The 71,434-nt window shown below is 47.0% G+C and overlaps 2 protein-coding genes, 1 long non-coding RNA gene and 1 pseudogene across 4 annotated transcripts in view; 2 read left to right on the plus strand and 2 right to left on the minus strand.

Annotated features, from left to right (window-relative positions):
- The window catches only part of CDC45 (cell division cycle 45), a 34,357-nt gene extending 26,561 nt beyond the window's left edge, over window positions 1-7,796 (plus strand). The window contains exons 15-18 of one of the 2 annotated variants that reach the window (XM_032398565.1): window positions 997-1,115; window positions 3,632-3,708; window positions 5,747-5,813; window positions 7,497-7,796. In XM_032398565.1, the coding sequence (XP_032254456.1) occupies window positions 997-1,115; window positions 3,632-3,708; window positions 5,747-5,811 (261 nt within the window). In that variant the 3' untranslated portion in view covers window positions 5,812-5,813; window positions 7,497-7,796. The remainder of the gene's footprint in view (window positions 1-996; window positions 1,116-3,631; window positions 3,709-5,746; window positions 5,814-7,496) is intronic. The other variant, XM_032398564.1, reaches the window with a different exon arrangement.
- A 2,442-nt stretch (window positions 7,797-10,238) lies between these two features.
- On the minus strand, window positions 10,239-11,806 carry CLDN5 (claudin 5). Its single transcript, XM_032398566.1, is given in 3 exon segments — window positions 10,239-11,568; window positions 11,603-11,649; window positions 11,651-11,806. Coding segments are annotated over 3 exon segments (897 nt in total). The 3' UTR covers window positions 10,239-10,874.
- A 28,345-nt stretch (window positions 11,807-40,151) lies between these two features.
- LOC116628335 lies at window positions 40,152-44,419 on the minus strand. Its single transcript, XR_004298610.1, has 3 exons — window positions 44,339-44,419; window positions 41,021-41,378; window positions 40,152-40,183 (listed from the first exon to the last, which is right to left on the minus strand). It is a non-coding gene; the product is annotated as an uncharacterized LOC116628335 (long non-coding RNA).
- A 26,138-nt stretch (window positions 44,420-70,557) lies between these two features.
- Window positions 70,558-71,379, plus strand: LOC116628323 (annotated as a pseudogene).
- Window positions 71,380-71,434: the final 55 nt, after the last annotated feature.

Raw genomic sequence — 71,434 nt, forward strand, 5'->3', positions numbered from 1 at the left:
TGTTTAATAGGAGGTTGACATCTCATATTGCTGAATTGACCTATAAAATGATTATCTGAGGATTATGTGAAGACAGTCAAATAATGACAAAAGATGGACTAGGGACAAAACATGAGCTCGCGAGTCTTCTAGGCTCTGTTCAAATCTCAGCCTCTTCCTTTACCAGTTGTGTGATATGAGGTCAATTATTTGATCTCTGAGCCTCAGTTTCCTCATCTGCAAAATGGGTGAATTTTTCCAGAGGGCCCATCATTTATCAGACATTTTTTTTTTTAAGATGTTATTTATTTATTTGAGAGAGAGAGAGAGCACGAGCGGGGTGGAGGGGCAGAGGGAGAAGCAGATTTCCCACTGATCAGGGAACCTGACACGGGGCCGATCCTGGGATCAGGACCTGAGCTGAAGGCAGAAGCTTAACCAACTGAGCCACCCAGGTGCCCCTCACATTTCTTAAGCAACCACGACCAGCCAGGCTCTGATGTCATAGGATGACCAACTACCCTGGTTCATGTCCTGGGATGCCCTTCAGTCCTGGACAAACCAGGATAGTTGGTCACCTTTGTTGTAGGGTGTGGGTGCAATGGGTACAGCAGTGAAGGAAGCACCTGAGTCTCCATGTTGAGGGAGTATGCATGCTGGCAAAGGGGACAAATGAGGAAAGATTATGTGCAGTGTCAGATGGTGGCACACACCATAGACAAGCTGAAGCAGGATGAGAGAGAGGGTTGGTTGGGGAAGGCCTCCTGGAGGAGGTGACAACTGAGTCAGGACCTAAAGGAGGTAAAGGAGGGAACAGTCAGGGACATTGGCACAGAAGGAGGCTGGGAACGGTGTCATAGCCTGGGGGGCAGCTGCATGGGGACTTGAGCATCTCTGGTGAGAAGAAGACCCGGGAGGCTTTTGGGGGGTGGGTGGCTGGCCCTGTCGGCCTCCTAGGTGCTGAGTGGTGCGCTCCCTCCGTGGGGCCATGATGAAGGGTGCACTTTGCCTCCGCAGACAAAGAACCGGCGCTGCAAGCTGTTGCCCTTGGTGATGGCTGCACCCCTGAGTGTGGAGCAGGGCACCGTGACTGTGGTGGGCATCCCCCCAGAGACCGACAGCTCGGACAGAAAAAAGTGAGCCAGGTTTTGCATCTCCTGGGAGTTGGGAGCGCCAGGCTTGTCATTGGCCTGTGGGCTCTGCTGAGTTGGGTGATCTTGGCCCTCAACACCACACCGAGGACAGCCTCTTCCACCATGCAGCAGGACTTTGAGGGTTTAGATATGTGGGCTGCAGGTTAGCCATTGAGCTGCTACCTTACCCCTTGACTGGACTTTTGAATGCTTCTAGTTTGTTCAAGGCCTCCCGGGCAAGGGTGTCTGGCTCCCCCAAGAAGACCAACGTCAGACCCACCTAGGATAGGCTACATACCTACAGTGAGGTGTGATTAGGTGTCCTGACTCTATGTGGCCTTGGGCAAGAACCCCAGCCCTCCCTGGGCCTAAACCCTCTTCTGAAGAGCAGCTTATACTGAAAATCTGAGAGGTTTCAGGTCACCCACCCCAGAAATTAGGCTTCCCCTGCAAAGTTCTTCAAGACCAGCTCTGCGATGCCTTCAAAACCCTCATGAAAGATCATTCCCCATCTTGTTTGGGCCTCACACTAACCTTTGAGGAGAGCTGGTCAGTGTCTCCCATCCTCGCCCCCACCCCTGTGAGTCAAATTCATTGCTCACGGAATCCCAAATTTAGGCATTTGCCAAATACGTTTAAAAGTTCAGTTACGAGCTGACATACGAGAAACTGTTCAGTGGTGTGTGCAGGGATGTGCACCCCCAGACTGCCTGCCTGCCAGAGATGGCTACCGCGCCCGAAGCTGAGCTCACTTGTGCCCCCATGGTTTGGGCGGCGGATAGAGGGTCCAGCTCCAGCCGCGGCAGAAGCTAACACAACTGCTTAGTCACTCAGACCATGGGGTTGTGGCTGCCTGTTCTCCCTCGGCCTTTTCTTTATTTAGCATCTAGGAAACATTTTGGACTTCCATCGGTGGTGTAGTTCTGTTTTGTTTTCTCACAAAGCATCAGGCCTTTGTGCACATTTTTACGAAAGTGACTTCTAACAGTAGGAAGCCTGTTAAGTGGATGATGGTTTACCTGTCATCTCCTATTGGACGTTCAGGCTGTTTCCAACTTTTTGTTTATAGACAATGTACTGGTGCGTTTGTGAATGCATAGGCTCATCTTGTACTTTTGAGAAGCTTCTCTCACTGTCTTCCCAATGTTTCCCCTGCCTCTGTTGGCCTGGGTTCTCGCCCTCTTCCTGTAGCAAGGTCAGGTTTTCTCCTGCCCACTCCCATCCACACCTGGTGTCAGCCAGCAGGCTGGACCTTGAGGGGCTCCCTGGTTCTCCCTGTGGCTCCCTTCGTGCTCTGCCTGGCCAGAGAGCCCCCTGACTAATCCCAGGGGCTAATGTCACCATCCTTGGGGGTCTTTGCCTCCCTGGCAGAGTCAGTGCCCCAGGCCCAGTGCTCCCCAGCAACATCCCAAGAGGTGACCTTGGTAAGATACTGACAGCTGGCTGCAAGACACCCCACTCAGCTGCCCAGTGCTGTGGCGTGGGGGCCAAGGACCGCTCAGTGTCCTGTGCCTCTCAGTTTTCCCAGTTAGCTCTTATTGGCCTCTGCTGTGGAAGACACTGGTCTTGTATCTGGATCAATCCTAGCCCTGCTCTTGTGAGCTTTGACCTCCTTCTGTGTCTGCAAAGGCCATTTAGTAGCAAGTTGGGAGAAACAATGGACTTTTTTAAGATAAGTGCTTCCATGTTGCTGGGCTGCTTTCCAAAGCTATGCCGTGGGTCTTGGATTCATAGTCACACGGGGTGGAGCTGGCCAGGGGCTCCTGGCCTGGGTTCTCCAGGCAGCCAGCAAGCACTCCCCCCAGGGGCCAGCACTCCCCCCTCACTCCAGCCATCAATTTGTTGCTGTACGTGGCTGTGCTGGTCAGTGGTTAGCTCTGACTGGTGTGCACAGTCTCGTATGAGAGTTACTGTGGGGGCTTGAAGCACATGCCCCTCCTCTGCCTCTTCTCCCAGCCCAAGAGTCCCTTCCCCATGATGCTCTCCGTCCACTGCCAGCCCTTACTACCTGCACAGCCCGGGGGGTGGGTGTGTGCTCCTGGCCGGCTCCCTGCCCCACACCTGCGCCCTCAGCAGCCCCACTGGGCTGCACCCTGGCCCTGCAGGCTCCTCCCATTCCCCACCCTGCTGTGTGTGACTCAATCTCATCTGAAACCCCCATCCCAGCACGCTTCCCACTGAGCCTCTGCCTCTCCTGTCCCAGCTGCCAACACGGTGCCAGGCACGAGGGAGGCTGCAGTCAGGGTGCACCGTGGGAGGTGCCCAGGGACACTGGGGCCCTGAGGGCTGCGAAGCGCTCAGCTGGATGCAGGCGGGAGCAGCAGTGAGAGATGGTGACTGTCCAGGAGTGGGGGTGAGACCTCAGAAGACTGGGGCCCAGGCAGGGGTACCAACAGGAGTGCCTACAGGCAGAACGGGTGGCCAGGGAGGAGTCTGGGCCAACTCCAGTGTCTGTCCCAGGGATTTAGGGGGTCCATTACAGTGGGTGGGCCCCCAACACACCTCTTCTGTGTCTACAGCTTTTTTGGGCGGGCGTTTGAGAAGGCCGCAGAGGGCACCAACTCCCGAACGTTACACAACCATTTCGACCTCTCAGGTAAGAGTCTGCGGCACTGGGGCCCTTTCAAGGTCAGCACTGCCCTCGAACCAGGGAAGCTGGCATCACCAGAAATACCTTGTCAGCACCCCCTCACTTTCCTGGAGCCAGCCCCCGGGCCTGGCTGCTTCAGGTGGCTCAGGGAGCTCTAGGATGCGTGGGGCCCTGCGCCTCCTGTCTGGGCCCTGATGGGCTCCCAGGGTGAGGGGGAACAGGTGTTGTCCATAGAGCCATAGGCCTGGCTTTGGCCTTAGAGTCTCGCCCTTGAGACCACTTCACCAAGGAGTCTGCAGGACTGGCCACTAAAGCCTCCTGGGCCAGCCTCACCCAGGGGTCACCTGCCCCTCCTGTGGGCGTGGAAATAGCAGGGCCTGCAGCAACCCCCGGACACGGCCTCCGAGGCTGTGCTGGCCGCCACTGCAGGCCAGCAGCTCCTGTCTGTGTTGTCGTGAAGGGGCCCGCCTGAGGCTGCCACGTGGTCCTGTGTGACGGCCTGGGCACTGGCCCTGGCCTGATGTTGTATGAGTCCAGGGAATGGAAGAGCCCAGTCCAGGTGGTGGCTTTGCAGGCTGGCCAGTGCTCCCCGTGACTCCCCACAGCTTCTCCAGAGGCCAGCATGGAACATGGCTCACATTGGGCCACATTTGCTTTTTATTCTAGCTGCTAGACTTTTAAGTAAAACAGACGTAGTGACCCCTCACGGCTTTGTACTGGTGTGCTTGGGCTGCCCTAACAACATACCATAGACTAGGGGCTTTAAACAATAGAAATCTTATTTCTCACGGTCTGGAGGCTGAAGTCCAAGATTAAGGTGTACACCAGGGTCAGTCTCTTCTGAGGCCTGAGACCTCTCTCCTTAGCTTATAGGTGGCTGTGTTCTCACATGGTCGTCCCTCTGTGTGTCCTAATCTCCTCTTCTTATAAGGACCCCAGTCAGATTGGATTAGGGCCCACCCATGTGATTTTGTTTAACCTAAACATCTTCAAAAGCCCCATCTCCAAATACAGCACATGCTGTCTGAGGTGCAGGGGGTTAGGCCTTCCACACATGAATTTGGGGAGAATAGACCTCAGCCTATAACCCCCATCTGTCAGAAAGGACAGTTTCTTATGTCACATCAGCTGATTTGTTACAACGAGTCCTGGCATCAGAGACCCAGTGTTCACCCCAGCTGTCTCGGCATCTAGAGCTGCTCCTTCATGCCAGGCCCACTTGGGCTACAGCTCTGTGTTGGGTGGGTTCACCCCCAGCAGCAACACCCCCATTCCTACTTCGTGCCCAAGATGTGGGAGAGGTTGGTGCTGGCCAGGCTGCAGGATGTCCTGGCTTCTCAGAGGGAGGATTTATGGGCTGGAAGGTGCTTGGCTTCCCATGTGGGTGGAGAGCTGGGGGAGGGGGGTTGTACAACAGAGGGCAGGCCAGCCCCCACCTGGGTAGGCTGGGCCTGGGGTTCCTGGATCCATGGCCTGTGGCACAGATGGCTCCTAGGACCAGGCTGGCCTGGTTTTGCCCTGTTTGATGAGGGCCCTTGGAAATGGGGGCAGTTCACGTCGTGTTTCCCTTCTACAGAGAGACTGGCCAGAGCAAAACTTCAGGCTAGCCTCCTGCCCGACCTCAGGGCCTCAGGCAACCCACGATGGGGCAGGGCTCTGTGTCCACCACGGGGGGAAGGCCTGTCTTTGCCTGGATCTGTTCTAAACCGTCACATCCCTGTGTCCTCTCCACTGGCTGTCACTGCTGGTCCTCTAGCGGCCTGGAGGGTCCTCCCCACAGACTGTAACCCCAGCCAGCCTCACTAACAGGGCAACCAGCAGTTTCTGCGGACTAAATACAGAGGACAGAGAAATAGAGCCTCTGAGTTCAGAATATTCCAGGCCACCAAGGGGCTGAGTACATTTTGGAATGTGCCGGAGGGTGGTTCCCATCTTGGATGACCGGGAAGAGGGAGTTAATACACCCTGACTTGTTTCTCCTCCTGCGCCTCACTCTCAGCCCCACTCCTCCACCTCACGAGATGTTTTTCTTTCATTACCTCAGTAATTGAACTGAAAGCAGAGGATCGGAGCAAGTTTCTGGATGCACTTGTTTCCCTCCTGTCCTGAGGGTGAGATGTGGGGGAGGGGTGGGGTGCTGGAGAGTTCCGGTGGGCACTTCAGGGGGGCGGGGGGGGCGCTGCCACAAAGCTGGCCCTGTTGAAGTGTAAAGAGGGCCCCTCGTTCCCTGCTTTGCTTTCCCTGCTTTTTCCCTCCTCAAGCCAAGGCTTCTGCTTGCATTTCAGACCGAAGCAGGGCTCCTGAGGAGATTTGGGGTTTTTCCCAAGGGTGTCTGTCCCTGGGCTGGCAGCAGTGCCACAGTGGGGCGTTTTTGAAGGAGCTAATTTCATTAAGCTCCTGGGACCCCTTCAGCAAGGGCTAGCATTTACCCTGTCCTGACCGCGCTGTGGGCTGGGCATCACGAGTGACACGCACGCCTCCTGGCACTGCTGGGAAAGGAGGCGACCCTTGGGGGGGGCGCGGGCCCTGGAGCCTTGCCGTCCTTTGCAGCCTTAGATCAGGCCCTGGGCTAGAGCCCACAGAGGCTTCTACCCAGACTCTTGCGTGCTTGACTTACGAGAAAACAAAGCTGTTGGCAGCCACACGGCTAATAACTAGAAAATGTCATCTCTGTGGGCCTTGCCTGAGCGTGAGGCCGTCACTGGTGGTCCACAGTGATGCTCCCCGGCCAGGGCTCTTCCCACTGCCACACATACCAGCTCTTTCATGAAGGGCCCCTCAGCAAACGGGCCGGGGGGCCTGTTCTCTACCTAGTGCCCGTTTCTCAGCCCAGGCCCCCCACACACACATACATGGTGGATGCCCACACCCAGCCCTGCATCTCCTTGAGCCCTGGGCTGGAGCCGCTGCTGAGGCAGACCGGCCCTATCAAGGCTCTGATGTAGCGGGTCCCCTCATGCCAGCCCAGGGTCCTCCCACTCCCCTACCGTCCATAGTGAGCTGGAAGGTGTGGGGGGCAGGTGCCCTTCCCCTGCTGGGGCCTCAGTGGGCTCTGCTGGGAATGGTATAGGGGACCTCAGGGATCCAAAGGCCCTCTTTCAGGGTCGGCTAGGGCATATAGGGCTCGTGTTGGGGTGAAGCTTTGGGCTCAGACCCTTTGGGTCTTCAGCAAGGTGTGTTGGGTACTTCACCAGGCTGTGGCTGTTTCCTCAACTGAAACGGGGCTGACACCCCTTGGACAGTGAGTGCTGAGCCTTAGGATGGGGGCAGGGTGTAAGTTTATGACCCAAATCAAAGGTTATAGGCAGGGGCTCTCAGGCAGGGGGCTGGTGTTTGAGGCCTAGCCCTTCCCTGCAGCCTGCTCAGAGATGACACCAGCACTGCTGTGTGTCCTGCCACCAAGACAGGGTGCAGGGTGAGCCAGCTGGGCAGGGGGAGGAGCAGTGTAGGGGAGATGCTCCAGGCAAGGGGAAAAGCCTCGTGAGGGCCCCATGGGGCTGAGGCAGGGTCTGCAAGGTGATATGGTGGTGGAGGGCCATGAGGCCCTAGGGGTTCTCAAGCAAATGACAGCCTGGACCCAGCCAGCGGGGTGCAGTGAGGCTGGTGGGCCACCTCAGTGGTTCTGAGGTGGCCCTCCACCCATGGTCACCACCCCTCTCCCCTGTGAGTGGTGACAGCTACTCAGAAGCAAGCCCAGCATGTCAGAGGGAAGGCCTGGACAGTTTATTTGTTTAATTCAGAGAGACATCAGAATTGCTGAAATTTACTTATTTTTTCTTTTCTTTCTTCTCTAGAGTGATCTCTGCAGACATGACCTCCTCCTTATTTATATTAACTGGGTTTTATTTAGACTGTAAGTTATGGACATAGTTTTAGCTGCAGGGACAGTTGGTTTTTAATGGAATAAAATGTTCGTTTTAGTTTTGGTGCCTCAGTCTTGGCTGTGGTCATAGGGCCAACACTTGTTTTTGTCCTGAGGTTTCTGTGGGCGCAGAGGAGCCTTTTCCTGTGCCCTGGGCGACCTTGAGGCCCAGCAGTAAATAAGCATGGGGCGTGGCCTCCAGGCTCCCGGGAGAGCAGTGGGTGGAGGCCGGGCACCTCAGCACGTGGCCCTCCGCACGGCTCCTGCACCGACCACTGCCCAGCGATGCCATCCGGTACCTGGCTCTGCCCTCCCACCACTTATTCCTGTCCACCTGGCCCTGGCAGCAGCTCAAGCCCACCCTCTTGACTGCCTCCTGTCCCTGTACCCTCCCCATCCCCACAGGCACACGGCACCCCCAGGCTACTGGGAGAGTTGGGCCAATAGCAAGGGCAAGGTGGCTGAGGGGCCCCAGACGGAGATGGCTTCACCACATCCTGGTCACAGAAGGTTAAAACTGGACAGAACCTTGGCAACTTTCAAAGTCTTCAGAACAGCGGGAGTTCTCAGGGGCGATCAGCTGGTTCCACTCTCCCAGATGTCCCCAGAGCCCCTGCGAGGGTTGAGAGGATCTGGAGGCAAGGAGGATGCCATTCCTGCCCTTTGGGGAGGAGAGAGCTGTTCACACAGGTGGTTGAGGCCATCTGGCTGCTCTGCCTGGAGTAGGGATGCCAGGAAAGCAGGTAGGCTGGAGCGACACGGCCACCTGGGTGTGGCACCTGGGGCCTTGGGCAGGAGGAAGCAGAGTGGTTTGAGTAGGCTTTAAGCTGGTAAAAAGCCCAGAAACAGTGGCCTGGAACTGAGGAGACAGACGGGTGGGGCCAGGTCGCAGGGTGGCCCTTGGGAAGGGGTAGTGGGCACAGTGGGGTTGGCTGCACTGGAGGTCAGCTCCTCTTGCCTGACCTCTGGCAAATGGAGTGTGCCCCTGGCCTTCCTGGCATGAGTCAGGCAGCAGCAGCCTGACTCCCCAGGGCCCTAAAGCTGCCCACCTTGACCATTTGCAGCATTGGGACTGTGCAGCTTCCCTTTGGAATCCTGCTGATTCCTGGAGCCTGAAGGAACTGGAGAGCTCTGGGTTCGTGTGGGATGCAGCCTTGGGTCTGTGCTCCTGGCCAAACACCAGCCTGGCTGGCCCCAGGACCTTTGTTTCAGCAGCCCCACCAAGGCCCCAAGATCACACACTCTTGCACTTGAGGGCCATTCGTGAGCCCTGCTGCACAGGCCCGAGGGGGGCTGCCATGAGGGGCTGCTGAGGACCTCTGTGCCATGGGACCTGTCTCGCTGCAGTTCATCCCATTGCAAGGAGCTCAGGCTACGGGATAGTTCATCCTCCCTTGAAGTCCAACTCCCTGGCTCTGCTGCAACTCCCGGGATTCAGGGCAGTGTTCATTGCAGCCGTCCTGAGCCCATGTCCTCAGGCTCCTCCCCTTCCTCACCGTGGGGAGCCTGGCCAGGCCTGGGAGACTCCTTGCCACTGGATTTGGCCCAAGCATTTCTGGACAGGGCCCCCAAGGCCAGGTTTGGGGGCAGATGCCAAGCCCTGCTGGCTGGGTTTGGAGCTCCTCCCTATAGGCCCCACCTCCATCCACAGCTCTGTTTTGTCCTGGCCTTTGGCAGAAAGTAAAACTGCATTAATTCAGAGTGCCTAGAATGGGGCTGGGAGCAATGAGCTCTCAGTGACTATAACGTAGTTCTGGTGTGCCCTGCTCTCCTGTGACCCCTAACACCCAGGTTCCTGGCCCAGGCCAGCACTGGCTCCCGGGGGCCCCACTCATGTGGGAGGAAGGTGACACAGGGAGCTTCCAGCAGCCTGTGACACGGAGGTGCTAATGGTCAGCACAAGTCTGGGCTGGCTGCCAGGCCAGCAAGATGAGCACAGGCCCTGCACAGAGCTGTGCTGAGACTAGCAGAAGAGCCAGGACCAAGGGGCTGGAGCCCTGCCCAGGCACTCTCTAGGCAACCTGCACAAGTGCCTCCTTCCCATAGCAACATGCTTGTGGCCCGCCGCTAGCTCCACTGGAGCCCAGCACACATCCTGGATTCGCCCCTATTCCTGCTGCACTGTTAGCCGGAAGGTCCTAGTCAGTGTTTTACAGATGTCTGGCCATTTGGTGCAATCCACAGATAGGCAAGCCCTGAGAGGGCAGGGGGAAAAGACCCAACCTGTGGTGCATGGAGCCAGCCTCTTCTCAAAGCCAGCAGCCTGGCAGCCCACCCTCAGCACTTCCTGCATCCAAAGACTCCACACTTGGGGGTATAGCTCAGTGGTAGAGCATTTGACTGCAAAGACTCCACACTGGCTAGTGGCTGGGTGATGGGGGGTGGACTTCCAACCTGCATCCTCTCCTGGGGTCTGTGTCATCCTCTCCCCAGGCTCTTCTGACTACAGATCTCACCTTCCTGGGTTGCCGCAAACTGTAGCTGTGCTTCCCACCCAGTAGGAAGGTGACTGGGTAGCAGGGAGGGCCAGGGATCAGGCCATGAATCTTCTGGAACACAGGGGGAGTCCTGGGAGGTCTCAGAAAAAGCCTTTCAGGGAGCAGTTGGTGGGCGGGTGGATGAAGGGGGCTGCTGGGCACAAGTAGTGACTGGACAGAGGACAGGACACAGGTGGGAGGGTATTCAAACCATTTACTAAGCAAATTCTTACCCTCCCCACAAGCTGCAAAGGAGGGCAGGGCCCCAGCTCCACACTCAGGATCTGGTGCCCATCAGCATCTCCTGGGGAGCTGCTGGGGTGAGGCAGGGAGGTCCAGGCCAAGTCTTTTAGTCCCCCTGGGCTCAGGCCCCACTGATGCGGTAAAGGCCAGCTGTATACATCCCTCTGGCAGCCCAGGTTGGGGCCCCTGGGCTCTTGGTCTGCCCCACTGGAATCAGCTGGAGCCGCTGGGGAGGATGACGGCATCCAAGACCCTGAGGGTCCAGGAGGGAATTGGCGTTTCAGTCCATTGTCCACTCAGCCAAAGGGACACGCGCCCCACCCACATCGGAGCAAGCTCTGCGCACAGAAAAAGAAACCCAGCAAGTCCTCCCAAGTGCGTGGCTCCTGTTCAGGGCAGGGCGCGGCCCAGGGCCCGGCTAGTGGCTATTGGAGAGAACGGGCTGCGGGCGCGAGAAGGGTCTCAAGTCAGTCGGTGCGCCACGTCCAGGCACAGAGCCGGCCGTTCCTCCGTGCATGCGGGGCTCCCCTAGCCAGTCGTCCGGCTCGTGGGAGTGGCTAGCGCGAGGGGCCCCGCCGAGTCTGGCGCCCTCAGACGTAGTTCTTCTTGTCATAATCGCCGGTGGCCGTGGGCCGCCGCGACGCGGAGTACTTGACTGGGAAGCTGAAGTCGGGGCGGCCAGCGCAGACCCAGGCGCCGCAGCACACGAGGCCGCCGCCACACATGAGCAGCGCGGAAGCCGCCCAGCCGATGTACAGCGCCGCGCCCAGCTCATACTTCTGCGACATGGGCACCGTCGGGTCGTAGAACTCGCGGACCACGATGTTGGCGAACCAGCAGAGCGGCACGAGCGCCAGCAGCCCGCAGAGTGCGTAGAGCGCGCCGCCCGTGAGGGCCACCCGCGCCTTGGCCGGGCCGGGGGCCACGCAGGTGGTGCACTGAGCGCCCGCCAGGGTCACGAAGAGCGCGACGAGCGCCAGCAGCACTGCGCCCACGGTGAGCGCCCGCGCCGCCTGCACCTCGGTGCTCAGCGCCAGCACCGAGTCGTACACCTTGCACTGCATGTGCCCGGTGCTCTGCACCACGCACGACATCCACAGCCCCTTCCAGGTGGTCTGCGCCGTCACGATGTTGTGGTCCAGGAAGGCAGTCACCTGCCACATGGGCAACCCGCACGCCAGGATCAGGCCCACCCAGCCCACCAGACACAGCACCAGGCCGAGGATCTCCAGCGCCGCCGACCCCATGGCTGGAGGCGAGACGGGCGCCCGACGGCCCCCGAGCCTCCGGGCGGGGCGCGGCGGTGCCTCGGTGGAGCGGCTTGGCGCCCTGAACGGGCCCTGGTGCCTCTGCGCCCGAGCGCTCGTTTCACCGCCTCCTGTCCCCGGCCCCGGCAAGTCTGCAGCACAGCCTCGGATCTGCGGGAGCCTGTCGGGGGCTTCCTATTTGAAGGTTCGGGGGCGGACTCTGCCCCGCGGGCCCGGCCCCTGGTCCCCGAACAGCCAATCCGCGCGCCGGCCATCGGCCCTTAGCCAATCACAGGCGCCCCCGGCAGCTGGAGTTAGGGAAACCGCTGGCCTGGGCGGGTAGCCGAGGGCCCTGGGACCGCTCCCTGCCCGGCCGCCGCCCCCGAGCCCTTCACCCGCTGTTGTCTAGAGCTCGTTCCAGACTGACCTGGGGTGGCTGGGCGCGCGCTCCCCGGGCCACCTCCCTGTGTCCCAGCCTCTCCATTTCAGGAGCCGCATGACTGCACCAACTTCCCCTGCTACATCCCGGAGTGAGAGTGAAGGTCTTTACCACCCAGGCCAGCTCCGCTCTTGCCTGGCTAAGGTCTGCGGGAGCCCCCCACCATCACCGTCGCGCGGAGGTTTGCCTGAAGGACTCTTGGGCCCCTTTTCCTGGGTTAGCCAAGCACAGCTCGGCCTATTACTACAGGAATCTCGCCCTGGAGTCCAATCCCATCCCTGACCCCTTCCCCGCGCCCTTACTGCGCGGTTCCCCTCTGAGTCCTGGCATTATGTCTCCCAGAGGCCGAGAGGCCAGCTGTGCGGGTCAGGCTGAAATCTCCAGCCCGCAGTCCTGACCAGCGCCACTGCCCAGCCGATCACCGCCTCGCTCGGGCCTGAGGCCCCAACAGGAAGCAGGTGGAACAGGGGCCTTACCACCACCTCCGGAGACCCTCACTCTGCACCCTGCCGCCGGGACTTCCCAGACCTCTCAACCTCTGCACTGCTGCTCTTCTTCCTGAGATGCTTCCCATCCCCCCATCCTTTGAGGGCCAGCTCAGGCGACACCATTTCGGGAAGTCCCCAGTGTTCTCCACTGACTGGACAAACTGGCTGTCCTCCTCAGAGCAGCCCGTGGCCCCAGGCTTGGGGGCCTACTCCAGCCCTCAGAGAGGAGAAACACAAAGGGACACAGAGGTGCTGTGCTCTGCCCTCCCACCAGTGGCAGTGGGACCCCTGGCACCCCAGGCCCCAGGCCACCCTCCGGAAGCCAACTTGGAGTTTCCTGGCCAGAAGGAAGAGCCCCCATCCTCGCTGGAGGCGGGAGGCTCGGGATTTCCGGGCATTCTTCTGCACAATGGCCCAGCCGTTTCTCGAAAGGCCCGCTGGGATGGACATTGAGCCCCTCTGAGACTCAGGTGGGGGCACCAGACCCTGCAGCCCAGAACCCCATGGGGCACCAGCCCTGTTCTAGCAGCTCCCTCCCCACTCCCCATCAGCCCTTTTGTTTCCAGTAAAGTCTGTACCCTGTCTTGGACTGAGGTGGCTGGGACCCCGGTTCTTTCCTCTGGTCCAAGGTGCTTGGCTCTGCTAGACAGGGCCCTCCACAGAGAAGGCCTGACATCGAGGTCAACCACAGCCTAGGAGTTTTGATAAATCTGTCCCTCCTGGGACCCGATTCCTTCTCCCTCTGCCTATGGCTCTGAGATAAGGCCAACACCCTGTTCATCCAGCATGGGGAGGCACCCAAGGCAAGTTTGCTGGGCCCTGAGTGTGAAGGTGGGGGGAGGGCGGAAGTTTCACCCCTTTCCTCAGCCTCCAGCCTCCTTGATCCCTGCACAGGATGGGGCTCTGGGGACCACTGGCTCCTCCCAGCCATCACCTCACTGTTTCCCTCCTGCTGCAAACACCTTGGCCATTCTCCCTCCACCTTCCTGGACGTCCCCTCCTCTTGTCCACTGCAGCGGGCGCAGCTGTACCACCCACACAACCCTCCCAATCCTGCTCCCTCCTGGCCCGAGTCCAGGGACCTTACCCGAGGTCTCCCACCACACTCCACACTGCTCTCTTCCCAGGACGACTACTGTAGCCTCCTCAGGCCAGCTGGGCCCCATCCTTGCCCACTGAGGCTGTTCTCCTCAGGGCAGGTAGGCCATTCTGGCAGGCCCCTCTCCTGAGTCACACTTTGCCTGAAACCTGCATCATGGTTCGCACTGCCCGTGGACAAAGTGCTGACTCCTGGGAGCTGCCCAGGGTGACGTCTGCCTGCCTGCCTGCCTTGGGCCTGGCCAGTCCAGCAGCACACACTCCATGCTCTCTCCAGACTTGCCTTTCTCTGGGCCTCAGGCTGGTCTGGCTCTCACCCATGGCCTCTTCTGCCTGCAGTGTGTCCCTCAGGTGGAGGCTGCTCATCTAAGTTGTGCTGCTGAGATCACTTGCTCTTGGATGCCTTTCTGCCCCTGTCCCCCAGCCTTGCTCTCAGAGGCCCAAGTTGGAACTGTCCATCCACTTCCTGGTTTTCCCCATCACTACCCAGGAAGGGGTTTCCACACAGGGGCCATCTTCACTCATCTGTCCCTGGTGAGGGGCTTCCTGTGATTCACAGCTGACCTCTGGCTGTGCCACCCCTTCTAGCCAGCTTGGAACTGCAGCCAGCACGAGGACCTCCCCCTTTGCCTGCCCACCGGCCCCCCTATCTCCACCACCTAGGGCCTATCCCAGGGTCACCCCCAGGCTGGCACCCCAGGGTGACCCCAGCAAGCCTCTATCTCTTTGGGGACAGCTTCACAGTATTTTGGGAACTTGAAGGAAAGGCCTTAGTCTCCACCTATCACAATCTGATTTCTACCCCAACACAACTGTGTGGCCCAGGCCTGCAGTGGAACCCGAGCCACTGCAGAGAGGCCCAGCCCAGACCTAGGAGGGGCTTGAGGATGTGCCTGCCCTTCCTTCCACTCATGGTGGTCTCCTGACCTCCTGCTTCGCACTGAGCACTGTCTCTGGGTGGAGGACACGCCCAGCCAACTCCTGCCCTAGACCACTAATTGCGTAGGGCCTTTTCAGGTGTGCCCATGGCCATGGGGTAGGGAGATGGCAAGGTGATGCAGAGTGTTAGAGCCCTCTCTGAGGAGGTAAGAGTTCAGCCAAGGTCCAAGAAAGAGGTTCCATGCAAGAGTCCGGAGGTGGGAAGGGGCACGGTGACCGGGGGGCACATGGAGCTCCATGAGGCTGGGGCAAGACAGTGGGCAAGGGCCTGCCAGCTGAGGTCAGAAGGGTCTAGGGCGGGGCAGGGCCATGACTCCCTGATCTCTGGAGAAGGGGCTCCCAGGCCAGCGTGCCAGCCAAGGCCACCTGCTCATCTACAGCTATTGTTCTGCTTTCCCAGGGGAAGTGCGGCAGGATCTCATTAATTGTGTGAGGGAAAGGCCTGAGTCAGCAGAAAAGCCAAGTTTATCTTGAGCAGCTGCCGACTGACCCTGCGCCAGGGTGATCCAGTGACCTTCCAAGGACAATCTAAATTTAGGCTCCAGATTCCTGGGGATTGGGGTTTGGGAAGCTCCTAGGAGCCAATTTCATTTCAGAGGAAATGAAAAACAACGTTCCTTCTATCTTTTGGCTTTGTTTTCCTCCAGTGTAGCAGATGTTTGTAGAGTCTCTGATCACAGAGCACCTCCCGGTGCCCTTTCTTGGTGCTCCCAGAGGCAGCATGAATCTTCGCATCACTCGGCCCTGCTCTGGGGGCCTAGGAGGGGGACAGGGGTTTGCGATGATGGGCAGAACACCCTTTGACAAACAGCCAGTGAATTCACAATTCAGACTAGTGAATTGACCTCTCCTTGCCTTGGTCTCCCTGTTGGTAACAAAGCCCTCCACAATGGAGGCTGTGAGTTTGGAGGGGAGGCTGTCACCAATCTCAAGCCCTCTGCTGCCATTCCGGAGCACCCTGTGGGGTCCTGAGATGTCCTCTCTGGCTCCCTTGACCGTTGCGGCTCATCTGACTTCAATCCTCAGAACAGGTGCTACTGGTTCTTTGTCCAAATTGGAGGACATTGTGCCTTTAACTTCCCCAGTGGATAAAGGAGTAAGGGGCAGGGAGACCTGTAGACCCCTCATGCCTTCATGGACTGTCCCAGATGGTGGTCTCTGCATAGTCCAGGCCCCCTTTGGGAGCCTGGAGGAGCTCAGCCAATGGCAGCGGTGCCCTCAGGAGCAAAAAGTGGCCCTCCACCCCACTCCCACTCCTCACCCCTCATGTCTGCACTGCTTCCATGGCCTCTCTGTCCACCTTCTCTCCCTAAACTCCTGCCTTCTCTGATTATTCTCTGATTATTTCCTTCTCTGCATGCTGCATTTTGCAACAATTTTATATTCTTCCCACTTAAAATCATAAAGTGATTCTAGATCCTCATTTTTCATTTAGCATCATATTATAAACATGTCTACGCTTTGTTAAAAACACCCTCGTGGGGGCACCTGGGTTGCTCAGTTGGTTAAGTCTTTGACTCTTGATCTCAGCTCAGGTCTTGATCTCAGGGTTGTGGGTTCAAACCCCTCATTGGGCTCCACACTGGGCATGAAGCCTACTTAAACAAAACAAAACACCCTCATGATTATTATTGTTTCTAACTGCCTGGAAGATGACCTCGGGGGTTGGACAGAGGCAAGATGGAATCTATCTCTACCATTCCCAGCGGTGGGGTGTGACTAGGGCAATGTGTTCTGAGGTTCTATAAAATGGGGATGATAAAGGGCTTAACATCAAAGGGTTGTCAAGGAACTTAGTGGACAGGATTCCCTGGATCAAGGTGAATGCTGAATTAACATTAACGATGATGATTAATTATACAACCATCCCCCAAGACATACTTTGATAAAAGATGATTTTTCTATTATCAGTAATACTGCTACCAAAGAAAGCCTTGGTATTTTGAAAGATTTCCTCAGGAAAAGTTCTCAAAGAATTTTACCTCACATCTAGGAGGTTGTATCACATAGGCCCCTTATCTGAGTATGCATTTTCATTGCCTGTCACCAGCATTGGGTATTCACAGTTTTAAAAGTATACTTATTGAGTAGGTAGAGAATGGTATCTTTAATTCTCATTTCTTTGAACAGTAATTTGGTTAAAATTTTTTTCAATTTATATTGCCTATTTTTATTTCCTCTTTGGTGAATTGTCTGTGTACCCACATAAATACAGAGCATTGATGTTTTTCTCACTTTATATGTTAGAAACATTAATTGCTGTCATATATGTGGCACGTACCTTTTGCCACTTGCTACTTACTCTATTACTGATTTTTTTTCAGGTTGTTACAAAAGTTTGAATTTTTGAGTATTTGAATCTATTAAGGTTTTCCCTCTGTGACTTCTATATTTTTAACTGTTAAAAAGTCCTTCTGTATAAAGAAGATATAAGTTAAATTATATTTTCTTATAGTTTTCTTCTGCTTCTCCTCATGCCAGGGAGGCCTTCCTAGTCTGACAAAGATGGATGGGACTGGATGCCTGGGTGGCCCAGTTGTTAATCGGCTGCCTTCAGCTCAGGTCATGATCCCAGGGTCCTGGGATCGAGTCCCACATCGGGCTCCCTGCTCAGTGGGAATCCTGCTTCTCCCTCTCCCACTCCCCCTGCTTGTGTTCACTCTTTCGCTGTCTCTCTCTCTGTTGAAAAATAAATAAAATCTTTAAAAAAAAAAAAAAGATGGATGGGACTAAGCAGATTAGAGTTCTGCTCAACAGCAAAATGGAGGGGATAGAGGAAGGAATAAATAAATTTGAAGCTAGAACAAGAAGATTATTTCATCTCAACAAGAGAGAGAATGTGGAAAAAATAAAAAAAGAACAAAACCCTGGGGAAATGTATGATGATAACTAAAGATTTAACATCCATGTCATTGTAGTCCCAAAAGGAAAAGAAAGAGGGTAGGGATTTTAAAAAAAAGTATTCAAAGAATTAATAACTGAAAATTTCCTACATTTAGCAAACAAAACCAAAAATCCTACAGATTCAAGATGTTGCCTGAATCCCAAACAGGATAAACCCAAAGAAACTGACACCAAGACACATCATAATTAATTTTCTGAAAACAAAAGACAAAGAAAAATATTGAGAAGAATCAGAGAAAAAGGACACCTCACCTATAGGGGAAAAACAAATCAAATGACCAAAGATTTCTCATCAGAAACCATGGAAAACGGCGAAAGTAGCACTTCTTTTTTTAAGTGCTGGAAGAAAAAAAAATGTCAACCCAAAATTCTGTATCTGAATAGATTCTTCAGGAATACAAGGGAAATAAATATATTCTCAGATGCGGGAAAACTAAGAAATTTATCACCAGCAGATGTACCCTAAAAGAATGGCTAAAGGATGTTCTTTAAACAGAAAGGAAATGGTAAAAGGAGGAATCTTGAAATATCAGGAAAGAAGAGCATGGTAAGCAAAATCCTGGTAAATATAACAGACTCCTTCTCCTCTTGAGTTTGCTAAGTTATGTTTGATGCTTGAAGCAAAAAATATTGCATTGCCTAAAATGATTCTCAGTCTATGTAGAGGAAATATCTAAGATAATTATACTATAATTAAGGGAGGGTAAAGGAACATAAAGAGAGGTAGGTTTCTACATTTCATTCTAACTGGTAAATATTGACACCAGTAGACTTTGATGTGTTATGTGTATTTAGTGTAATTCTAGATCAACCATTAAAAAGCTATACAAAGAGGTACACTAAAAAACACTGTAGATAATTCAAAATGGAATTCTTTTTTTCTTTTTTCTTTTTTCTTTTTTTTTCTTTTTTTTAAGATTTTATTTATTTATTTGACAGAGACAGAGACAGCGAGAGCGGGAACACAAGCAGGGGGAGTGGGAGAGGGAGAAGCAGGCTTCCCGCTGAGCAGGGAGCCCAATGTGGGGCTCGATCCCAGGACTCTGGGATCATGACCTGAGCCGAAGGCAGCCGCTTAATGACTGAGCCACCCGGGTGCCCCTCTTTTCTTTTTTTAAATTTTATTTTATTATGTTATGTTAATCACCACACATTACATCATTAGTTTTTGATGTAGTGTCCATGATTCACTGTTTGTGTATAACACCCAGTGCTCCATTCAGTACATGCCCTCTTTAATACCCATCACCAGGCTAACCCATCCCCCCACCCCTCTCCCCTCTAGAACCCTCAGTTTGTTTCTCAGAGTCCATAGTCTCTCATGGTTCCTCTCCCCCTCCGATTCCCCCCCTTCATGTTTCCCTTCCTACTATCTTTTTTTTTTTTAACATATAATGTGTTATTTGTTTCAGAGGTACAGGTCTGTGATTCATCAGTCTTACACAATTCACAGCGCTCACCATAGCACATACCCTCCCCAGTGTCTATCACCTAGCCACCCCATCCCTCCCACCCCCTACCACTCCAGCAACCCTCAGTTTTTCCTGAGATTAAGAATTCCTCATATCAGTGAGATCATATGATACATGTCTTTCTCTGATTGACTTATTTCGCTTAGCATAATACCCTCTAGTTCCATCCACGTTGTTGCAAATGGCAAGATTTCGTTCAAAATGGAATTCTAAAAGATGTTTAAGTAAGCCACAGGAAGGCAGGAACAATAAACAGAGAAACAAAAAGAGAGAGTGTGCAAACAGAAACAAAAATCAAGTGGCAGACTTAAGCTTTACCATATCAATAATTACTTTACTTTAGATATATATGGTCTAAATACAATTAAACAACAGGGAATGGTAGAGTAGACAAAAATATATAACCTAAATATATGCTATTTAAAATTAACTCACTTCAAATACAATGCCATGCGTAGGTTGAAAGCAAAAGGATAGATAAAGATGTACTAAGTACTAAGATGTACTAAGCAGAGTAGCTGTATTAATGTCAGATAAAGTAGACTTCCTAAGAAAATTACTAGGCACAGAGGAAAACATTACCTAGTCATAAAAAGGGTCAATCCATCAAGAAGACATAGCAACCACAAATGCATATGCACCAAACAAAAGAGCTGGAAAATAATGTGAAACTGATAAAACTGAATGGAGAAATAGACAAACTGACAATTATAGTTGAAGCTTCAATACTCCTCTCTCAACAATTGATAGAACAACTGGACAGAAAATCAGGAAGATAGAAGAACATTCATAATAGCACTACCCAATGAGGCAGAATACACATTCTTTTCAAGTGCCCAGAGAACCTATGCCTAGACAGACCATATTCTGGGCCATAAAAAAGAAAAAAGAAACAAACAAACAAACAAACAAAACCCTCAAAATTAAATGAAAGCAAAAGTTAGTTCTTTGAAGTCAACAAAATTAACAAAAGTTTAGTTAAACTGGCCTACAAAAAGGGAGAAAACTCAAATTACTAAAATCAGGAATGAAAGATGAGATACCACTAATGAATGACCTTACAGAAATAAAAACTGATTATAAGGGAATACTATGAACAGTTGTCTGCCAACAAAGTAGATAACCAGGTGAAATGGACTGATTCCTAGAAACACAAATTACCAAACCTGACTCAAGAAGAAATAGGAAATCTGAATAAATCTGTAACAAGAGATTGAGTTAGTAAAAAAACAAACAAACCAAAAACTGCCAACAATGAGAAGTAGAGGACCAGATGGACTCACTAGTAAATTCTACCAAATATTTAAAGAACTAACACCAATCAATTTCAACCTTTACCAAAAAACAGAAGAGGTGGGAACACTTCCTAACTCACTCTATGAAGCCAGCATTGCCCTGCTCCAAAGTCAAAACTAAATCCAGTTATATATATCTATATATAGACTATATATATAGACTATATATAGAGAGAGACTCTCTCTCTCTCTCTCTCTCTATATATATATATACACACACAACACGTCCAACTCCAAATGGGATTTATTCCAAAAATGTAAATAAAATGTAAAATTGGTTTAACATCTGAAAATCAATTAATGTAGTACATCATATCAATAGAATCAAGACAAAAACAATATGATCATCTCAATAGACACAGTAAAAGCATTTAACAAATCTAATATCCTTTCTTGATAAAAACACATAGCAAGCTAGGAATGAGGGCTCCTCCTCCCACTGATAAAGGGCGTCTATGAAAAACCCACAGCTAACATCATATTAATGATGAAAGAATGAACACTTCCCCCCTGGGGTCAGGAATAAGACAAAGATGTTTGTTCTCACAACTTCTATCTAATATTGTACTGGGGATTTCAAAATAGGCAATAAGACAAGTAAAAATTAGAAGGCCAAGATTGGAAAGGAAGAAGTAAAACTATCACTATTTGTAGATGACATGGTATTGTATATAGGACCCAAAGAAGCCACTAAAAAATTATTAGAATTAACAAACAAGTTTATCAAGGATACAGGATACAAGATTAAAATACAAAAACAATTGTGTTTCTACACACTAGCAATGAACAATATGGAAATTAAGAAAATGATTCCATTTGCAATAGTATTGAAAAGAAAAAATACTTAAACAAATAAAATAATTAGTAATTTAACAAAATAAGTGAAAAACTTACACTCTGAAAACTACAAACATTGTTGAAAGAAATTAAAGAAGACCTAAATAAATGGAAAGATATTTCATGTTCATAGATCACAACACTTACTATTGTTAAGATGGCAATGCTCCCCAAATTGATCTACAGATTCAACAAAATCCCAGATGGCAGAAATTGACGAGTAGGCCCTAAAATTCATAGTGAAATGCAAAGCATTCAGAATAGCCAGAATGATCTTGAAAAAAGAACGAAGTTGAAGGACTCCAAGCTGATTTCAAAACTTACTACAAAGACCAGAGACAATGCAAGAATTCTGCTTTTACCACTCTTGTTGAATATAGTGCTGGAAGTTTGAAAGGCAAGAAAAAAAATAGAAGAGATACAGATCAGAAAGGAAGAACTAAAATTATCCTTATCCAGCTGTAAGCTAAATAGGTTCTGGGGATGTAATGTACAGCATGGTGACTAAGGTTAACAAGTATTGTTTTGTGTGTTTGAAAGTTGCTAAGACAGTAGGTCTTAAAAGTTCTCAACACAAGAAAAAAATTGTGACTATGTGAAGCATGGATGTGTTAAGGCAACTTATTGTGGTAATCATTTTGCAATATTTGTATCAAATCATTATGTTACACACCTTAAACTTCTACATACAGTGTTATATGTCAATCATCTCTCAATAAAGCTGGGGAAAAAACTGTCCCTTTTTGCTCTTGACATAATTGTCAATATAGTAATTTCATGGAATCTTTTTTAAAAGGCTTTAGAACGAATAAATGAATTCAGCAAGATACAAAGATTCAAGATCAAAGTACAAAAATCAATTTCCATATCTATATACTAACAATGAACCCATGAAAACCAAAATTAAAAATACAACATCATTTACTCTCAAAAACGGAAATACCTAGATGTAAATCTAATAAAATATGTACAAAAGTTGTATTCTGGAAACTGCAAAGCACTGATGAAAAGAATCAAAGATCTAAATAAATGGAGAGGCATTCTATGTTCATGGATTGGAAGACTATGTGATAAAGATGTTTATAATGTAATTCCCTTCAAAATCTCAGCAAGATTTCTTATGGATATAGACAAGATTGTTCTAACACTTAAAAAGGAAAAGAAATTAAAATAGCTAAAACAATTCTGAAAAATAAGAATAAAGTGGTAAGAATCACTCCATTTCATTTCAAGACTCATATAGATGATAATATATTGCTTATTAGCAGACAGAGACATTGTTCAATGGAATAGAATAGAGAACCCAGAAATAGCCTCACACAAGTAAGTACAGTCAACTGATTTTTGACAAGCATGCAAAAGTAATTCAAAAGAATTGAAAGCAGAAACTCGAACAGATACTTGTACACTAATATTCATAGCAGTGTTATTCACAATAGCCAAAAGGTGGAAACAACCCAAATGTCCACCAATGGATGAATGGATAAACAAACAAAAGTTGTATATCCATATAATGGAGTATTATTCAGTTTTTAAAAAGGAAGGAAATTCTGACACATGCTACAAAATGGATGAAATTTGAGGACATTATGCTAAGTGAACTAAGCCAGACACGCAAGGAAGAATATTGTATGATTCCATTAACACGAGGTATCTAGAATAGTCAAATTCATAGAGACAGAAAGATTCGGTCGTTGCCAGGGGTTGGGGGAGGAGGTAATGGGGAGTTGTTGTTTAATGGGGACAGAGTTTCAGTTTGGGAAGATGAAAAGTTCTGGAGATGGATGGTGGTGATGGTTGTGCAGGAATATGAATGTACCTAATACTACTGAGCTGTAAAAATTGTTAAAATGATAAGTTTTATGTGATGTAAATTTTACCACAATAAAATAAAAAACAACTCAATGGAGGAAGGATAATCTTTTTTTTTTTTTTTAAGATTTTATTTATTTATTTGACAGAGAGAGAGACACAGCAAGAGAGGGAACACAAGCAGGGGGAGTGGGAGAGGGAGAAGCAGGCTTCCCGCTGAGCAGGGAGCCCAATGCGGGGCTCAATCCTAGGACCCTGAGATCGTGACCTGAGCCAAAGGCAGACGCTTAACAACTGAGCCACCCAGGTGCCCCAAAGGATAATCTTTTTAACAATATGCTAAAGCAATTGGATATCAATAGGGAAAAAAACCCCTCAATATAAACCTCATACCATTAAAAAAAATGTCAGAATGAATCCTGTTTTAATTGTAAAATGTAAAACTAAAGAACTTAGAAGATAACTCAGGAGAAAATCTTTGACAGATAGCCATGATACCAAAAGCATGCTCATAAGTGGAGAAATGATCAATTAACTTTACCAAAATTAATTTTTTCTTTGTGAGACACTTTTAAAAGACTGAAAAAACAAGCTACATGCTGGGAGAAAATATTCGCATCCCACATATTCAATAAAAGACAAATATCCACAATGTGGAAGAACTCTCAAAATTCAGCATCAAAAAAACAAGCAATCCAATTAGAAATGGGGCAAAACCACGCAGAAACCTTTCACCAAAAAGATGGCAAGTGAGCAAACGAAAAGATGTTCAAATCACTATCCATTAGAGAAATTAAAATTAAGATTTTAAGAATGGCATGATCATTACATATTTAAGGATGAGATATCATTACATTTATTAAAACAACCAAAATAGGGACCTGGATGATTCAGTCAGTTGAGCGCCCCACTCTTGGCTTCGGCTCAGGTCATGATTTCAGGGTGGTGAGATTGAGCCCCGTGTCAGGCTCCAGCTCAGCAGGGAGAGAACTCTGAAAGGTGGTGAGAGGTAAGTGAACTGGTTTGGGGCTCCAGAACTGAAAGAGCAACAGAATGGTAGGGAACGGTAAGTCCCCCACCCACTAGGAGAAGGTGACACACATCTGGTGTCTCCCAACCCCCAACATGGCAACAGAAGAGAGCCAAGGTGGGCTCACTTCCCTGGAGCGAATGGGAGGCCCTCTGACGACACCTAGCACATTCACAGCACCATCAAAGGGAAGAAGCCAGGGGGAGCGCTCTCTTTCTCTGCCAAAAGATACCAGGTAGCTGGGGGTCACTGGCAAGGGCGACTGCCACAGCAAGCAGCCTGGCCTGGGAAGCATCTTTGAGGATGTCTTATAGTAGCAAAGTGGAGAAAATCTCTGATTTTGAATTTATTTACTTAAAGGAACACAAAGCCAAAGAAAAAGTCTTATCCCATTGGCCAGAGTCTCATTGTACAATGATCAGACTTGAGAGAATTTAGGGTAAAGGCTGCCTGGGCTCTGAGGAGGGGCTGTGGGCCCCAGAGTTGGGTTGACCCACACCATATGGGAATGAACCGGAATGGAGGCCAGAGGGAATGTATGTGAACAAGGTAACAGTGGTGAGTTCATTTTATTTTCTTTAATTTTGTCTCTTCTGTTAACTTTCCTAGCATCCATGTGTACCATGTGTACACTGAAGCAATGAATACCAACAGCAGGCAGGGAAGCCCAATGGCTAGAGCCCAGGTTCTGTGGCTGGGCTGTCTGCACCTAAATCCTCCCACTAGGTGACCCAATGCTAGGTGGGTTTACCAGTTCACTCAGCTACAAGGTGGGAAGATAAGGACAGCTTCCTTTTGGGTTTTGGTGAGGATTAAACCAGCTCATGGATTAAAGTGCTTAGACAGTAATGGCCTGTAAGAAGTGCCTACATTTTAGGGCTACACTTTTTTTTTTTTTTTAATTAGATTCATTCCTGGATTCTTTATTATTTTTTAAAGATTTTTATATATTTATTTGAGAGAGAGAGAGAGCAGGTGTGAGTGGGGGGAGGAGCAGAGGGACGGGGACAAGCAGACTCTGTGCTGAGCACAAGCCTGACATGGGGCTCGATCCCACAACCCTGAGATCATGACCTGAGCCGAAATCAAGAGTTGGTCGCTTAACCCACTGAGCCACCCAGGTGCGCTCATTCCTGGATTTTTTAATATTTTTGCTGCTATTTTAGATTGTATCTTTTTAAAATTGTATTTTCTAAGAGATTTTTGCCAGTATATAGAAATGCAAAAGAATTTTGTTTCAAATCTAGCAAACTTATTTAATTCCAATAACTTACTTGCAGATGTCTTTGGATTTTCTTTTCTTTTCTGTGTTTTTCTTTCTAAATCCAGTCTCTTTTATTTCCTTATCTTGCTTTACTGCACTGGTTAGGATGTCCAATAGCTCATCATATAGAAGTCTTCATTGTGGGGGCAACGGGGTGTCTCAGTTGGTTAAGTGCCCAACTCTTGATTTCAGCTCGTGTCATGATCTCAAGGTTGTGAGATCGAGGCACGTGTCTTGTGCCCAGCATGGAGCCTGCTTAAGATTCTCTCTCTTTCTCCCACTGCCCCTCCCTGCCTCTAAAAAAAAAAGAGGTCTTCATTGTGGGCATCAAGTCAGGTTTCTGGCCTTGCAGAGAATGCTGTCATTGCTATGTTTTCTGCTATAGTTTCTTAGGAGGTGTCCTTTATTAGCTTCTATTCTTATTTTCATTCTTTTTAAAATTTTTTATTATGAATGAATTTAATTTCATTGAACAGTTTTACAAATATTGACATGCTACTGTGGTTTTTCTCCTTTATTCTGTTAATGTGGTGATTTTTTAAAAAGACTTTATTTATTTATTTGACAGAGAGAGAGCACAAATAGGCAGAGTGAGAGGGAGAAGCAGGCTCTTCACTGAGCAAGGAGCCTGATGCGGGTCTTGATCCCAGGACTCTGGGATCATGACCTGAGCCGAAGGCAGACGCTTAACTGACTGAGCCACCCAGGGGTCCTTACGTTAGGTAGTTTTATACCAACCTTGCATTTTGAGGATAACCCAACTTGGCCACAATGATTTATCTTTTTGATACATCATTAGATTCAGTTTGCATCAGTTTTCATGAGTGAGATTTACCATTAATTTTTTCCTTGTCCTATTCTTGCTAAGTTTGTATATTAAGGTTATATTTACCTTGTAAAAATGAGGTGAGAATATTTCCTATTTTTCTGTTCTCTGAAATAGTTTGTACAAGATTGAAATGATCTGTTTCTTGAAAATTAGAATTTTCATGTAAAGCTATTGAAACATTTAGGGAGGAGGGGTAGTTTTTAAATTAGTGATTACATTTCATTAATTGTAAGACAGTTCAGGTTTTTTATTTCTTTTGGATTTCCATTCTGGAAAACTGTATTTTTCTGAGAAATTACCCAGTTCATCTGTTTTCAAATTTGTTTCCATATACTTGACAAATAGCTCCTTATATTTCTGTTTACTTGCTGGAGCATTTGTGGTTAAGTCTCCTTTTCTTTCCTACTGGGTTTATTATTATTATTATTATTATTATTATTATTTGCACTTTCTCTTTTTCTTGTTAATATTACCAGAGCTTGGCTTTATATTTGTATTTCCAACAAATCAACTTTGGGCTTTGCTGCCTTAAATTGCATTTCCTCTGACACTGACATAGCTCGCAAGTTCACCTTGGTTAGTGTGTGCATGGTGTATCTTTCTCTCCCATGACCTTCAATGCTGTGTTTATGTTTCAGGAGGGTCTCCTGTAATTGCAGAAAGCTGGGTTGTTTTTCATATGATGTCGGCAATCATTTCCTGTATCTGGAACATTAGGTCCCTTTACATTTTTTTTAAATTACAGGTATATTTGGATTTATTTGTAACAACTTATGTCCAGATCCCCCTCTCTACTCCTCCTTTCTGTCTTCTTTTGGATTGTTTTTGTCTTTTTCTTATTTTTTCGCCTTTACTTGTTGGCACATGATACCTTCCTTGCCTATTTCAGTGGTCACCTTCTAAAGTGGATAACCTCTAGCATTAATATCTCTGCTTTCCTCCCACCAACACCAAAACCTTAGAATACTTTAACCCTGTTACCTGCTGCCAGCTCTCATGCTATTGTCCCCGCTGCCCAGTGATTGTTTCATACACTCAGGACTGGTGTGCAGGGCCCACCGGAGGGCTGGGAGGGGATCCCCCACCGCCTCAGACGGTGGCCGCACCCAGCTCACCAGACGGAGAGCCAGGGCAGGAAGCAGCTGTGATCACAGGCCGGGTACCCACACTGTTCCCAGGAGCTGGCCCTCAGATCCTATCTTGTTACTCCCCTAGCCTTTGTCAAGCTCTCAGGACTTGGCACCCAGGCCAGCATTTTGCCCAAACAAGGAGTGAGTCAGAACTGGACATCCAGGCTGACCATGCCAAGGACATGGGGACACTCTCCCAGGCCGCCTTCCCAGGATTGGGAGGATGTGATGCCTCCCGGCCTGCCCGCTTGCCTGCATGCCCAGGGAGTCTTGCAGGGCCTGGAGCATGCAGACTCACCCCTTATCTGCCCTTGTTTGTCCCCTGCAGACACCCCCTTCTCTTCACACTCTCACCAAAGAGGCAGAGCTGGGGGTGCCCGGTCTTATGATTGACCTCGGCTGGGCCTGCCCCCTGCAGCACATGCTGGCTGAACATCCACAATGTGAGGATGCTGCCTGGGACTGTGACTTCTCTGGCTCTCATTCCAGATCCCATAGACTGAGCAACGGTGGGTAGAGAAGCGCTAGGCAGAGGAGACCAGCCTCCTCCCTGAGAGGCTGGGAGGTTGTAGAGAAAAGCTGCCCTTTACATGGGTTTAGAGGACTGAGTAGGAGTTCACCAGGGTGAAGGGTGAAGATGGTAACAGGCTTTCTGGGAAAGGGGAGACCCTGGGACAGAAAAGTAACAAGCACCAGTGGGGTGGGCTGGGGGAAACAGCGGTAGAACAATGGAAGAACCAGTATGGCTGGGCTCAGCCTAGGTGGTGCCTGGAGGAAAGCTCAAGGAAGCAATATTGAGGTTCCACCTTTCCAGAAGCTGCCATTCCACAATAGTCACATGGCCACACCTAGCTGCCGGGAAAGGTGAAATGTAGTCTTTCAGCTGGGTGGACACAAACTCAGCAGGCCTCTTATTCCCAGTGGGCAGGGACCATCCGCCGTGCATGCTGGGCTCTCAGGGCTCACAACCTCGGGGCCTGAGAGGCAAGAGTGAGTCAGAGACCCTGGGCTGAGGACGGGGTTCAAGACAGCAGACAGAACCCACCCACGGACCTCCTCCCTCCCACTTGTGTACAATAGTAACTATATTGAGAGTTAATAAACAAACCCATGGCAATATGGAAAATAATTTAAAATTTCATCAGTGGACCAGAAATTTGGAGAGACTTTGAAGAATTTTTGGAAGAGAGGAAGGAGTTAGGATCAGATGGAGGGATACACTGCAATGGAGGTAAGTATGAACCCTGTGTGCAGACCAGGAGCCACAAACTGGGAGAGAGGGCTGCAGCTTCCAGGGAGCCACTTTGTCCTGGGAGGGCCTCCCCCAGGGGGGCCATGGCCTGGTAGGATGCAGAGATGCACCTCTGCAAATGTCAGCCTGCCCCTGAGCAGCTGGGGAGGGGAAGAAAAGCAGGCTCTTCCAGGAAAAAACAAACAAGTGGGGTCAGTTAAATGTCTCCTGGCACCCTCGGGGTGTCAGGGAGGAGGTGAAGAAACAGGGTCTCTCACACACTTGATGGGGGTGCGAGTTGGTACAACCACTTCAGAAAATAGTTTGCTGTTATCTCAAAAAGCTGAATGAGCATCTATCCATGAGCAGATAAACAAGTGCCCATGTGCACTGGGGTACAGGGGCAGGAATATCCATAGCAGCATTGTTGTATTAGCCCCAAGCTGGAGTGCCCCCAGATGTCCATCCACAGAAGGGATAAATATAGTGGCATATCCACATGGGGGAACAGTACACAGCCCCGAAAACTTAGCAACACAAAACTTGTGGGAATTTTACTGACTCAACGTTGAGTAAGAGATACAAGACTCCAAACTGTCAGTTGTATGATGTGGTGGCAGATTGTATTTTCCAAAGATGCCATAAATGCAGAGATAGCCAAAGATATTGTTTATCATACATTCTCTTCTTTTTAAAATTTAAGTTAATTTTTTAAAAATTGGGGTAAAATACACATAAAATTTACCATCTTAAATTTTGGGGTGTGCATTTCAGCAAAGTTAAGTACATTCACATTGTGCAACCATCACCACCATCCATTTCCAGACCTTTTCATCTTCTCAAACCGGAACTCTATACCTATTAAACAATAACTCCCCATTCCCTCCCCTGGCCCCTGGCAACCACCACTCTACCTTCCATCTCTATGAATTTGACTACTCCAGGTCCCTCATATACATGGAATTAGACAGTATTTGGCCTTTTGTGACTGGCTTCGTTCACTTAGCATAATGTCCTCAAGGTTCATCCATGTTGTAGCACGTGTCAGGATTTCCTTCCTCTTTACAGCTGAATAATATTCCAGTGTATAGATAGACCATACTGGACATCTTTTGGCTATTGCAATATGCCACTATGCACATGATCTTCTTACAGGTTGTTGATGGGGGTCTATGTTTCTTCCCGTAGGATCTGGGAAGGCCACAACAAGAATGATGCTGTGTGACTTCCAGGCTAGGTCCTAAAGGGTGATACAGCTTCCTCCCAGTCCCCTTCAGCAGCTCCTTCAAGGGGTTCCAAAGGTGCCCCTCAGCCCCATGACCATACGCAAGGCCTTGAGCAGGAATCACCCACCCTGAGCCCAACCAGCACAAGCTCTTGAGAGAGAATAACAGAATTATCCTTGTTTCAGGCCCCTGCAGTTTGGGGTATTTGCTCTGCAGGGATAGATAACCAGATTTTATTTCTATAAAGTTTAAAAGCAGGCAGAATTAAACAATATTGTATAGGAATACATATACACTTTGTGAAACTATAAGGAACAAAGAAATGATTACCATGAAAGTGAGGATAGCCTTTACTTCTAGGGAAAGGTGAGTGGAAGGACATATGGAGACCCTGAGGTGATAGCTGGGGAGTGACTACATGAATGTTCACTTTATAATAATTTGTGAAGCTGTTTGTCTATGTTGAATGTTATCTTTCACAATAAAAAAAAAAAAAGCATGTTTTTTATTTTTTAAAGAAAGTAATATTCTCCGGGTTGGATGATGTGGGGCATAGCCCCCGCCAGCACCCCCACCAAGCATCTTATAGAACAGCCTGGCCTGGGACAGGACCCCTGCACCCCAGCCACCCTCCCACACAGGGTGCAAGCCCTTGGGAGCGGCAGAGCAGCATGACCACGAGGGAAACCCATGCCAGCCACCACAGTGACTGTATAGCTGATCTGGAAGTCTCTGATAGAAGCCAGCTAATGAGAGAACAAAGGCAAACATTGGAATCCTTGACAACATGAAATATGGTAAAGCCCTGGCAACCACTATTCTACTTTCAGTCTCTATGAATTTGCTGGTTCTGGACATTTCATATAAGTGGTATCATATAATATGTGGCCTTTTGTGTCCCTCTTCTTACACTTAACATCATGTTTTCTAGGTTCATCCACATTGTAGCCTGTCAGTACTTTATCTCTTTTTATGGCTGAAAAATAGTCCACCATATGGATATACAGTTCTCCCTTCTTCTTGGGGGATATGTTCCCAGACCCCCTGTGGATGCCCGAAATGGTGGAAAATACCAAATTCTATATATTCTACGTTTTTTCCTATGCATACATACCTGTGATAGAGTTTAATTTATAAATGAGGTGCAACAAGAGATTAACAACAGTAACTAATAACATAACAATTATAACAATATACTATAATAAAGGTTATGTGAATGTGGTCTCTCTCTCCAAATATCTCATTGGACTATACTCACCTTTTCTCTTCTTGTGATGACGTAAGATGATAAAATGCCTATGTGACGAGATGAAGTGTAGTGAATGATGAAGGCGTTGCGATGTAACGTTAGGCAACTACTGACCTGACACTATTGTTTCCAGGTTGCAAGTGACCATGGTAACTGAAACCACAGAAAAGCAAAACCGCAGATTATGGAGGACTACTATACCGCATTTTGTTATCCATTTATCAGTTGATGAACATTTGGTTTATTTACACTTTTTAGCTATTATGAATAAAGCAACTATGAACATTTATGTACAAGTTTTTTTGTGTGGACATCTGTTTTCATTTCTCTCAAATAACTAGATGAGAAATTGCTGGGCCATACAGTAATTATATGTTTAACTTTTTAAGGAACTGCTAAACTTCTCCATAGCACCTGCACCATTTGGCACTCTCACCAGCTATGTATAAGGGTTCCAATTTCTTCACATGCTCACCAACTCTTGTTATTGTCATTACTTTTTTATTAAACCCAGTCAGGTGGGTGTGAAGTGGTGTCTCATGGCTTTGATTTGCATTTCCCTGATGACCAATGATATTGAGCATCTTTTTTTTTTTTTTAAGATTTATTTATTTATTTATTTGGCAGAGAGAGACACAGCAAGAGAGGGAACACAAGCAGGGGGAGTGAGAGAGGGAGAAGCAGGCTTCCCGCTGAGCAGGGAGCCCCATGCAGGGCTCGATCCCAGGACCCTGGGATCCTGACCTGAGCCCAAGGCAGACACTTAATGACTGAGCCACCCAGGTGCCCCATTGGGCATCTTTTCATGTGCTTATTGGCCATATGTATATCTTCTTTGGAGAACTGTCAGTTCAAATTCGTTGCCCATTTTAAAATTGAGTTGTCTTTTTTTGCTGAGTTGTAAGAGTATTTTATATATTCTGTATACTCAATATTTACCAGATATAGGATTTACAAATATTTTTTCCCATTTTGTGAGTTGTCTTTTCACTTTTTTTGATAATGCCCTTTGTTTTTTTTTTAATGATTAGAAAAAAATTTTTTTAAGTAATCTCTACACCCAGTGTAGGGCTCAAACTCACAACCTGAGATCAAGAGTTGCATGCTCCACTGACAGAGCCAGCCAGGTGCCCCTGACAATGCCCTTTGGTGCACAAAAGTTTTTAATTTTGGTGAAGTGCAATTTGTGTATTTTTTTCTTGGATTGCTTTGATTATGTTTTTGGTGTCATATCTAAGGAGCTGTTGTCTAATCTAAGGTTATGCAGATTTTCACCTAAGTTTTCATCCAAGAGTTTTTTGGTTTTAGCTCTTACATTTAGGTATGTAGTCCATCTTTAGTTAATTTGCATATATGGTATGAGGTAAGGGTCCAAGTTCATTCTTTGGTATGTGGATAATCCAGTTGTTCCAGCATCATTTGTTAAAAAGACTCTTCTTTCCCCATTGCAAGCTTTGTCAAAAATCAATTGACCATAAATGTATGGATCTATTTTTGTACTTTCAATTCTATTCCTTTGGTCTATATGTCTAAATGCCAGTACCACACAGTCTTGATTACTGTAGTTTTGTATTAAGTTTTGGAATCACAAAGCATGAGTCTTCTAACATTGTTCAAGACTGTTTGGGGTCTTCTGTATCCCTTGCAATTCCAAATGAATTTTAGAATCAGCCTATTTTTTTTTTTTTTTAAGGCAGAGTTTGGATAGGAGTGCACTGAATCTAAAGATCAATTTGGAGAGTACTGCCATCTTGATATTTTCTTCTAGTCTACGAACACAGATCTTTCCATTTTCTTTCAACAACATTTTATAGTTTCCCGTATACAATCCTTGCACTTCTTTGGTTAAATTCATTCCTAAGTATTTTTATTCTTTTTGGCACTATTGTAAATGGAATTTTCTTTTTTTTTTTTTTAAGATTTTATTTATTTATTTGTCAGAGAAAGAGAGAGAGAGCACACAAGCAGGGGGAGGGGCAGGCAGAGGGAGAAGCAGGCTTCCCGCTGAGCAAGGAGCCCGAGTCAGGACTCCATCCCAGGACCCTGGGATCATGACCTGAGCTGAAGGCAGACGCTCAACTGAGTGAGCCACCCAGGCATCCATGGAACTGCTTTCTTAATTTCATTTTCAGATTGCTCATTGCTAGTGTTTAAAAGTGTAACTGATTTTGTATATTGATCTTATATCCTGCAACTTTACTGAACTCGTTTATTAGCTCTAATAGTTTTTTGAGGTGTTTTTTTGTTGTTGTTGTTGTTGTTTTTTGGTAGCTTCTTAGGATGTTCTATATACAAGATCATGTCATCTGAAATATAGTTTACCTCTTCCTTTCCAATCTGTATGCCTTTATTTCTTTTTCTTGTCTAATTGCCCTGCCTACAACCCCCAGTACAATGTTATAGAAGCAGTGAGAATGGACATCCTTGTCTCAATCCTGATCTTAGGGAGAAAGTGTTCAGTCTTTCACCATTAAATATAATGTTATCTCTGGGTTTTTCATAGATGCCCTTTATCATATTGAAAACGTTCCCTTCTTGTCCCGGTTTGTTGCATGTTTTTTTGTCATGAAAGGGTGTTTGGCTTTGTCAAATGTTTTTTTCTGTGTCTATTGAGATGATCATGTGTTTCCCCCCCCCCCCCCGGTATATTGTATTGACTGATTTTTGTATGTTAAACCAAATTTGAATTGCTGGGATAAATCCCACTTGGTTGTGGTGTATAATCTCTTTTAATATGTTGTTGGATTCAGTTTGCTAGTATTCTGTTGAGGATTTTTGCATCTATATTCATAAGAGGTACCAATCTGTATTTTTCTTGTGACGTCTTTGTCTTTGGTGTCAGGGTAACACCACTTCATAGAATGAGTTGGGAAGTGTTCCCTCTCTTCTGTATTTTGGATTGGTGTTAATTTTTCTTTAAACGTTTGATAAAATTCACTGGTGGAATCATCTGACCCTGGCCTTTTCTTTGTTAGGCATTTTTTTATTATTAACTAAAATTCCCCAAATTTGGGGAGAGTTCAGTCTTGATTTTTTACTAAGAATCAGCCTTTTTTCTTTTTGATATATAACACTTTACATTTCCTTTTTTTTAAAGATCTTATTTATTTATTTGACAGAGAGAGACACAGCAAGAGAGGGAACACAAGCAGGGGGAGTGGGAGAGGGAGAAGCAAGATTCCCACTGAGCAGGGAGCCCAATGCGGCGCTCGATCCCAGGACCCTGGGATCATGACCTGAGCCGAAGGCAGATGCCTAACTGACTGAGCCACCCAGGTGCTTCTCACTGAAGTATGGTTAACACAGAATGTTACATTAGTGTCAGGTGTACAACATAGTGATTCAACCACTCTGTATGTTATGTTATGCTCACCACAGTGCAGCTACCATGTGTCACCAGACGATGCTATTACAATACCATTGACTGTATTCCCTCTGCTGTACCTTTCATCCCTGTGACTTATTCATTCCATCAGTCATTTTTCTGGAATAAGTTTTTCCTAGGTTGCTGCAAGCCTTTGGTTAATGTTCTGAATTCCAAAAAAAAGTTGATCCTGAAATTTTCTGCCCATGTTTTCATTGCTTTATGGTGGGGTGGAATGTGGAGTTCCTTACTTCACCATTTTTGCTGATGTCACTCCTTAGTTGGGTTTCTGATAGACAAAAGCATCCCATCTGATAAGAGATGTATTTAGTTATAAAGGTAGGTATTAGGATGATGGTTCTCAAACTGTAATGTACATAAGAATTAACTAGAGATGATGATGATAAATGCATATTCCTAGGTCCCATCACACATTCAAATAATTTTCCCCAGGGGCCTGTGGGTCTGTATTTTAGGCAGGCACTCAGTGGACATTTTGGAAGTACTGCATTTGAAAAATGAAAAGTAATAACAAGCAGAGGTCATGTAAACGTGTTCATTTCACATTTTTCATAGATCACAGCCAAGAGAAACTGTTTACAGCTGAGAAATCAAGACATGGGTGTACATGTTAGAGTTATGGAAGTAAGAACTGGAACCAGAAATGGTGAAGGGAGGTGGCCTTCAGGGAGGGGACTGGAGTGAGACAGGGCAAGTTTGACTTTTTTCTTTACAGTTTGAACTTTCGTTTTCAAATGCAACTGTTTTCTTTATAATAAAACAGATAAAAACAAAAGCGACAGGGAAATCAGTAGGAGGGGGCTACTGGCCAACAACCCTGCCTTGCCTTCTTGGTACCCCGGCCAGCCCGGTCCTGCCCACCACCCCTTGGCAGCAACTGTGACTGCACTGGGCAGCCTGGCACCTTGAGCAGAGTGTCAGGGAGTAGGGTTCCTCTCCTTTAGTGTGGACCATGCCCTCACCGCATCCCTCCAGAGAAGAGGGCGCTGGGCACTGCACGCCAACGAGGTGAGGAGAACGCTGTGATCCAAGGAAGCCGAGTTACAACCTGGAGTCACAGACGCTGCAAAGGGCCAACCCAAGGTCACACGGTGACCCAGTCCTTCCCAGAACCAGTAGTCTTTTGGGGCTTAAAAACATAAGCATAAAAATCAAAAACAAACTTTGCTTGGAAGCTGTCCGTGGGCAGTTGGCTTAGCTTACACCATGGGTTCACCAGCCAACTGTTTCAGAGGCCTGGGCAGGGGGCCACCTGACAGGATATACTGGGGAGCCAAGCGGGGACGGCTGCTTCTGGGGAAGGGATGGGCGATGACAGCCGTTCCCCTGCACGGTGGAGGGATGTGGCTCCCCCAGCGCCCTTGCTCTGCAGGGCTATTTTCAGGGTGAAGGTTATCTAGACTGTCCAGCCCAAAGCCCGCCGGTCCAAAGCAAATGCCAGAGACACGTTGTCCTTTCCACGGTGGAGGTGTTTCTCCCTTCCCAAACATCCTGTGCTAGTGTGGGAAGCACCTCCAAACAAAAAAGTCAAAAAGCTTCTCTATTTGATGGAGTCCACAGTCTACCCAGGAGCAGAGATGGGGAGGGAGGGATTGATGGAAGGTGTGACTGGGTCCAGAGCCTTCTGACACCCCCCAGCCAGGGTGATGCTATGCTCTGATGAGCTAAGCAACAGACTTGAGGAGTTAGTGTTTGGGGTTTCCCATGGTGCCATGAGAAGTCAGGCAAGGTCATAGAAGAAACAGAACATGAGCTGAGCCTAGCAGCTGGGCAAGCTCTGGATGCAGAAGGCAGAGGAATGTTCCTACTTTAAGGGGCAGAAAGGTGCAGTGACATAATGTGGCTTGTTATTCAGGCCAACCTTGACTCTTGCTCTATAGGACTCCTGAGATGAGCTCAGGGAACCTGGGGGAACTGTACAGGCATCACTAGGTATGACCCCACCTAGGGGTCCCTGCCACCTCCCAGTCCACAAGGCAAACACTATGGTTGTTTTTTTTTAAAGAATTAAAATTTTTTAAAAAAATTTATTTATTTAGGGTGCCTGGGTGGCTCAGTCATTTAAGTGTCTGCCTTCAGCTCAGGTCATGATCCCAGGGTCCTGGGATCAAGTCCCGTATCGGGCTCCCTGCTCTGCAGGGAGTCAGCTTCTCCCTCTCCCTCTGCACCTCCCCACCGCTCATGCTCTCTCTCACACTCTCTCTCTCTCAAATAAATAAATAAAATCTTTTTTAAAAAAATTACAATTTATTTATTTAAGTAATTTCTACACCCAACATGGGGCTTGAACTCTCAAGATCCTGAAGTCAAGAGTTGCATGCTTTTCTAACTCAGCCAGCCAGGCACTACCCCACCCTTCTTTTTATTTTTATTTATTTATTTTATTTATTTTATTTTTAATTTTTTTTAAGGTAGGCTACGCGTCCAATGTGGGGCTTGAATGCATGACCCTGAGATCAAGAGTCATAAGCTCTACCAACTGAGCCAGCTAGGTGCCCCGAACACTATGTGTTTTAAAAAGAATTCATGTTTGTGTTGGTGTTAATTCTTCTGCTCTCACCCCTGGCTTTGAGGATGGTGAGAGCCAGCTCTGGCTCTTCCTCAGTTCTCGGCCAGATGAGGTTGGCATCTCCTACATTCAGCTTCTTTACCTACCTGCCCAATGGACCTATAGGTGTATCCCGGGTGTCATCAGCACAATGCCAAAACCCATCTGAGCTGACTGGCTAGTGACTTAATGATGACAGTAGCCACAAGCATGCTCACCTGGCACTGCTGTTCTGAGTGATGCATATACGTGATTCTCTGATTCTGCTCCCAATTTTGACATGTGGAGTTTTCCCCACCCCCAAGCAATTCTCCTGGGTGTCCTACAATTTAACTCAATTCTGACACTATCTACCTGGAGATAGCATCAGATTCCATAGGTTGGGGGCTCAGTCCTGTAAGACTGCTTAGACTGCCCCCATCTTGGATGCCAATCACAAGTCCAGGTTGCCACCTGTGCTTCTGACCCACGGGCTATAAATCAGAGGTTCCCATGACCCCCTCCTGAGGTTTGATTATTTCACTGGAATGGCTCGCTGAACTCAAAGAAACATTACACTTACTAGATTACCAGTTTAATATAAAAGGATATAAATCAGGGACAGCCAGATGGAAGAGATGCACAGAGCAAGGTCTGGGGAAAGGGTGTGGAGTTTCCATGTCCTCCAAACGCACCACTTTCCCCAAATCTCCTTGTGTTCACTCACCCCGAAGCTTTTCGAATCCTGTCTTTCAGGGGGTTTGTGGTGGCTTTATTACATAGACACAACTGATTAAATAATTGGCTATCGGTGATTGAACTCAATCTCTAGCCCCTCTCCACTCCCCGGAGGTCAGGGGCATGGTGCTGAAAGTTCCAAACCTCTAATTACAAGGTTGGTTCCCTTGGCAACCAGCTCCCATCCCTAGGTGCTTCCAAAAGTCACCTTAGTAACATAACAAAAGACACCTTTAGTACTCTTCTCATTTATGAAATTCCAAGAGTTTTAGGAGCTCTGTACCAGGAAATGGATGAGACCAAATAAATATTTGTTATAAATCACAATATCACAGGCTCTAACCCTTGGGCGCAGCCATCAGTACACCCACCGAGAGGACACAGTGGCACGATACCGGGCTAGGGAATGGCACAGCTGGGACCTAACCAGGCCGTTGCTCTTGGCCACTTGCTGTTGTGCCCCTCCATGACTCCACGAGAACATGACTGCTCCTCTCTATAGCCATGCGGCCCAGCAAAACACCAGATGCTTAACCCCAGTAAGTGTTTGCTAAACTGAAGAATGGAAACAAGTTTCCACCAAACCTCCAGTACATAAAATAGACTGTTACTACAACGGCAAGGGATGCAAGTAAAATTAACAGAAGGTTATCAACATGTCCTAAGGAGCCACAATAAAACAAATGTTGACAAGTGCTTGAATCCGTGTGGCAAGCTACAACCTTCATATCACAACTGGAGGGCTGCATAAAGATGTGAGACATTTGGAGACAGTGTGTACACGGTAGAGGTGGGAAATTTTCCCTTTCTTCCCTTCTAGGTTCATTGGCTGGTCTACTAATTAAGCTGACATAGGACAGATTAACAGAAGAGAAACAAACTTAATTTCATACATAAAGGAGCTCCAAAGGCGTGAGACTCAAGGGCAAGTTGCACAGTTGAGGCTAATTTGGCACCCTGAGCTCAAGAACGGGATAGGGGCCTGGCTGCAAAAGGGAGGAGGGTAATTTGCAGGACTGTACAAAGAGCAGACGTTTGGTAATTAGATGTGTGCCCTGCCAAGCAAATTGGTCTTTCAGATAAAAAGTTATCTCTGGTAATAGCTCTCTTTCTGGGCCAGGCCCCCATCTACGTTCTTCTAAGTAATTAAGAGAGAGGTAAAAGCTTTTCTTGAGTCGGCTAGGTCTTGACTGACTTCAGCTCAGAAGAATCCCCACGCCAAAGTGGCACATTTTGGGATGGCATAGTCTGCCCCCTTCGACACTCAAAAGGCACAGCTGGCACTCAACTTCGAGTTTCATGAGGGTGAAATCAAGGCGTTGGCAAGGCCACGCTCTTTTCTGGGTGCTCGGGGGATGTATCTACTCCCACACTCCTTCAGGTTGTTGGCAAAATATAGTTCCACGAAGCTGCAGAACTGAGGTCCCTGTTTCCAGAGATGGTCCAAACTCCCTGACTCATGGCCCCCTCAAAGCCCCCAATGGCAGGTGGACTCCTTTCACCCCTTGGTGGCTCTCTCTGAGAGTGCCTTCTCACCCACTGTCTCCTCCCTCCCGCTGCAGCTCTGGTCTTCTGCCCCTTGCTGTTGCTTCTAGGGGCTCTTGTGTTTCCATTGTACCCCAAGCCATCCAGGGTGAGCGCTCTCATTTGAGATCAGCTGATGATCATTCCATCTGCCGAGGCCCTTCACAGTAGTACCAGGAGTACTATTTGACTGAATAACTCGGGGAAGGGAATCTTGAGGGTCTGCCTTCCGAGCTCTGCCTGCCATGTTAGGTCTTCGGGAAATTGAACCCAAAGAACACAGAAAAGGGTGATTGAAACTAACTAATGCAGAAAGAGTTGTCAGCAGCAAACCTGTTGCTCCCCACCCAAAAGAGAAGCCCAGCACTGGCCACAAAGGTGGCATGAGTCTTTCCTAACGATGGGACAGCACAGAGTATTCTGCGTGGGGTGGTGATTTGGAAGTGTGGCAGCAGGTCATGGCTGCAACCTCCAACATCACGGCCTTCACTAAAACAGGGGGAGCTCCATCTCAGCAATAATAGAGGGGAACCATGCCTGATGGGCGGCCTGCTGAAGGTGGAGGGAGCAGATGAGCATCCAAAGAAAAGAGGAATGGGGAAGTCGTAGAAAATTAGAGGCAAAAAACGGATGCTCTCAGATCCAAGGTTTTTAGTCTTCACTGTATCATATTTTGAAGTCTTCATTTTAAAAGTTTTAAATTTCAGAAAATAAGTCCATCTTGGTGAACCATGTTCTGGGGAATTAGCAAAGGAAGTGGAAGTAAAAACATATTTTTATAATTGCTCATTTTTGTTTCTCGAATACAGTGGACCCCTGAACAAGGCAGAGGTTAGGGGCACTGACCCCCACGCAGTCAAAAATCCACATATAACTTTTGACTCCCCCCAAAACTTAACTACTAACAGCCTCCTGTTGACTGGAAGCCTTCCTGAGAACACACAGTCGATTAGCACATATTGTGTATGTTATACATAATATATACTGCATTCTTACAATAAAGTGAGAGAAAAAAATGTTTTTTATAAAGATTTTATTTATTTATTTGTCAGAGAGAGAGAGAGCAAGCAGGGTAGGCGGCAGGCAGAGCGGGAAGCAGGCTCCTCACTGAGCAAGGAGCCTCATGCAGGACTCGATCCCAGGACCCTGGAATCATGACCTGAGCTGAAGGCAGACAATCAACTGACGGAGCCACCCAGGCGTCCCGAGAGAAAAGAAATGTTATGAAGAAGTTCCTAAGGAAGAGAAAATACATTTACAGTGCCACACTGTAAAAAATCTGCACATAAATGGACCCACGCAGTTCAAAACCCGTGTTGCTCAAAGGTCACCTGTATAGGTCAAAGAGCGTCCCCAGGACATGTGAGAGCAAACATTCTACAAACTGTTACATTGGTAAGCAAGCCCAAAGTCACTGCCGACTTTTTCACCTCATGTAAGAAGTGGGATGTGTGCTGACCTGTGGGGCCTCACAGTGGCCTCCAAGCAGGGAACCTAGCCACACGGACTTCAGGGAGGCCAGAGCCTGGCTGGGAAGGGGTCCTCAGGATGAACAGAAGGAGCCAGATTCTGCCCTATGCTTGGTGGATGGGTATACAGCCTTGATTTCCCTTTGGAGTTCTTGTAGGGCCCGGCCTGCAGCTGTCATGTGGCCCTGGAACACTCACCCCCCTCGCCAAGCTCGTGTGTGGCCCTGGTGATGGCAAGTCATCTTCCTTTTCTGTCTCCTGGCCACATGGCTGCCCACTAGGAGCCTGGCTCTAAGAGCACCCCCCCACCCCCACCGCCCTGGGCCCTTCCCACTTCTGCATTAAGCACATCCTCATTCAACACCAGAGCATCAGCTACACTGCCGTGTGCCTCTCATTTCGGTCACCTTGCATGTTTCAGAGGCCACTAGCAAAGCAGTTATGAACTTGGGCTCTTGAGTTCAACAGGCCTAGGTTCAACCCCACTCCCAAGTCTACTATTTACTCGATAATTGCAATTCTCTTAACCTTAGTGAGCTTGTCTCCTCACCTGTGAAATGAGGATGGGAGTACCCACTTCATAACACTTAAGTGTTTACTTACCTGCAAATATTTACCGAGCACATTCCAGTGTTCTAGGTACGGGGGATACGGCTGGACAGCCACAGTGACTGGTCAGCCTGTCTAGGGCCCACGGGTAGCACAGCAGGTCAGACTGGGCTCAGAATCAGAGCCAGGCTCCCAAACTCCTCATTTCTTGAAAAGCTCTTCCCTTGTAATGTCCACAATATGGCACTATCCTGGTTCTTCTCTTCTTCTTGACATCTCCAGTCCCCAGCAGGATCCATTCCCATTCTTGTTCCCAAAGGACTATGACCAATGCTCCCAAGGACACGGGCTCCTTTTTACAGACAACATTTGGGGGCGGTGCTCCCCGTTATAGCAGTTACACTTTCAGTACCTGCTGATCAAGAAAATATATAATGACAAAGGTATGAGTTCAGTAATATTTTAAGTGATTTTGTATTTTATTAACAGTGACAGCGCCTATGTACACTTGAAAAATACCATTAAAAAGAAAACCACAGGCCCAAAATGGAGTCACTTATGTTAGGCCATGTCACCAAACCAGGGCTTAAATACCTAACCTAATTGCAGTTTCAACCTCCCCCAGAAATGTAGTCTTTACTGGTCTATCAGGAATTTTCTGGTCAGCACCAATAAGGTAACCAGTCCTTTGGGCCCTCTCCATCCCCCAAAGGAAGATGAGGTAATCGAACTAAGACCCTATTTTCCCCAAAGGAAGGTGACCTCACTCAAAATAATCCTTTTTTCTGTTTATGACTTCCTTGTCCTGCCTTTAAAAACCTTTCCCTTTCTGTGGCCCTTTGGAGCTCCCCGCTACTTGCTAGATGAGATGCTGCTCAATTCATGAATCATTTAATAAAGCCAATTAAATCTTTAAAATTTACTCCGGTGAATCTGGTTGTTTAACAGTACAGTTATATATGAGTTACACATTATATGTTCTGTAGGTTTATTAATTTAATAACATATGCAATCAAATGACTGAACTATCTCCTCACAGGAGGCATATAAAATTGCTTTCTTTAATTGTTGCCTTCTATCAATTCTTGTCAAATTTCCCACATTTCCCCTTAATCATATTTTGGGCAGAATGTATAACTTTCCAATGCTTGGCAGTTATTCGAAGTCCAGCCAGTTCAATCTCAAATACAAGGTAAACCTTTGCCCACTCCCATTGCCAGCCAGGCTTAGGACCTTAAGAGGAAGAGTGGGATGTGGCTACCTCTTGATTACCCAACTCCCCCCTCCACCTGCCTTAGGATCTTGCTTCTCTGATGTTGGGTCATGGAGAATGAAGTAGGGAAAAGAGTAAAGATCTCTCTACCTAAATGGCCCACTGCTTGTAGTTTCCTCTCAGACCAACACTAACTGGCTTTTTAAAAAATTCAGGTATGGGGCGCCTGGGTGACTCAGTCGTTAAGCGTCTGCCTTTAGTTCAGGTCATGATCCCAGGGTCCTGGTATCAAGCCCTGCATCAGGCTCCCTGCTCAGCAGGAAGCCTGTTTCTCCCTCTCACACACCCCTGCTTATGTTCCCTCTCTCGCTGCGTCTCTCTCTGTCAAATAAATAAATAAATAAAATCTTTAAAAATAAAAAAAATTCAGGTATACTTCGTTTACAACAAAGATCACCCATTGTAAGAGCATAATCCAACGAGTTTTGACAAATGTAGTCCTGTAAACACCACAATTATGATACAGAACATTCCCACCACCCCCAGAGTTCATCTTGTGTTCCTTTGCAGGGGATTCTCTCCCCTGATTCACAACCCCTACCTGCTGATCTGCTTTCTGTCACTGTAGTTTTATCTTTAGAATTTCATTAATAATGAAAGGATGTAGCCTTTCAGTGTCTGGCTTCTTCCACCGGTAGTTTGTTCCTGTTTTTTGCAGAAGAGTATCCCATTGTATGGATCTATCACAGTTTGTTTACCTATTCACTAATTGATAACATTTAGGTTGTTTCTAGCTTTTCACTGTTAATATTGCTTCTGTGAACAATTTAGTACAAATCTAGTGTGGATATTTTCATCTCTATTGGGTAAATGAGGAGTAGGATTTTTGCTGAGTTGAATGGTAAGTGTATGGCAACTTTATAAGAAACCACCAAAATGTTTCCAAATTGATAGCACCATTTTTGCACACTTACCAACGATGTATTAGAATTCTAGTTGCTCTGCATCCTCAACACTTGATGTTGCCAGTCTTTTTAATTTTGGCCATTTGAGTGGATGTGTAGTGATTTAGTGAGTGGTGTTTCACTGTGGCTTTGTGTTTCCCTAATGATCCTTCATGTGTTTATTTGCCATCTGTACAATGTCTTTGTTGGAGTATCTGTTCTACCTGTAGTTTTATTACAGGGTTAAGTGAGTTCTTTATGTATTCTGTACAGAATCCTTTATCAGATATGTGTTTTGATTTCCTCCCAGTCTGTGGCTTGCCTTTCATTTTCTTAATGCGTCTTTTAAAAAAATTCTCTTCGGGTTTATTGATGTTTAATTTGCATAAGTAACACTCACCCATTTTAGGTTTAGAGTTCTACAAAATCTACCATGACAATCAAGATACAGATTATTCCCATCACCTTCTCCAAACTCCCCTATACTTTCTTCTGGCAGGTCTGGTTCTACAGCCCTTTAATAAGTTCTGCTTATATGTCCGGTATTGTCTTTACTGTGTGGGATACTCAACACCTCTGGGTCATCTTTGTGCCCTGACTCATAAATTCTAGGGTAACAGGAAAAGGTCCATTAAACATCCTGTTACACACAGCTCTAATAAAAAACAGTAATAATAACACCCACATGCTCATATAGTGCTTGCTAGGCACCAATCTCATTCTCTTATACTAACTCATTTGATCTTCACAACAGCCTACCCTGTGAATAAGATCCCTAACCCCTTTTTCCAGCTGAAGAAATTGAGGCACTGAAGAGGTAAGGTAAACTGGCCAAGCTCTCGGGGCTAGTGAGCCACAGAGCTGCAATCAGACTCAGGGAGTCTGGCTCAAGTCCGCAATGCCAGGCGCCACCTGGCATTGCTGCCTTCCACGTGGGACAGACAAAGCCGAAGTTTCCGCAAGAAGGTACGAGTCTCAGCTGGTCTCTCTGCTTTGGCGGCGGCAGTGGAGAAGGAGCCCCGCGCACCCCGACCCCCAGACGCTCGGTCCACTGCTCCGCAGCCCGCTCACCTCCCGCCCTCTGCCCGGCACCCCAACCCGAGGAACGCACGCGCCCATCCTGTGGCCGGTGCTTAGGGCCCGCCGCCCAACCCCACACGGATCCACAGCCTTCCCCTGCGGGGTAGAGGAGGAGGGCACAGCGACCGCGCTGACCTCTCCCGCCGCCTGGAACCCCGGCATTTCCCGGACCGGGGACCAGCTCCCGACGACGTCAGCCGCACAAGCCCACAGGCCACCGCAGCAGAGCCCGGGGCTCGCGCCAGAGCGGGGGCTGCGCATGCGCGTGGCGTGCGTGGCGGCGCGCGGTGCGCGGCCAGAGGCTGGAGGCGCTACCAGCGCTGGTGTTGTGCGGTGAGCTCGGCGGGGCCTCGTCCTTGCGGGCGCGGGACCGTAAACAGCGAGTTTTCCCCAAGTTCTGGGAGAGACTAGTTCCAGGCAGTCGAGTGTGGGAACCGAACACTGGGCTCCGCGGCAAGGGAGCCGCAAAGGGGAGGACCTGAGACCCCACGAGCGCCAGTGGCCCCCATGCAGAACAGCTGGGGCCCTCTCCCCGCCCTCCGTCGTTTAACTGTTGGTAAATAAGATTTCTAATCAGAGGGTCTAGGGCCCAGCTCTGCCCGAATACGGTGGCGTTGGGCCAGGCACGTCATATTCCTGAGCTCTTGATTCCCATTGTTAAAATGAGGAGGGTGCGCCACTCTTAATTCTCCATCGCAAGTTATTAAATTGAAGGAAACGGGATGGCCACTTGACTGACTTATGCACGCGCTTGCATTGGATGTCAAACCCTGTGTCTGGCCTTGCTCACCTGCAGAGGATCCCGTGAGAGATGGAATAGCCTGGAATTTGTGGTGACCGAGTAATGTTAAAAGTGCAGTAGAGGACAGGGTGGAGGCCGGGTGTGAGTTACGCATGGGAGGGGGAGAGTCAGCGTAGGTTTCACCAAGGAGATGACCTCTGAACTGAGCCTTGAAGGATGAGCGGGGTGCTCCTGGCACAGGGGGATGCCTGACCGCCTGCATAGGCAGCCTGTCGATGTGTCTAGAGAGTTCTGGGAATAGCAGCGAAGTTAAGTGTTGGGTGTGTGGGGAGTCAGTAGGTGGGCTGGAAGGGGAGAAGTGGGGGAAAGGTGGAGGGCCTTTGAAGCCCCTGCAGGCTGGGGAGGGCGAACTACAGAGGGTCTTTAGGCATGGAACTGACATCAGATGTGTGTTTCAGTAAAGTAATTCTGGCAGGAACCAGACAGGAATTGTAATTATACAAAGGGGATGTTGGAGGAAGGAAGTTAATCTCATAGTCCTGGGAGTAATGAGGGCCTGAGCCTGGGAGCGCAGTGGGCATGGAGACAGAAGCAGGATATCAGGGAGATTTTGAAGATAGTAATTGACAGGCTTCAGTGGCTCCCTGTTATACTCTACTCTAGGATAACCCCAGGGTCTAGAAAACCAAGGAGGAATGAGTCATTAAGGTATCTGAGTTTCTACCAAGTGCAGACCTTTTGCCAGGCACTCAGCATCCAAGATAAAGACCTAGTCTCTGCCTTCTAGGTGTTCATAGTTGAATAGAGAAGATGGACATATAACTAGCTGATTATATCTTTATCCATGTGGTATAGAGCATTACAGGTGTCCCTACCTGAGCCTGAGGTGGGGGTGAGGGCAGGGAGGGCTTCTTCGAGGAGGGAGGCCTGTGCTTCAGGGAAACGGGAGTTCCTAAGCAGTATGGACATCCAAGGTACAGAAGATGCATGGGTGGGAAGGCCAGGCCGTTTGTGATACGCTTAGAGCACTAGATGCAGATGCTCGAATATGAAGCTAGATAAAATAGTGGAATTAGCTGCTGGAGTGTGAGATGGGAGGTAGAGCTTGAGTTTTATTCTCTGTAGACTGGGGAGCCATCACAGGACCTCGTGCTTGTTCAGATTCTCTTGGGATGGCTTGCCCTGGGTGCATTGTGGAGAACAGCTGTAAAGGGGAGAAGCTTGTGGGGTGAGGCTGTTGCAGGAAGTGCCAGTGAGTTAGAGTGGGGGCTGAAGCTGGGCATGGTGGGGCACGCAGGGAGAAGACTGGTATGGGGGCAGTGGAGTGGGAACTGGAAGTTAGGGGCGGCACATGGGGCCCTGGGGAGGAGGACTAGAGATACCTAGTGGCAGTTTACTAGCTAAGTGGAATGGCAGTTCACTTAACCTTGGTAAGCTTGTCTTCTCATATGCCAAATGGGGATGGCAGTACCCACCTCATGATGTTGGGGTGATTCACTTGACAAATATTTACTGAGCACTTTCCAGTGTTCTAGGTACCCAGAATACAGCTGGCCTGCTGTGGTGTAAAATACACAGGAAATACATACAAATCAAGTTCAAAAGAGAGGGCACACTTAGAGGTGCAGATTTGGCTATCACCCACATTTAGCTCCCAGAAAAGAGGCAGATGAGCACTGAGTGAACAAGATTCCCCCAGTTGCAGGGCAAGATGGAGGCTGGCCCCCAGGAGAAACTGAGTGCCGGTCTATGTCTGAATGGTCTTTGCAAGACCAACTTTAAAAGGATGGTTTGGGACTGGATGATGTCTAAGCTCTTGCCTTGTGTCCTAACTTCTGGTGATCACCTGTGTGCCTCCATTTCTGTGTGTGGAGGAGCTGACTCTGAGTTTAGCTTCGTGGAACCAAGATTGTAGAGGTCTACTGGGAGGACCCTGGGCCTGTGGAGCTCTGCCAGGGGCCTGCCTTTCTCTCAGAACATACTGAGTGTTTTCCAAGGATAGTGTATTTGCTAGGTGCCTAAGAGGGGAGTATTGACTTTTATCACTGTTCTTCAGAGTAGGCTAATTGTTGTTCTGCTTTATAGTTGAGAAAATTAAGGGATAAAGAGATTAGGTACCCTGCCAGAGGCTACACAGTTATCTGAAGGACTTTTTCTTTTTCCTTGACTATCTGAGCTGTGTCCCAGAAGTATTTCAAAGCTCTGGTTGGATCAATGTAAATAACACATCAGTGTGATGTTTAAAATGAAGTAGCAATAATACTTTATCCTATGTTAATTTATAAATAAAGTTGGAGTTTTTATTCATAATTTTTAACCAAATTTAAAATCTTCAAAGGCTAATAAAATAGTGGTTAATATTTATTGAGTGCTTCATAAACAGTACAGTTGACCCTTGAACAGTGTGGGGGGTTGGGGCACCAACCCCCCCATAGTTGAAAATTTGCGTATAACTTCAGACTCTCCCAAAACGTAACCACTAATAGGCTACTGTTGATTGGACGCCTTACTGATAACTTGAACACTTAACACATATTTTGTATGTTATATGTATTATATACTGTATTCTTACAATAAAATAAGCTAGCGAAAAGAAAATGTTAAGAAAAGCATAAGGAAGGGGCGCCTGGGTTAAGCATCTGCCTTGAGCTTGGGTCATGATCCGAGTCTCGGGATCGAGTCCCACGTCGGGCTCCCTGCTCCACAGGGAGTCTGCTTCTCCCTCTGTCCCTCCCCCTGCTTGTGCTCTCTCTCTCTCTCTCTCTGTCAAATAAATAAAATCTTTAAAAAAAAAAAAAAGCATAAGGAAGAGAAAATACATTTACGGTACTTTCCTACATTTATCGAAAAAAATCTGTGTGTAAGTGGACCTATGCAATTCGAACTTGTTCAGGGGTCATATGGACATAGGTACTTCATATGTATTTTCTCATGTAATCTCCACAACATCCTCATGAGCTGGTTGTGATCATTACTACCATTTTTACTGATAGTAGAGTTGGAGTAAGGTTGGAGTGAGGTGGAGTAAAGTTGGAGTAAGCTTACAGTAAGGTTGGAGTAAGGTGGAGTAAGGTCAGAGTAAGGTTGGAACAGGTGGAGCAAGGTTACAGTAAGGTTAGAGTGAGGTAGAGTAAGATGGAGTAAGGTTGGAGTAAGCTTCATAAGTTTGGAGTGAAGTGGAATAAGGTTGAAGTAAGGTGGAATAAGGTTGAATTAAGACGGAGTAAGGTTGGAGTTGAGGTGGGGGAAGGTTGGAGCAAGGTGGAGTAAAGTTGGAGTTGAGGTGGAGTAAAGTGGAATTAGGTTGGAGTGAGGTGGAGTAAGTTTGGAGTGAATTTGGAATGAGGTGGAATAAGGGTGGAGTGAGATATAGTAATGTTGGAATGAGGTAGGGTAAGGTTGGAGCGAAGTGGAGCAAGGTATACAGTAAGGTTAGAGTAAGGTGGAGTGGGCTGGAGTGAGGCAGAGTAAGGTTGAAGTAAGGTGGAGTAAGGTTAGAGTAAGGTGGAGCAGGGTGGAGCAAGGTTGGAGTGAAGTGGAGGAAGGTTACAGTAAGGTTGGAATGAGGTAGAGTGAGGTGGAGTACAGTTGGAGTAAGTTTGGAGTAAGGTAGAATAAGGTTGGAGTGACGTGGAATAATGGAGTGAGGTAGAGTGAGGTAGAGTAACTGGCCCAAGGCATTTGGTCAGTGAGAGGCAGAACCAGCTATTGAACTCAGGATGTTAGGCCTAGAACCTCAGCTCTTGACTACTAGGCATATTGCTCCTGACGTGATTTGTCTTTGAGATCTTACTAGGAACAGTGGTAATTCAGTAGCCAAAATTGTTTTGTTGTTTGCAAGATCTTTGTACATCTTCTTACCCTTCTTTGTTGTTCATGCTAAATAAGGGACAGCTTTTCCCCTCAACTTAACTGAAATGGGAATGCGCTGGAGGACTTGAGGCTGCGCACAAATTGTACAGCTTTGGGTTTGCCAAAACTGAGGCAGTGAGTAGCATTGGCCTCTGCCCATGGGAGGGAAACACAGCTGAGCTGGCATCCCAAGGTGGGCCTCAGTGTGGTCGGTTCAACAAATGATGTTAGTGTGAAGGCTCATAAAGATCTGGTATGTGCGTAGAAGATAACTTTCTGAAATTCCATTTTTTTTCTGAAAAATAAGATCCAGTGACTCGAACACCTCTGAGTTTCTTAGCTACTGGCTTAATCTGGGAAGGCTGAGGGCCACCTGCCTTCATTACCCTCACTGACCATGTGGCTGTCACCTGCCAGTGTCTGGCCTTCCAGAATTCTCAGGTATGATGGTGGTAGAGAGGGAGCCCATTGGCAGTTGGGGTGAGGGGGTCTGGGCAGCCCTCGGAGCAGGGTGTTGAGGTAAGCTGGGGCAGGGGCTCGGGGGTGGGGGGCACGGGAGAAGCACAGACACCGTTAAACTGGGCTTCTTTGCGGTGTTCTGGGTAGTGTCCTGCTCGATACATCTGGTCAGCAGATTCAGTGGGATGCGGCCATGTAATCTGGATTGGGAAGTGGATGAGGCATTGGTGCTAATACATCTCTGAATTTATTATTGGACTTAAAAAACACTTTCACATGCTTTTAAATATTGAGTATTAAAGAATCTTGGTACCAGGGCGCCTGGCTGGCTCAGTCGTTAAGTGTCTGCCTTCGGCTCAGGTCATGATCCCGGGGTCCTGGAATCGAGGCCTGCGTTGGGCTCCCTGCCCAGTGGGGAGTCTGCTTCTCTCTGCCCCTCTGCCCCCCTCCCCGCTCATGATCTCTCTCAAATAAATAAATAAAATCTTTAAAAAAAATCTTGTTACTTAAGCCTCTTTTTCCTTCAGACAATTACGTGCCTTTGGCATACGGGATTTTTGCCTGAGCCGATGATGCTGAAGATGTGTGCCATGAGCCCGTACTGCCTCCAAATCGATGGCTGCCAAAACTAACAGCTGTGAAATTATTTGTGACTGTTAAGGATAAACATATTTGTCCCTATTCGTTATATGATCAGTAAGTGCTAGCAGTTCCTATCTGTGAAACCGTGATTTATTCTCCCCAGTGTATTTCTTAGTTTGGAAGTGGACACAGAAACCATGGCATCGTTTGTTTTCTTTGGGATCTGAGTTAGGAGTTTGGGCCCCATTATCAGGCAGGCCTTGGCTCCTTAGTCTCCGTAAGATCGGGCTTTCCTGTTTTTGTCATTCTCAGTTTACTTCGTAGGCATGCTTTGTGTGGGGAAGAAAAATACCCGCGAAGGAAGCTTCTCAGAGGGCGACCAGGTGCACAGTTCAGCCAAGTAGGTGACTCGATGGGACGCGTCTCTTTGTGTTTGTTTGGGCCGGGAAGGGTGTGACAGCGCACTGGGAGATATTTGGCTCACAGCCAAATAACTTTTCCACCTGAGGTACGAGGCGGCTCTTCCGAGGGGTCCAGCTGCTTGAGAACCCGAGTGTGTGGGAAGCAAACAGCCCTGCGTGGCGCTCCCAGTGTACCTCGTGATGGCCGCCCACCCACCGGCTGTGCTCCGAGCAGATACATGGGGCTATGTGCGTGTGCACGTGTAAAAGTGTCACTGTGTACACACCGAAGTTTCCATGAGTAGGACAAGAAAAAGAAGAAAGAAGCAAAAAGATGTGAGGGGTGGAGAAAGAAATGGCAGCATGCTGATAGTGAAGCTGAATGGTGGCCACATGGAGATTCCTTATACTCTTCTCTCTGCTTTTGTATATATTTGAAAATTCCAAACTAAAAAGTTTAAAAATATGTGCAGTATTTAAGCATTTGTGTAAATGTTTGTCCACACAGTACTCGTTGCACCCTGGTTTTGCTGCAAATTCTGTGCTGGGTGTTTGGGTACAGGGAGAATTCTCTACTTTCATGGTGCTCAGAGCTGATGGGGGAGAGGTATGAATCTAACATCACACAAATACTGAATATCAAACAGAGAGACATTCTTTGAAGCACAGAAGGGGGGTATGAGGAAAACTTTGAAGAGAGGAAACTTGAAGAATGGGAGGGAGGATTCCTTCACAGAAGGGTTGACCAAGCCGAGGTCTAAGCATGACTAGGAACCAACTGAATGCCAAGAGAAAGGGAGAAGAAAGTTCTAGAAGGTGGAACTGGCCAGGGATGTGAGGCAAGTCAGGGTGATGGAGCCCAGAGGGAGGGAGGGGATGGTGGTTGGGAGGGGGGCTGGGGCATGTTGCTTGGCCTTGTTGAGGAATTGCCCTTGGTCCTGGGAGCGACGGATCGCCAGTGAAGAGCTGAAGCAGGACGCAGCTGTGGGTCGACCTCCCCTTCTCAGACACCATTTTGGCTGCAACACAGAGGGTGAGTGGAGGGCAGGAGTTGACGTGCAGGTGAGACGCTGAGGCTGTCTGTGGTGGAGGTGGAGGTGGGGACAAAGGTGTGTCTAACAGATAGAATCTAAGCTGGTGACCGAGTGGCTGAGGGTCAGGGAGAGGGAGGGTCAGCGTGCTGGTGGCAGGCTGTCACGTGCTGAGATGGGACACCAGAAGAGAAGGCCTGGAGTGGAGGAGAAGTCCTGCGTTTGATCTGGTGGAGGTGGAGGGAGATATTGCTAAGGCAGTTGGTCACATGGGGTTGGAGCTCAGGGCCGAGACGTGGCAGAGGAAAGATGGCCCTTGGCCAGTTCATTCAGATCAGATGCAGGTTGTGTAGTATGATTTCAGGAGTGTGTGAGCCATTGCTAGAAGCTTCTTAGTGTGGGGTGTTGCGCTTGTTGGTTCCACAGAAGGGAGACCGGGGTTGCAGTGATTATCTTGACTGTGTTTGCTCTCTTAAGCTTCTCTGGAGGGTTTTGACATTCATTTTCATTCATTCACATCTTAGGGTGCATTATTTTAATTCAGGCACTTCCATCTTAACACCTCAAAGAAACCGGTTTAGTGTGCTTAGAAGTCCCAGCCATCTTAGTTTTGGTAATTGGCTTCAGAATATACTGAGAACCCTGATTCCCTGGCATGTCAGATGCTGTGCTTGGGAAGCCCTGTAGGAAATATGAGCAAAGTCAGACAGATCTGTTGTCCAAGGACTTTCTCTCCAGTTGTATTCAAGATAAGACATATAAAGACATAACTGTACAGATCTTGTTGCCTCGGCACACACCTCCTGCTATGGCCTCCTCAGTGACAGTGACTCTGGCCTATGTGACCTGCTGCTCCTCCACTCCCACTGGCTGGCTCGGTCCCCAGCAAACTGGCATGTTCCTGCCTCAGGGACTTTGCAATGACTGTCCCTGCTATCTGGAATGGGCCCTGTCCCCCACTCACTTCTCCCAGGTCTGCTCAGATGCTCCTTTCTCAGTCCTTAGCACAGGGCCCGGTGATCAGTAAGTACATACTAAGTATCTGCTGGAAGAAGAAGTGAACGGCTCTAGAAGGAATGTGGAAAGTGAGGTCCCCACTGGAAGAGTCCCTAGTCTCACTGGGCCTCGGGTTTCTATCATCAGGAGGACTGTTTGGCAACTTCATGCACTTGGCAGTTCTGACATTTCTGGAGTCCAGGAGAAAGGGGGCCCTGAGCATCAGCCTCTGCCCCCTTGGGCTTCTCAGAGGGTGAACCTGTGCAGGGGGCTGGAGGCCAAGCTCCCTCCTCCTGCTACTGCAGAGCCCAGCTGTGTACCCCGGGGATGGCCTGTGTCACTGCCTTCCTTGGGCTGGTTGCTTGGCACCTATTGCCTGCCAGGCTACAGAGAGGGCCAGGGCTGGGTTCTTCCTGTTTTCTACCTGGGGCTCCAAGGCCCCAGTCGGGTGGAGTCCCTCTTTATCCCTTGGGAAAATAGTAAACTGGGGTTAGGGTGTGGTTAGTGATTAGTCAAGCATGTGTAAAGGCAGATGTCCATGTCTCCTAGATGAGTCATTTCTGCTGAGATGATCACTCTTTAGTTTTTGTCTAGAGAGCATTATTAACATTTGGATACTTAGAAATATTTAGATATTTCCTCCAAGGAGGAAAAAAGGGATGAAGCTTCTTTTTAAAAACAAATTTGTTATAGAAAAATATAAATATATGCACAGGCAGAATAGCATATTGACTGCCCATGAACCAGAGAATACAGGTTCTCCGACCATAACAAAATATATGCACAGGCAGAATAGCATATTGACTGCCCAGCCCTAACATCCCAATTCACACCCATCCTGTTTCATCCAGCCCCGCTGTCCTCACCCCAGATTAATTAGAAGCAAACCACTGATATGCCATCCTTAAGTATTTCAGTTTGTAACCAAAATGAGGCTTCTAGAAATTAAGCCTGAGGGAGAGATGAACTGCTAATTCCCATATTCCGCTGGCCCAGTGGGATGGTGCCCAGCATTCTGTGTGACCCACCCTGAGTGGGTGTGTGTGCTGTTTGCATGACATCCAAAAGAGGCAAGCCTGGCTCTAGCCATTGCACAGGTGTCTCCATGGTCATTTCCTTCCTGTGCTGGTCAGAGACCCCATCACCAGCTCAAAAACTCTGAGGGGTTTTCCTTTTTTCCATTTCCTTTCATGGTTTTGAAACAGGAAGAGCGGTACCTCGATCTGATAACTGTTCATTTACTATCAGAGTTGGTGCCACATATTTATAAGGAAGAGTGGTCAAAGTCATGAATATCATTAATTTGAGGAATGCTAATGTTCCAGTTGGATAGAAAGAAACCGATTTTGTTTTTAGGTTATATACAAGTTGTTTTCTGCCACATTGCTAAATGTGGATTCTTACATGAGTGATAGAAATGTAACTCTCATATTTCTACACATTGAGTCACTTCAGTGGAATGTCAATAATTGTTAAAATTTGTGGTGCTGAATGGAAGAAAAAATGTGTCTTTGAATATGACATCATTTTTTTTCTTTCAGCTTCTGATGTTCAAAATAAAACATCTCTCAGTCAGCAAAACCAAGATAAAAGGTGTTTAAAAAAAAAAACAGTATGTTACTCAACAACAAAAAAACAAGCAGCCAAACTGAAAAATAGATAAAGTAATTGAATAGGCATCCCTCCAAAGAAGACATACAAGTGGCCAATGAGCACATGGAAAATGCTCAACATCACTAGTCATTAGGGAAATGCAAATCAAAACTATGATGAGATATTACCTCACACCCCTTTAGAATAGCTACTATCAAAACAAAAAATAACAAGTGTTCAGAGGATGTGGAGAAGTTGGAACGCTTATGCATTGCTGGTGGAAATGTAACATGGTGCAGCCATGGAAAACAGTTTGGCAGGTCCTTGAAAAGTTAGATTTAGGATTACCATATGACCCAGCCATTCCACTCTTGGGTATGTACTGAAAATAATTGAAAGCAGGACTCAAAGAGATACTCGTACACCCATGTTTAATAGCAGCATCATTTACGATAGCCAAAAGGTGGAAACAACCCAAATATCCATCAGCAGTTGAATGGATGAGCAAAATGTGGTTTATACATAAGTTGGAATTCAGCCATAAAAAAGGAAGAAAATTCTGACACATGCTACAACATGGATGAACCTTGAATGCATTATGCATTATGAACTAGAGCAGTCAAATTCATAGAGACAGAAAGTAAAATGGTGGTTGCCAGGGACGGGGAAGAGGGGATGGGGATTTATTGTTTAAAGAAGAGTACAGAGTTTCAGTTTGGGAAGATGAAAAAGTTCTGGATATGGACAGTGGTGACAGTTGCCCAACAGTGTGAATATATATACTTAATTCCACTGGATTGTACACTTTAAAAAATACCAAAAAAGGTAAAGTGATGGAGTAAGATAGATCATGCAAATGTGAATTATGGGAATACTGGAGTGGCTATATTTCAGAGCAAGGACCATTACTAGAGGAGAGAGAGAGAGAGAGATTTCATACTGATAAAGGGGTCAACTCACCAAGAAGACATAATTATCCTAAATATATATATTATATATATACGTAAATTTATATATACCCAATAGACAGCCAGCACCACCCGAATACCGAAACTTGACAAAGAGAAGAAATCTACAGGCTGGTATCTCTCAGTAAATAGATATTAAAATTCTTTCAAAATTTTAGCCAATTGAATCCAGCAACACATAAAAAAGACTATAAACCATGGACAAGTGGAGTTTATCCCAGTAATGCAAGATTGATTTAACATTAAAAAATCAATGTATTTTACTATATTAACAGACTAAGAAAAAACCATGATCATCTCAATAGTTGCAAAAAAAGGTGGGGGGGCGGGCATTGACAGAATCCAATACCTGTTCATGATTAAAAACAAAACAAAACCTCTCAGCAAACCAAGAAGGGAAGAGAATTTCCATAACCTCATACAGGGCAAATATTAAAAACCTAGAGTTAATATCATAGGACAGAATGAAAACTTCCTCCTGAAGTCAGTAACAAGACAAGGATGTCTGTTCTTGCTATTTTTATTCAACATTTTAGTGGCAATGCTAGCCAGCTGAATAAGGCAAGAAAAAGAAAAGCATCTAAACTGGAAAGAAGTAAAACTATCTTTATTCACAGACAACATGTCCATCTTAGATAGGACATGATCATATACCATGAAAACTCCAAGGACTCTACAAAAAAAGCTACTAGGATTAATACGTGAATTAACATAGTCACAGGATACAAAATTAATATTCAAGAATCAGTGTTCAAATGCTGGCAATAAGCAATTGAAATTGAAATTTTAAGAAATACCATTTACAATACCATCAAAAACCACAAAACATTTAGGGAGAAATATAACAGAATGTATGCAAGAGAGGTATGCTAAAAATTACAAAACATTGCTGAGAGAAATTTAAAAAGACAAATAAATAGAAAGATATGCCAAGTTCATGAATCAGAAAACTTAATATTGTTAAATTTTCCAACTCGCCCTATATTAATCTGTAGATTCAATTCAATCCCAAATAAAAATCCCAGCAGCTTTTATGTAAAAAATGTCAAGTTCATTCTAAAATGTGGAAATGCAAAGAACTGAAGCCAAATTTTTTTAATTGAAACAATTTTGAAAATTAAAAACAAAGTTGTAAAACTTACACTATCTTATTTCAAAACCCACTACAAAGTTATAATCATCAAGACAGTGTGGTACTGGCATAAAGGTAGACATACAGATCAATGAAACAGGATAGAGTCCAGAAATAAACCCACAGATACATAGTTGATTTTGACAAAGTTGCCAAGGGAATTCAATGGGGGAAAGGATAGTTTTTTTCCAACAATTGGTGCTGGGACTGTTGGATATCCACATGGGAAGAAATGAACCTTGATCCTTATCTGATAAAATATACCAAAATTAACCTGAATTGGACTGTAAACCTAAATGTAAAAGTTAACATTATAAAACTTGAAGAAGAAAACACGGAAGAAGATATTTGCCACCTTGGCAGATTTCTTAGGAAACAAATAAATAAAATCTTTAAAAAAAAAATGTGTATCGCAAAACAATTAAAAAAAAAGCATAAACCATAAAGGAAAAAAAATTGATTAATTGAACTTTATCAAAAATGAAAAACTTCTTTTAAAAGCACCCTTAAGAAAAGGAAAAGATGAGCGAAAAACTGTATATTTGGCAAAGGGCTTTAAGCAGAATACATAAGGACCTTGTAACACAAAAGTCAGAAGACAAACAAAACTTCATTACGAATTAAAAAATTTGAGCAGGGCGCCTGGGTGGCTCAGTCGTTAAGCATCTGCCTTCGGCTCAGGTCGATCCCAGGGTCCTGGGATTGAGCCCCACATCGGGCTCCCTGCTCGGCGGGAAGCCTGCTTCTCCCTCTCCCTCTCCCCCTGCTTGTGTTCCCTCTCTCGCTGTCTCTCTCTCTCTGTCAAATAAATAAATAAAATCTTTAAAAAAAATAAAAAAATTTTAAAAAATTTGAGCAGATGTTTTACAGAAGATATACCAGTGGCCAATGGGCACATGAAAAGATGTTTAATATCTCTCGTTATAAGGGAAAATTAAAATCACAATGAAGCAGCACTAGACATCCATTCGAATGACCATATTTAAAAGACCGACCATATCAAGTGTTGCCAAGGAGATATACATTACTGGTGAGAATGAAAAATGGTATGATTGGAAAAGCTGGGCAGTTTTCTTTACTCTTAAATATTTATGTACTGTTTACAACCCAGTGATTCCACTGCTAGATAATACACAATAGAAAACATCTGCAAAGATTCGTACAGGAATGTTCACAGCAGTTTTGTCTAATAATAGCCCAAAACTGAAAACAATTTAAATGCCCACCAACATGTGATAAACAATTGTGGCGTAGCCATGCAGTGGAATGCTAGAAGGAACAAACTACTGAAGATGCCACAGCTGGATAAATCTCACAGATATTATGTTGAATAAAAGAAGACCAAAAATTTACAGACGGTGTGGTTCCATTTATAGAAAACTCTAGAAAGGACAGATCTAATCTGGAGTGACAGGAAACAGGTCAGTGGTTCCCCGGGGCCTGGTGTGGAGGGTGAGGGGATTGACCAGAAAGAGTCACAAGGGAACTTTTTGGGTGATGGAAATGTTCTGTCTTGATTGTAACAGTGGTTACTTACACAGATATACACACTTGTCAGAACTCATTAACTTAAACTAAGTGCACTCTATTGTGTGTAGATGATACCTTAATAAAGTTGATTCACAAAAATCCTTTATGTAACTAAGGTAAAACAAGAACAACAACAACAACAACTGATGTACGGTATACCTACCCTGTGTTTTCTTTCTTTTTTTTTTGTAAAGATTTTATTTATTTATTTGACAGAGAGAGATCACAAGTAGGCAGAGCAGCAAGCAGAGGGAGAGGGAGAAGCAGGCTCCCCACTGAGCAGGGAGCCCAATACAGGGCTTGATCCCTGGACCCTGGGATCATGGCCTGAGCCGAAGGCAGACACTTAACTGACTGAGCCACCCAGGTGCCCACCTACCCTGTACTTTCTAAAATAACCACAGTTTATATCAAAAAAAGAATGGAGAAGCAGAATGGTACATAAAGATTGCTACCATTTTTAAAGGATCAATTCACCCATATGCTTGTCAATGTCAATCAGGGCACACAGTCTTGTAAAGACCCACAGCTGCCCCCACTGATGGGGGATAGGTGGGGTAGGAGAGACACTTGACTTTTTCATCATGCGCATCTGTTTCCTAACAGAAACCAAAACTTGTGATCCATCTATAATTGATCACACTAAAAAAGGTGCCATTCAGCCCGGGACTGGCAAATAAATGATCTGGAAATAGTATGAAGGAAACCAAAGTGCTGGGTAGTGCAGTCCTAGGCTTCTAGTCTGAGTGATGAAGGTGAGTCTTCCCAGGAGTAGCCTCCTGTGCCCCTGAGGGCCAGGGGGCAGTGTGTGTCCTGGCACTGCCACCAACAGGCTGTGTGGCTCTGGCCAACTCCGTGTCGCCCCCATCCACACTTTCCTATACACACGCAAGTCACAGCAAAAATCCAATTTGTTTGAAGATGAGGGTTAAACATAAGAGTGTTCACATAAGCAGAGGCTGTGTGCCTCCCAAAGCAAGATGCTGCATTTGTCCCCTTACATTGCTGGCTGCAATGCAATAATCCCAGCGTATGGTCACTCGGTAAAATCTAAAAGAACAATTATCCAAGAAACGAAATTTTGGTAACTTCAAGAATGCAATTGAATTTAAGTGAATGGGATGTAAGGAAAACCTTACAGATTTAGAACCGCATGTATGTGTTTTTTAAACCTTAAACTCATTAAGTAATAGATTCATGAAGTAGAGATGCATGTGATTGCAAAGCTTTGTCACTAGTTCAAGTCCATGACCTTCTCTAGGATAATCCCTCCTCCAAAGGAAGAGAATACATTTACTTAAAGTTCTGATTTTTAAAAAAATTTCAGATCAATTTATTGAAGTACAATTCACATACAATGAAATGCATTTGTTTTATTTTTTTTAAGATTTTATTTATTTATTTATTTGACAGAGAGAGGAATAGTGAGAGCAGGAACACAAGCAGGGGGAGTGGGAGAGGGAGAAGCAGGCTTCCCGCCGAGCAGGGAGCCTATGCGGGGCTCGATCCCAGGACCCTGAGATCATGACCTGAGCCGAAGGCAGACGCTCAACGACTGATCCATCCAGCCGCCCCTAAATGCATTTGTTGTAAATGAACTGGTCATTGTAACCACCATCACCATCAAAATCTACAACATTTCCATTACCTCAGGAAGTTTCCCGGTGCCCCAGTCTTCCTCAGCCTCCACATTCACAGCCCCAGGCAAACACTTGTGATCAAATTTGTGACACCGGGAATTAGATTTATCTTCTTTGAGAGTTTTATATAAGTGGAGTCATCCAATATATACTTGCCTAGCACCTTTCTCAGCACAATATTCTTCAGATTTATCCATGTTGCTGCATGTATTCCTTTGGGTTGCTGAGTAGTATAGTATTCCTCAAAAAAGTTTTTAAAAATCATTACCTGCTTCCTCATCACCTGCTAATAACTTCTGGAAAAATGATGAATGAGAGCTTCTTGGATAACTACACCAGCACGCAGAGCAGTCACCTGTCCAGTTGACCAAACCAGAAACCTAGGGATTATTTTTGATCCCTCCTTCTGTTTTCCAAATCCAAGAACCACCATATCCAGTCAATTTTAATCTCCTGATCTCTCTCAAATCGATCTTGTCAGCCACTGTTATAAGCAAGTCTTCATTTCTCACCCATATTACTGCAGAAACCCATTTTGCTTTAGTCTTGCACACCCCCCACCATTCTCCATCTTTAAACCAGAATGAATTCAACTGCTCTAGGGACCTCATATAAGTGGAATCATGAGGTATTTGTCTTTTTGTGTCTAATTTATTTCATTTAGCATGTTTTCAAGGTTCACATCATAGCATGTGTCAGAATTTTCATCTATCAACCTATCTATCTATCATCTATCTATCTATCTATCTATCTATCTATCTATCTATCTATCATCTATCTATCTATCTATCTATTTGAGATAGATAGCAGGTGGAGGGGCAGAGGGAGAAGAATATTCTCCACTGAGCAGGGAGCCAGACACGGGCCTCGATCCCAGGACCCCAGGATCATGACCTGAGCTGAAGGCAGACGCTTAACTGACTGAGCCAACCAGACGCCCCAGAACTTTTTTTTAATGGCTGAATAATATTCCATTGTATGCATAGACTACATTTTGTTAATCCATGTATCTACTGATGGATGCTTTAGTTATTTCCACCTTCTGGTTATTGCAAATAATACTACTATTAACATTGGGGTACAAGCATTTGTTTGAGTCCTTACTGTCAGTTCTTTTACATGTATACCTAGGAGTGGAATTGCTGGGTCATGTGGTAAATTCTATGTTTGACTTTTTGAGGAACCACCAAACTATTTTCCACAGCGGTTGAACAATTTTACATTCCCACCAGTAAGTAGTCCAAGAGGGTTCCAATCTCTCCAAAATTTCTGATCTGGTGAAAAACAATTTCAGGAAACTTAAGCACTCTGTGCCTCAGTTTCCCCAATTCTAAAACACAGGAAATGATATTATCATTCTAGTGTGGTTGTGAAATTTAAATGAAGAAATGTATGTAAATAACTTAGGGCTTGCAAATGTGAATGTTATAATAAATCCTAACTGGTATCATCGCCATCGTCCCTACTAGTGAGGATCGGATTGCCTGAAATCTGCAAACTTCGAAATCCATGCCCCTTCCCTGGGTCTCCTAGGGCTCCATAGAGACTGTAGTAGAAGGGCAGCACAGTGGGCCAGGGGCCGGAAGCTGGGGTTGAGTCAGACGAACCCCTGGAGCTGTGCACAATGAACAGACATCATGGAAGGGGCCACGTAGCGCAGGGGAGTGGCAGCACATCCTTTCCTCTCATGGAGCAGGAAGGGGAGGCTCACGGAGGCTGAGCAGTCCTGGCTCTTGCCTTTTTTTTTCACACATGCTTTAGGAAGCACAGCAGTCAGCAAGGCGCATTGCTTCTCATGCATGTCAGGTGTGTGCAAAGAGCCTGATAGAATCACCTTAATAGTGAGAGCAAGCCCGAGATGCTGCTGCAGGTGTCCCTGACCATGACCCGAGCATGGGGTTCACACAGCTGGTTTTCCTTAGGATTGTTTTCAGCAATTTGGTGACTGTGGTCACAGTATATGCATATTCTCTCAAGATCTCTTGAACAAGAGAGTGGCCCGGTGTGAATGCTCTATGTTACCTGGTGCTGTCACCCAACTGTTACTGCTATTCCCACGGGCTTGTCTACAGTGAAGACCTGTAGCCTTCAAATGGCAAACTTCAACTCCATAGCAGTATGAAGTTTCACCTTTTAAAAAATTGGCATTTACAAGGCGAAAATATGTGTGTCATGTCGTGGGGGGTCTGACCAATACTTTTGCAACTCTTCACTCCTAATGCATCTGCTGTGCATTCCAGCTCCCCCCGAGGCCACGGGCAACACAGGCTTTGCCCCGCTGGGTACACAGGAAGTCTGCCAAGAAGGGCTCTGCTCTCACCTTTGTGGGAGATGGCGGGTCACTTCCTGGTTCTTTCCTATTATTATTGTTAAGTTTGAATAGGACTGATGGCTGGGCGTTGGGTGGTTTTTCTAAAACCTTTTTAATTATTAAAGTTTATTACAGCACTTGAAAAAAATGAAAAAAGGTCATGTCACTTATATTCCCACCATCATAGCATAATAGCTGCCTTCATCTCTCCAGACTTTCTTCCAGTCTTTTCCCTTATCGACCCATATTTTACATTGTTGTAATCACTGTATGTGGGCAATTTAGGTTCTCTGCTCAGCTTTGCTCATAAATATCTTTTTCATGTCACTTTATTTATTTTTAATAGCTGTATGATAATCTATTGGGTTAATATATCACCATTTATTTAGACATTCCTCATAATTGGCATTCAATTTTCCCCAATCTTCCACGATCATGAATTTTATTTTATTTACCTATCCTTGGTTTTATGTAGTGTGTAAAAAATATAGGCTTAGGTTTAAATTGTTAAAACTGTAATTAAAATGCACCCTAGACTCAATTGCACTCAAATGATTCTACTGACATCTATTTTGAATAATGAAAATCATTTTTCATAATTTATCCTTTGGAACTTTTATTTTTTATTTTTTATTTATTTATTTTTAAAGTAGGTTCCATGCCCAGCATGGAACCCAAGGTGGGGCATGAACTTACGACCCTGGGATCAAGACCTGAATGAGCCAAGATCAAGAGTCAGACTCTCAACCGACTGAGTCACCCAGGCGCCCCTGGAATTTTTCTAAGTAGGTCAGGTCACAGAATTTTAGCCTGGGTGTTGCCATCCTCCATCATCCCTCTTTTATCAGACTTCTAGAGAGAGCCACCAGCAAAGCGTGCCTACCCACTGCAGCAGCATTTTGGAAAGACAGCAGCCTTTTAGTGAGGGCCACTCTCAGGGCTGGACACATGGCTCTCTGGGGCGGTGTCTGCCATGAGGCTGGGCAAGCACAGGGGCATGACTGGCCTGTCCTAGTGGGCGACATACCGAAGTCAAGTCAACAGGAGGGGGTAACTGTAGTGCATGTATCCTGCTGCCCTAAGCAACTGGAAACCTGGACAAAGTTCATGAACCAGCTATTTTCAGACATTGAACAGCAGGTGGCACAGAGCTGTGATCCCTAAGAAAAGAAAACGAAGAAAGGTAAGTGCTAACGTTGCCTTGGATTTCTGCCTGGGGCTACTTCATGGACCACAGCTCAGGGAACAAGGACCTAAGTAGTGTCTGGTGGCTTAGCTGCCGTGAGGATCAGAGACAGGAGTGCAGGGACTCAGTGGTGATTTGTGGGACAGAGTCCCGGAGAGAAGGGAATTCTTCAGGGAAGGAGCTCCAGAAATCCTCACAGGGTGCCCTGAGCGTTTGTGAGTCACTGAGCTGCATGTGTGTGGTGTGAGATGCCATGGAGATGGACAAAGAGCAAATACCAGGGAGCCACAAGGAGGCCGATCCCAAGAGCTCAGCCACAGTGGACAACTCTCAGTGACCCGCAGAAACACTGTAGAGACTCTCAAAGCGTTCCACCTTAGTAGTGGGCTAAACAAGCCCTCGAATGAGTGTACATTGACCCTCCCCAACAAAGCTTAAAAATAAGCCTTGGAAGAGTCAAGCTAATAATCTGCAAGGGACTTAAAAGCCCACCTAAAGAGGTACAGAAGAAAGGAAAACTATAGATCAAGGTCCTTTGTGAACACAGATGTAAAATCTTCAATAAGATATTATCGAGTCTTAACTCAGCCATGTATAAAAATGATAATACATCATGGTCAGTAGAGTTTATCCCAGGAATAAAAGGTTGGTTCAATATTTGAAAGTCAATCAACATAATTCTTCATGTCAACAGACTCAAGAAGGAAAATTTTATGATCATCTCAATAGATCTAGAAACAGCATTTAACAAAATTCAACATCCATTTGTGATTTTAAAAAAAGAAACCCAGCAAGCCAGGATTAAAAGAGATTTTCCTTAATCTGGTAAAAGCATCCAGCAAGCCCCTGCAGCTAGCCCCATGCTTAAAGGTGAAAGACTGGATGCTCTTCCTCACGATCAGGAACAAGGCAAGGATGTCTGACCTCACTGCTTCTATTCACCATTGTACTGGAGGTCCTAGCAAGTGCAAAGGCAAGAAGAAGAAATCAAAGGCACACAGATTGGAAAGGAATAAATAAAAACATCTTTGTTGGGGCGCCTGAGTGGCTCAGTCATTAAGCGTCTGCCTTTGGCTCAGGTCATGATCCCGGGGTCCTGGGATCAAGCCCCGCATCGGGCTCCCTGCTCAGTGGGAAGCCTGCTTCTCCTTCTCCCACTCCGCCTGCTTGTGTTCCTTTTCTCGCTGTGTCTCTCTCTGTCAAATAAATAAATATAATCTTAAAAAAAAAATCTTTGTTTGCAGATGACAGGATTTTCTATGCAGAAAACCCAATGGAATCTATGCAAAAGCTAAGACTAACAAGTGAATTTAGCTGTGTACTAGCAAAGAACTATCAAAAGTTGAAATTAAAAATGTTTTAATATATAATAGCACCAGAAAACATGAAATACTTAGGAATAAATCCCACAACATAGGTGCAAAAATTTTCACTGCAAACTATAAAATACTGGTGAAAGAAATCAAAGAATTCCTTGAAGAAATGGAATGATATATCGTGTCCGTGGGTTGGAAAGGTCTGTTCTCCCAAACTGATGTAGAGATTAAACTCAGTCCCAATCAAAATCTTAGCAGGCTTGGGGCACCTGGGTGGCTCAGTCGTTAAGCGTCTGCCTTCGGCTCAGGTCATGATCCCAGGGTCCTGGGATCGAGCCTGGCATCGGGCTCCCTGCTCAGTGGGAAGCCTGTTTCTCCCTCTCCCACTCCCCCTGCTTGTGTTCCTTCTCTCGCTTTGTCTCTCTCTGTCAAAGAAATAAATAAAATCTTTAAAAAAAATAATCTTAGCAGGCTTTTTGGTAGAAATTGGCAAGCTAAATCTAAAATTCATGCTGAAAGACAACCTCAGAGAAGAACAACTCTTTTCATGGGTTTGCATGGGTCTTTCCAAGGACACACACCATCTGATCTCGAGACTTACTACAAAGCTGCAGTCATTAAGACTGGGCAGCACTGCAGAAGGGCTGGGCACACATATCAATGGAACAGAACACAGAGTCCAGAAATAGCCCCATACAGATGTGGTCAATTGATTTTTGACAAAGCAGAAAGTCAGCTCAGTGGAGAATGGATTGTTTTGGTTTGAAAGTCCTTGCAGGACATCTAAAGGGTAGTCAGGAGGATAGATGGTCTGAAACTCAGGGAGGGCTCCTGGACTCCAGAGACTTGGGAGTCCTTGAGTTAGAGATAGAAGTAAAAGTTGTGGGAAGGTGGGAACTGTCCCAAGTGGGTAGGAAGATGGAGGAGAATGCCAGGGATGGCCTTCTGAGTCTGGGATGGGACAGCAACAGAATCATGAGACACCCAAGGCAGAGACGCATGGGCCTTTATTTAATGCTGAACATATGGGAAGAGGGGAGAGCTCCCTGGAAGCACAAGCAGGATCAGAGCAGTGGGGGCAGAAGCAGGTGCCCCAGAGATAAAGAAGGGGGAAATGGGTGAGCAAGGATGGAAACCTCTGAACAATGTGAGCGTGTACAAGTACGAACAGCGTCTGCTGCACAGCCTCGTGTCACCTTCTGCTCTGCATGGAAGGAACCAACAGCCACGGGGTTTTCATTACTAGTGGCCTTTAAAAAAAAACCACCACCATCTGAAGGGCTTTCTAGGGGCCAAACAGTACTCTAAAACTTCATGAATATTAAATCACTTCACCCTCACAACTCTCTGAAGTAGGTACAATTATCCCCATTTTGCAGACAAGGGAACTGAAGCTGCATTCTGCACAGTGGCGCTAGGCTTTGAGCCCATGCCCTTCCATACCATGCTCGCTGCTCTTGGGGTGATGAAAACAGTGACTCAGGAGGCCCCTGAAGGTTTGCACCTCGTGCTTGCTTCTCATGACACCCTGCAAGGCCACACACCTGCTGCAGGTAGGTCCAAGACCAGGCCTGGGCCAGCCTCGCCGTGCTGCCCACACCCAGCATGGATGGATCCCTCTTGCTCCCACAGGCGGAGCACGAGAAGCACCAACGCACCCTGGTCTCGGGTTTCTGGCCCTCGCTCCGGGCTGCCTGTTTCTCTGCTGCTCAGGAGCAGATGCCCCCAGCCCTTGGAGACTGGGCCCTGCCGCCCTGTGCCGCCTTCTGCAGTCTGACTCTAGCACCAAATTCTCATGGTTTCCTCCACGGACGGGTTTTGAAGCGGCTAGACCCAACGGAGTGGCTCAACAAAATGAAGTATAGGTTTGAATTTCAAAGAAAAAAAAAGCTTGATTGTAAAGTGTTGCGGCACATTTATTTGAATGACTTACTCTTCACACTGAAAGAAACCCAGAGTTATTTCCAAATTATTTTGAACAGTGGTGGCCCTTTAAAATGTGTGCACGCGAAGTCTTCCAATGTATGCTAAAGGCAAGTACTTGGGGCTTTTTGCTGGCTCTTCATTTCAAAGTCACCTGGTATTTTTGGTCTTCTGTACCTTTTGTAACTTCCTCTGAATAAGAGGAAATATGGTTGCCATTTGTGTTTAATTTATTTTAAACAAATCAAAGCACTGATTTCTACTTCCTGCCTGTGTAATACTTGAGCTGCAGGCTTCAAAGGGCAGAGTAACTATGTTCTTGAGTGATTGGGCGTCTGTTGTATTATTTTATAAACAGTTCAAAGTTTCGTATTGTATAGGAACAACCGGTACAACACTGAGATATTATTTTCTGTGTGAGTCGCCGCAGAGAACTCTGAGTGACCTTTACATTTATCTTGTGCTAGTTCATAGATTAAATTTAGATTTGGGTAGAATATATATTTATATAAAGACTCAAAGTTTATTTTTCCTGTTTTCTCTAACACTGCTTAACTTGTTCTCTGAAATGTTTATCGCAAATGGCAGGTTGTTGCAAAGAGCAGTGGAAAGAAAACTAAATACTCACCGCTTGGTTTTCTTGCAGGTTCATCGGGTTTAGGAAACTCCACTTAGAGGAGCAGCTTGTTTCGGGGGGGCCTCTCCCCAGAACCGAATTCCAAGGCCTGCGGGCCTGTGGGTTTCGGAATCCAGCGATCCCGGGGATGCACAGGGCAGATCCCCATCACACAGGCTGTTAGGGCAAAGATGTTACCAGACCTGGATTCCGAAACAAGTTCACTTATTTAAAAAAACAAAAACAAAACCACAGTGCCCCAAGGCTCTGCGGGCGCCGCTCAGCCTCGCTGTCCAGCCTGTATTGCTCTCCCCTCCGCCCTGGACCATGAGGGCCATTCGTGCATTTTGCTGCTGGTTGGCGTGATGGGCCAGGTACAGGGGAAGATCTGTGCGCACATGGCCACCACAGTGCTGTGTGGCCTCGGGAGAGAAGTCCTTCTCTCCTGCGGGGAGGAGCATGGGTGAGAGCCTGGGGGTGGGGTCGCTCAGGGCCAGCCAGAGGTGCAGGGCACGCACAGGTTGTGCCCCTGGGCTGGCCGTGGCCCAGAGGAGGAGCCCAGCATCACGGTCTGGGGGAGCCCTAAAGGGGCCTCCCACCAAGAGCCCCTGGATGTGCAGGCTCAGCAAAGTATGCGTGTCACCCGCCACTCAGGAGCATGGCTTGGACGGCACCTTTCGGGGGAAGGGGGAGGGTGTTGCCGTCGGAACTAACGTGAGCTTAGGAGGGAGGGAGGCCATGAGGACCCTGGGTGAAAGTTGCAAGCGCTGTGCTCTGATCAGGGGACCGGAGGGGCTGGCCATGTCCTGGTCCCAGGACTGGGCAGGGGCAGGCCTGACAGGAAGCGGCTTGGCAGGCTGCGACGGGTGCTGGGCACTTTAATCTTTTGCCTGTCTTCATTCAGAGGCTGTGAGCGCTCCAATTCCGTTTTCACTTCTTTGGAAGTGCTGATAAGATGGGAACAGAATAAATCAAACGCCAAGTTACATGTTTCCTGGCTTAGGAAGCAAAAAACTAAGCATAACCTTGGAAATGCTCCCAGACAGTATTTTTTTTTTTTTTTAATTTCCCCCCCAAGTTGATTTTTCCTTCTTGTTTTTTATTGTGGTAAAATATACATAACATAAAATTGACCATTTTCACCATTCCTAAGGGCACAGTTCAGTGGCATTAACACCTTCGCATTGCTGTGCGGCCATCCCCACAAGCCATCTCTAGTTTTGCACCCTCCCCAGCAGAATCGCTGCCCCCTTACACACAAACTCCCTGATCCCATGCTTCTCTCCCACCCAGGTGCCCAGGTGCCCAGGTGCCCAGGAGCTACGGCCGAGGTGCCATCTCTGCAGGCATGCATGGGGTACGGGGTGGCCCCGTGTCCTGGCCCCAAACTCCTCCTGGTGTGGGCTGGCCCTGGGTGGAGCTGAGAACATCTGTTCCCGTCTTAAGGAAGGGAATCTGTCAGATGTCAGTCATCTTTTCCTTTTTTCAGATTTTATTTATTTATTTGAGAGCGAGACAGAGCACAAGCAGGGGGAGCAGCAGAGGGAGAGGGACAAGCAGACTCTCCGCTGAGCGGGGAGCCCGACACGGGGCTCGATCCTAGGACCCCGAGATCATGACCTGAGCCGAAGTCAGACCCTTAATTGACTGAGCCACCAGGCGCCTGTGTCCCCAGGCACTGTCCTAAAGCCCTCTGCATGCAGTTCTTGTCCTTCATCTTTGGTCTCGTCCTTACCGAACAGATGCAGCAGGAAGCCAGTTTCATTAACCCACATCCTTGACTGCGGGGTGAAGGAGAGGGAGAGGCTCTCTGAGGCTGGGCTGGGGTTTTATTTTATTCTGTGTTCGTCCCAACCCCCACAACAACCCACGAGGACCGTAGAGATTTCATTGCCATTTTGCATCCGAGAAATCAGATCTAAGGGTATGTTTCTTCCAGACCAGGAGAAGGGTCCATGCTTGGCGATTCCTGCATGAGCTGGGGGCCGGCGGCTGCCACATGGTCCCAGGTCCTGCTGCCCTTGCTGCAGGTGTGTGTGGTTGGATGGCAGGAGGGGAGGGCAAGGCCGGGGCTGTGGGCTGGCTGCGCATAGGCCAGCGAGCCTGGTGCCATGGACGGCGCCAGAGTCTCTCTGGGCCTTTGTCCCCCCGCTATGTCATCGGGGCTGGGATGCCACTTGCATCAAGGCCCAGAGTGAGTGCTCAGAGCAGCTTCCCCTCCTGGGGGAGAGTGACTGGCCTGTGTCATTTCTGGGTTAACTTTCTAGTGCAAAGGTCCACTACAGGCCTTCAGGGACATGAATCAGTACGTGTGTTTTGCGACCAGCTTCGGGAAAGGGAAAGAGTGATGCCGAAGATCTTGGGCGGGGTTGGAGCAGCTGACTCTGAGTGACTGAGTGACAACGTCAGCTCTGGGCGCAGGTCCAGGCCGCGGCGTGCGTGGGCTTTGACCCTCTGGCCCTGCTGTCTCTGTGTTTATCCACTCTGCTTCCTCTGCAGCTGATGTCATTGTGACTTCATATTTTGCCCTCGGCTGATCCCTGGGGAGAGGAGTGATGAGGGCCACATGCAGGACACCTGCCGGCTGAAGCCCACCCCCACCCCCGGCCCCTCCATTCTCCCCCTCTGCAGTGGCTCAGCAGCTCAAAATGGTCACCACATTGTTAAATGGTTGGAAAAAATTAAAAGAAGATCTCATGACCCCTGCAAATTATATGAAATTGAAATGTCCATGTCCACGATAAAGCGTAATAAACACAGTCACACATTTGTTTAGGAATTGTCTGTGACTGCTTTCTCAGTAATGATTAGGGACTGTGTGGCCTGAAGAGCCAAGAATATTTCCTCTCTGGCCTTTTCCAAAGTTTGCCAAGCCCAGGCACGGAGTCCTCCTTCCTGTGATGACAGAAATTCAGGTTGGTAGTAGCATTTCACAGGGTCAGCTCAAACCTCTGGCTCTTAATCAGAGTGGAAAAAGTGGAAAGTGTGCGGAGGGTCAACCCGCATGATTCCCAGAGACAGAGCAGCGGTCATGGGGTCCCTACCTCTGACTGCTTGGGGCCTGAAACCAATCAGGGGTCGACTGTACTTCACCGAGAGGACCGGGCTCTGCTGCAGGCCCCAGAGCTCATGGGATGCTCTTCAAAGGGACACTGACTGGGGAGACCTCCCCTTGTTGCCAAAGCAACTCCAAGAGAACCGCCCGCCCTGACTTATCTGTGTGTGCACACGCGTGACAGCAGTCCATCCATGTGACGGTAGCAGTTCTAGATTTGCCCTGGGAAGCCACTTCCTGAGATGGCAGGAAGAGCTGAGAAACCACTGAGGGACTGACCGGGCACCGAGCTAGTCAGCCGCTGGTGACTTGCAGCTCCTCTGAAAGCCGGACTCCCGCAGAAGGGCCTGGGCCACATGGCATTCCAGCACCCTCAGCGTTCACATAAAAATTGAGGATGAGGACAAGGTGAGCTTTACAAAGACTCCTTGCCCCCTCTCACTGTGCAGCTTTTTAAAAAACTGTGATAAAATACACATAACATAAACTTTCCCATCTTAACCATTTTCCCCTTTGATAAATGTTTATTGAGTGCCCACTATATACTGAGCAGGCATGCCAGGTGTCAGAGACACGACAACAACAGCCACGTGACAGATTTCCCAGGCGACCATAAATTAACTATCGAACGCTTACCCTTAAAGTTGGTGAGGAAAGTCCAGGGTCTGCTAGCCTACAGCTCCTAAGACCTAGAAATGTAATTGCTCAAGCTCAGAATGTCTGACATCTTTAATGTAAGAAAAAAATCATGAATCAAGCTTATTACTTCACAGGGAGCCCAGGCTGGTTGTACAATTATCTCCTCAGTAGAAGAGTCTTCTTAGAAGTCAAGTTAGTAATGTATTAAAATGTATTATTAATGTATTAAAAGTAATGTATTAAAATGCCCACTTGGACAGGATCCAGCCATAAATGCAGTCAAACTCTCAAGCTTCGCCATCCCTCTGCCTGAACACTCTTCCGTCAAAATACTCTTTCTTCAAAAATGTTTCATACACTCTTTGCCGCACCTACTGTGGGAATGAAGACCATTCTCGGCAATCAGACTGTCAACATTCCAGAAAATGTCGACATCACTCTGAAGGGACACAGTGTTATTGTGGAGGGCCCCAGGGGAACTTTTTTTTTTTTTAAGATTTTATTTATTTATTTGACAGAGAGAGACACAGCGAGAGAGGGAACACAAGCAGGGGGAGTGGGAGAGGGAGAAGCAGGGAGCCCAATGTGGGGCTCGATCCCAGGACCCTGGGATCATGACCTGAGCCGAAGGCAGACGCCCAACCGACTGAGCCACCCAGGCGCCCCCCCAGGGGAACTTTAATTACATAAATGTAGAACTCAGTCTCCTGGGAAAGAAAGAGGCTCCAAGTTGACAAATGGTGGGGAACTAGAACAGAACTGGCTACCGTTCGCACCATCTGTGGTCATGTACAGACCACGATCAAGGGCATTACACTGGGCTTCTATTATAAGACGCGGTCTGCGTATGCTCAGTTCCCCATCAATGTTGTTATTCAGGAGAATGGGGTTCTCTTGTTGAAATCTGAAATTTCTTGGGTGAAAAATATGTCTGCAGGGGTTCAGATGAGGCCAGGTGTTGCTTGTTCTGTATCTCAAGCCCAGAAAGGTGAATTAATTCTTGAAGGAAATGACATTGAACTTGTATCAAACTCAGCTGCTTTGATTCAGCAAGTCACAACCGTTAAAAACAAGGACATCAGAAAATTTGGGGTTGGTATCTGTTTCTGAAAAAGGAATAGTTCAGCAAGCTGATGAAGAAGATCTAAGCTGTCCAGCTACAGATACAGCAAGATGCCAGATGATTTTTCAGACTTACTTGTGATAGTCTAAAGATGCAATAAAAGCTGTAGTGATTTGGGGCTTTTTCTTAAACCAAT

Source organism: Phoca vitulina, unplaced genomic scaffold (assembly GCF_004348235.1).
Source record: "Phoca vitulina isolate PV1807 unplaced genomic scaffold, GSC_HSeal_1.0 scaffold117, whole genome shotgun sequence".
NCBI lineage: Eukaryota > Metazoa > Chordata > Mammalia > Carnivora > Phocidae > Phoca > Phoca vitulina.